The 70491-nt window shown below is 39.0% G+C and overlaps 6 protein-coding genes and 1 long non-coding RNA gene across 12 annotated transcripts; 5 read left to right on the top strand and 2 right to left on the bottom strand.

Annotated features, from left to right (window-relative positions):
• Positions 1-2288: 2288 nt before the first annotated feature.
• On the top strand, positions 2289-8090 carry abracl (ABRA C-terminal like). Its single transcript, XM_031321844.2, has 3 exons — positions 2289-2430; positions 3435-3500; positions 5017-8090. The coding sequence occupies exons 2-3, from the start codon at positions 3440-3442 to the stop codon at positions 5199-5201; spliced, it is 246 nt and encodes an 81-aa protein (XP_031177704.1). The 5' UTR covers positions 2289-2430; positions 3435-3439; the 3' UTR covers positions 5202-8090.
• A 1459-nt stretch (positions 8091-9549) lies between these two features.
• On the top strand, positions 9550-21564 carry heca (hdc homolog, cell cycle regulator). The gene is made up of 5 exons (XM_031321842.2): positions 9550-10006; positions 12476-13523; positions 15323-15489; positions 19552-19706; positions 21038-21564. The coding sequence occupies exons 1-5, from the start codon at positions 9859-9861 to the stop codon at positions 21200-21202; spliced, it is 1683 nt and encodes a 560-aa protein (XP_031177702.1). The 5' UTR covers positions 9550-9858; the 3' UTR covers positions 21203-21564.
• An 8331-nt stretch (positions 21565-29895) lies between these two features.
• mtif3 (mitochondrial translational initiation factor 3) lies at positions 29896-35671 on the bottom strand. Its single transcript, XM_031322404.1, is given in 7 exon segments — positions 29896-30552; positions 32142-32293; positions 34085-34537; positions 35448-35461; positions 35463-35478; positions 35591-35632; positions 35635-35671. Coding segments are annotated over 7 exon segments (954 nt in total). The 5' UTR covers positions 35657-35671; the 3' UTR covers positions 29896-30297.
• A 3123-nt stretch (positions 35672-38794) lies between these two features.
• Positions 38795-40493, top strand: LOC116066371. The gene is made up of 3 exons (XR_004895878.1): positions 38795-38911; positions 40274-40327; positions 40461-40493. It is a non-coding gene; the product is annotated as an uncharacterized LOC116066371 (long non-coding RNA).
• A 407-nt stretch (positions 40494-40900) lies between these two features.
• On the top strand, positions 40901-50761 carry LOC116066350 (adhesion G-protein coupled receptor G2-like). The gene is made up of 13 exons (XM_031322372.2): positions 40901-40923; positions 41283-41363; positions 41571-41721; positions 42131-42293; positions 43193-43324; positions 43418-43528; positions 43624-43660; positions 44963-45063; positions 45286-45407; positions 47238-47506; positions 47611-47704; positions 47795-48072; positions 49411-50761. The coding sequence occupies exons 2-13, from the start codon at positions 41360-41362 to the stop codon at positions 49572-49574; spliced, it is 1626 nt and encodes a 541-aa protein (XP_031178232.2). The 5' UTR covers positions 40901-40923; positions 41283-41359; the 3' UTR covers positions 49575-50761.
• knstrn (kinetochore localized astrin (SPAG5) binding protein) lies at positions 50115-52421 on the bottom strand. The gene is made up of 9 exons (XM_031322398.2): positions 52162-52421; positions 51705-51797; positions 51464-51599; positions 51347-51376; positions 51162-51261; positions 50907-51021; positions 50757-50818; positions 50388-50462; positions 50115-50277 (listed from the first exon to the last, which is right to left on the bottom strand). Exons 2-9 carry the CDS (start codon positions 51724-51726, stop codon positions 50149-50151), a joined length of 669 nt encoding a protein of 222 aa, XP_031178258.1. The 5' UTR covers positions 51727-51797; positions 52162-52421; the 3' UTR covers positions 50115-50148.
• Positions 52268-70255, top strand: knl1 (kinetochore scaffold 1). Of its 6 annotated transcripts, none has more exons than XM_035995338.1 (34): positions 52268-52310; positions 54059-54093; positions 54714-54750; positions 54869-54931; positions 55102-55184; positions 55269-55324; positions 55463-55484; positions 55648-55691; positions 55795-55847; positions 56002-56692; positions 56850-56902; positions 57074-57707; positions 57968-58020; positions 58301-58919; positions 59066-59097; positions 59462-59757; positions 59884-60061; positions 60188-61828; positions 62578-62707; positions 63279-63337; positions 63435-63533; positions 63624-63739; positions 64620-64710; positions 64936-65052; positions 65731-65818; positions 65996-66058; positions 66150-66189; positions 66272-66376; positions 66663-66763; positions 67558-67623; positions 67829-67938; positions 68719-68840; positions 69078-69203; positions 69375-70255. In XM_035995338.1, exons 2-34 carry the CDS (start codon positions 54065-54067, stop codon positions 69469-69471), a joined length of 6114 nt encoding a protein of 2037 aa, XP_035851231.1. In that variant the 5' UTR covers positions 52268-52310; positions 54059-54064; the 3' UTR covers positions 69472-70255. The 6 variants fall into 6 exon arrangements, with proteins under 6 accessions (XP_035851231.1, XP_035851233.1, XP_035851234.1 ...); XM_035995340.1 differs by lacking the exon at positions 52268-52310 and adding an exon at positions 52494-52675 and having other exon boundaries at positions 55466-55484; XM_035995341.1 differs by lacking the exon at positions 52268-52310 and adding an exon at positions 52494-52675 and having other exon boundaries at positions 59462-59525; positions 59778-60061.
• Positions 70256-70491: the final 236 nt, after the last annotated feature.

Here is a 70491-nt window from a genome sequence, read left to right as displayed (position 1 = left end):
AATATGCACTATATAGGCACAAAACGGAAATTGAGAAGGTGTTAAAACCATATACAGTCTATGTTTAAAACTAGCCTACATTTTGACACAGGGACCCTCTTCAAGACAATGCCTTAAACCATCTTAAGGTCTTCAGCATGCCAATTGATACTGAAACTAATCAGGAATGTCATGCAGGAGTAGCCTAGGTGAGGGGAGAGGAGACAGGGAAAACAGGAAGGGGAGATAAAAATTAGAGGAGAAGGGATGCAAAATAAGTGTTGGGGAGGAAGGGATATAGGAGAGGGGGGAAGGTAAATATGGAGATAAGCAAAAGGATTAGAGACATGGAGCTGCTGTGGCCTGCGCACAGAAATGCCATTAGTTTACTTTTTGGTCTTGTAAGCAGCTTTCATACTGTAATTACATGACCCTTTTTCAAGGGGTACACAGGCATACACGTTGGATGGGAATGTTCTGTAAGAAGGAAATGTCTCTATTGTACCGGTTCACTTTATGAACACTGCTCTGAAGTCCTGATAACAAAAGAAACTTATTTTATTTCGTAGTTGGATGTAGAGCCCTTCGCCAGACACTTTTTTAGGACTAGAAAAGGTAACTTTTTTTTCTAGAGGCAGGCGTCCCCCTTCCTTGCCATATATGGATTAGGCCTAACGCATTGTGTCACGATGAAGTCAGATGAGCTTTAATGGTGCCTTCAGGTATTATGGGAAAATGTAAGTACATTTTGACTTCTCACAATTGCCACCTAGGTAGAAGGTCACTTATTGGAATTTTCTGAAGTTCACAGCCACATGGTCCTGTGTTGATTTAATTAAAACAAAATCTGTAAATAGTCACATGCAGCACCTTTGAACAAATACATTAAAATCTGTATACGTACATACTGGACACTGTAGGAGTTAATTTTCTCCAGAAGATGGCAGTAGTGCAACATTATGGGTGGAAGCTGCCATTAAACCCTAGAAGGAGAAGAAGTGCACCAAGGCATTTGATTCAAAACCTCAAAGAACAGTGTGATCTAATAAATATATTACAGAAGAACTCTCAAGTAATGTAGAGTGTTATCAAGTACTTTCTCAGTGTCTTAGACACATTTATATGATTAAGAAGATGAGTTAATTAATTAATTTATTTTTGATTTTTGTATATTGTAAGTATAAGATACTTTGATCCACACTCCATACCAGTTAAAGGCGGTAATGTACCAAATCGTTGTTTGCCAACCGCCAATAAACCTCAAAGAAGAATAGGAATGTTGCGTCCTGAAGTGCTAGGGGTGTCAGGACATTTACACATAAACCAGATGTAATTGGTATTTTGAAAGGATATTTATTTAGAATAAGGCAAACAGAACTCACAATGGAAAATGGGCCAATGGAGATCCTCAAAATGAAGACCACTACTCCAGCTACAGGAAAACAAAAGGCTAAACCAAAATCCTCTCTAACTAAAATACTTTGCAAAAAACTAAAACACAACACGCACAGCACCCCTGAACCTAGTGGACCTAGACAAGACAACCCTGTTGAGTGTGTGGTGTCTGAAGGTTTACAACTTTGACTTAAGGGTTGCTAGGGAATTCCTATGAACTTTACCCTACTGTTGCTGAAACATTTGGAAACTGTTAACATTAGAAGGGGCCCCCTAAGACAGAAGATATTCTGTAGGAGCTATACCATGTGTAAGGCCTTAAATGGTCAGTTCCCTACTCCAAGCACTTTAGGTTACATAAATGCACAGATATATATCATGTTTTAACAGCAGAACTTCAGAGCGACAGTATTTGAAGATTGGGTCGGTCGTCTCTCTCCAAGCTCTCTGCAGGAGTTTGTAAATTGATGCTGAAATCTTTGATGTAATAAACCTTTTTATAATCAAGATCAGTGTCATCGAAGTTCCTCTTGCACACATCGGCAACGCAGCACTGCAACTAAATATACAACAAGTGCAAGAGCGATATCAGTTTTGAAACTCAAACCCTGGCCCACTTCCTCACACACACACACACACACACACACACACACACACACACACACACACACACACACACACACACAACAACGAGACAAGCTAATCAGGTCTGACAACTGCCTTGAATTTACCAGTCAAGCAGGCTATTTGAGCAGGAGGCGGACTTCACTGGAGCCCGCACCAATCAGCGTCACCATCGCAGGGAACCCAGGAACTAGGCGGGACTTCCCTGAGCCAACCCATAGACAGTATATAAGAAGGAGCCAACCACACTCCATACCAGTTAAAGGCGGTAATGTACCAAAACGTTGTTTGCCAATCGCCAATAAACCTCAAAGAAGAAGAGGAAGGAGCGGGAATTTTCCGAGCATACATTGAACGCATCAACATTATCCACCGGAGCAGATTCATCAGAAAGTCGTCCATCGTTTTATTAGAATCAAGAAGAATTAAAAGGTAAATATGTTCATGTTACATTTTAAAACAGTTTTTTTTTGTTAACTTTTATGACATCGTTTGGCCATCACATATTCATCCGTTAAGCAGTCTGAAACGCCTCCGTCCTCCCTCACCCGGTACATTATTCTGCTGCACATTTTAATAATTTCTATTGTATCTAGAAGGTATGTAAGACATATCTGCATTGTGACTATTAACCCGCACCGAAGAATGACTTAACGTCACTAATTATGAATGAATTACAATAAGGATCCGTGTTCTATGATGGCTAGCTGGGAGTGCTAATCCACCTATTTCCGCATTGATAGTCCGCCCTGTTCATGTTGTTGCTTGTTCCATTGATCTCAATGCTGCAGCCGAGTTTCTTTTAATATTGACCATGATAGCGTGTTTTGTGTATATCTGATTAATGAAAAATTGCATGTGTATTGATGTTATGGCCATATCAGTCGTGTTCTTGTAAGAAGAGAATCCTAGTTCCAAAGTCCGTTCACTAATCTGGCAAAATTGGAATCAATAATCATGGGCGGAAAAAAAGAAATGACTACCCTCTTGTGGAAAATTCGGCAATGCAATTAATCACCAAGTCCACTTAATTTCAATTAAATATTTTATTTATTTTTATTTTTTTTTTAAATACCTACATCTCATTATCATCGTTGGTCCAAGATGCCCTGATCAGTTAGTAACATTTAATGTATATTGAAATAAGCGCTGATGGTGGATTAGGCACATAGCGAATTAAGGTATGGACCTTTCTTAAAAAGATCGAACATTTAAGAAGGCTTTTACTTTTTCCTGGAAGTAGGAAGTAACCGAACACGAAAATGACACCATTTTGAACGGAATTTGGCTTTGTGGTCTCTCCCTCCAAGAGAGTGGCATGTATCAGGGATACTTGCTCCTCCACGGTGTATTTGATGCTTTTAAGAAAATAAGCAAGACAAAACAGTCTATTTGCGTTAATACATCTTTCTCTTGATTTTTGTTTTCCCTTCTAGCAACAATGAATGTCACTCATGAAATACAATTGCTGGTGCAGGAGATTAACCGCCTCGGCAGTAAAAGTGAGTCTGTTATGATTTTCTGATTGGAGGGTGGTGTGTTTCATCTTGAGGTACTTTGGCATAGCTGAACGCAGAGCTGGGCGATATGGAGAAAATCTAAATATTTTTGACCAAATACATCAATGTCATTGCGTCAATATTGTAGGGTTGACTATTGGTGCTTTCACAAAATATTAGCACAGTGAGAGTTTTGATAAATATTCACCAATAATGTGGATACAATGACTAATAGTTAAAGGCAAATAATAAAACAGTTAGTCTGGTAAGTTCAGAAAATGACATCACTTTACTGTAATGCAGTCTTTAAAACCAGGAATCCAAAAACTAAGACGATCTCTAGCCTCATATATCGATGTGGATATAATATTGATATATTGCCCAGCCCTCGCTGAACGGTTTGGAAGCTTTGTTCATGCCATGAGTTCTAATGAACCACAAACATGCAATCATGGGATATTGATAAGTTCTAGTTCAGAGTACCAGGTCCAACCCGTTCTCACTCTGAACTTGTAAAATACGGATGTTTTGGCAGTGGCTGTCAGATACGACGTAAAAAGCGAAAATCCACATAGGGAGGTTGGTTGGGGTGGTGGATGTGTCACGTTTCCTAAACCCAACCGTCTTTCTTCTTTTCCTAAACCCAACTGTCCCGTTGTTCTTTTCCTAAACCCAACCGTCTCTTTCTTCTTTTCCTAAACCCAACTGTCCCGTTCTTTTTTTCGTAAACCCAACCGTCCCGTTCTTTTTTTCGTAAACCCAACCGTCCCGTTCTTTTTTTCGTAAACCCAACCGTCCCGTTCTTTTTTTCGTAAACCCAACCGTCCCGTTCTTTCTTTTCCTAAACCCAACCGTCCCGTTCTTCTTTTCCTAAACCCAACCGTCCCATTCTTGTCCCGCGTGTCATGGAAACGTAAGCCCACCCACAACCTTTTCCTTAACCTAACTGGGTCAAAAGTGACGCCAATAGTCCCGACCAAGTGCGTTGAGATAAAGCGCGTTTAGATATGACGCTGAAGGAGACTTTTAGCGCCAATAACAGCGCCAAAGGCCCCAGACCAAGTGTCCGTATTTTACGCGATGGGAGTGAGAATGTGTTGCCAGGTCACACTGCCTTCAGTTTTCACTTATTGTATTTAGTCCCACAATAACTCTTTAATAACTTATCTTATGCTCTGTCTTTGTGGTAGCCAGCCACCTAGTGCCTAGTCGCTTAATCGATTAGTTGATTGACAGTGAAAAAATGTTGTTTGTTATGTTATTGTAAATTAAATCTCTTTTTGTTACTGGACAATAGGTTAGAACAAAACAAGCAATGTAAAGAGGTCATCATGGGCTCCAAGTTTTCTAACATTTTCTAGTCTAAACGATAAATGAATCGAAAAAATGAGAATTATCTTATGCATGAACACTCAGGTCATTTTTACTTTTATTATTATTACTTTTAAGATAATAATCCATCCTATGTGGAAATAACTTTATCAATCTGCTCTGCTCTCTTATTACTTATTACTCTCAGATGCTGATGGTCAAACCAGCGTGAAGTTTGGGGTCTTATTTAATGACGACCAGTGTGCCAACATCTTCGAGGCTTTGGTGGGCACCCTGAAGGCCGCCAAGAAGAAGAAGGTGGTCAATTTCCAGGGCGAGTTGCTTCTGCAAGGTGTCCACGATAACGTTGATATCATCCTGCTCCAGGAATGAGGCTAAAGTTTGAACCAGATGGCCTTCTAGTGACTCACTGAGTCCTCTCAAATACTGAGCTTCTGCAGTGTACCAGCTTGTTTTCAGTTATCTTCCGTCACGTGCAAGGCTCAGTATTTGAATTCAAACATAATGACCAAGCAAATAAGATCAAACAGTACACTTACAGGCTCAGCTGGCATGTCTGCATATGATTTAATTTGATTTCACTGTGCCAAACAGTATCACAAAAACTAATTTGAGAATATTTTAGGTTCTCGGGGACTGAATTACGGCCATATTCATAGTTTCATATGACAAGGACAAATGGTGTTTCTCTCTTTCTCAGGCGCTGCTGTTTTATCAACCACGGGTCTGAAATGTCATTTTGACATACGCTTTTAAGACTACGAGCGCACAAATCAGGAATGTAATTCTTTGTGTAACGCATTCATTTGGGTATATTTTGTTTTATTTTTGGGAGAAATTACGGTATAAGGTAACTATCACAACCAAATGCCTCTCTTGATGGTATCAGTGTCAGGATTAAGTAGCACAGAACAAGACACTGGCTAGATTTAGCAACTTTGACAAACTTCTTCACATTTTTAATTAGAGCCCTCTGATCTTGACAAATTGTTTGTAATGGGTACTTGTTTTTAAAGCTGCACTAGTCTCCCTTATCAGTCTCAAGTGGCAATGGGAGTTAAGATCTTATTACCTTAAATTCATGTAATGTGTTTTCACGTTAAATCTAGTGCAGCTTTAAGACAATGGGTAGTGTGTTTCCACGCACAGTGTCAACAAATGGCAGTTCCATTTATTTACATGAGCCATTTCTACTACCTCTTGTGGACTTTGTAAAAAGACGCTATTAGACCAGTGCTTTTGGAACTATGAGAACAATTCCTTCATAGACATTACAAAGACAAGTGCATTTCAAGAAAGACTTTTGCACCTTTTTGTACTCGTTGCAATCTGCTAGAGTAGTTTTTATTCCATCTTTTTACATGTGGTGTGGTCAATAGTGAATTTTCTCTGCTAAACAAACTCCAAAACCTGCCTTTCATAAGAAACAGTTGATGAGCAAATGGCGAATGTATTTCTCGTGCAATTTTTATTAGTGTATAATAATTACAGGGTGATTGGTGCCAAATGCTAAAAGATGAATTTGTGATGTTTCTCAGGACCAAATCAACACAACCAAAATATGTTTAATTGTCCTGTAGCTTAAATTAGGTGTCTAACCTATGACGCAAGTTGTGCATTTATAGTTTTTTTTTTTTGTTTTATTTTTATTTACCACGATTTATTCTGTACTGTAGGTCAAATGATACTTGCAGATCAGGCGTGCCTACTTTGGTTCTGCTTGGTTTACCACCATCAAAACTCATCACTTCTTGTTTTATTGTGTCAAAGGTCCTTTTTTTGTTTTTTTTCATTTTGCTGAACAAGCACTTTCAGCTTGTGGTGTGGAGGTCCAAAGTGGTCAAAATTAAAATGAATTAAAATACGACATGAAGTGAATAATAATATGAACAAATACAGACAATATGTAGTAAAACATGTAATAATCCAATTTCCTTTTAAGACTCTGATCAGTGAACTCCACAATAACATTTTAGGTAATTTCTTATTTAATTAGGCTTTTTATTTTTATTTCAAAATGACATTTTTCCAAGTGACCCATTTTATTTCAAAATCTCACTGTTGATCATAAAGAATTTGGCATGGCAGATACAGCTACGTGATTGGCTGTTCACTCATTCAGAACAAGCATCAGCCAATCCCATACCTGGCTCTGCCCTGTTTGCCCATTTCATCACAAAAACTTTGTGATGAAACGTGGCTTTGATTAGTTAGCAAATTGCAATTTTAAATAAAATACTTTTGTAAAGTAACCTGTAAAACAATCCTATTTTGATTGAGTTTAAACTGTACTGGAATATTTAACAATTTAATGGTTCAAATTGTCATTTTGTCTTTATTTATATAATTCATTCACATAATACATTTCACAGAATCTTATTGATTTAATTTTGACCACTTTTTTTGTTTGATAAGTGGCTGGAGGTATTTGGATGCAAGAAGAAATATTTGTCTTAGATAAACACTAGAAGGACCAACAATCTCCAAATGTTTGGCTGAATGTAACATCTCCTACGTGGCAGCTTGTGTGCTACTCTGTCATAATATCAAGCATTATATATCACAAAGAAGAGAGGCAAGCGATCGCCGGGTGCCTCATCTGCAAGTTTTATAAGACCCTGTTCACATTCACTGCTGTTGTATTAACCTTCCTGAATCTTTTAGGCTCAGGTGCTGGCTGTTTTTCTTCACTTTGACTTGAATTATGTGATTTTTTTTTTTTTTTTCTTCCTGAACCATATAGGAGATTGTGCTCTAAACAGCATTAGTGACATACTATATCATGGATAAAAAATTTGTCGAAATCAGGAAAACGGAATGAGCTTAATCATATGCTAATTATGAATGAAGCTGAAATGAAGCCTAGATAACAAAATGTAACCATCAGAATACAAAACAATAGGCTAAGTAGAGGTCGGAAAAGTTATGGAAATAATGGAGAAAAAGCAAGAGTGAGGATAAACCATGCTGCTTGCATCACTGTCATCTAGGGTTATCCTGCTGCGTGTTGCACTGGAGTGAGCTGAACATAAATGCAAATTACAGCACAAGTTAACACTTAGCAGGAGGAGAAAGTTATCATTAGAGCGGTCCCAATACCTCGAGCCCTTTCTGTGAACTATTGGGATACCTGCATGATGTGTTCATGTGTGTCATTACTGTCTTTTTGTATTGGCAATAACACATTCCTAAAATAACAAAGGTTTCTGTTACTGTGGAATACGCTGCGAGAAATAAAATCTTTACACTTGAAGCCTTGAACCTGCTTTGCGGTGTGTTTTCTCTGACAAATCTAACTCTTGAAACACTTGATACACTGTGTATATGTTTTTAAATGTGCAACTGAGACAGAGCATGCTACATTGTTGCACTATTGGAATGTGTTGATTTGTAGTGGGCATGAAAAAGCTGATCGTTTTTTTTTTTGTATGTCTTAATTTTTCATTTATCGGATTAACATTTTTGGGTTAAAGTTGAATACTATATACTTCTGCTATGAATGGAGTGGAGCTTTTGGTTGACAAAGTAGCTAGTTCTCAGCTGCTTTGGAATCACACTCCATGTACGCTGATTTTTAAGGGCCACTATGGTGTGTTTTGGTGCAAGAAGATAGTGGCATCAGCAGGCAAACAAGTTGAAATATTACAGCTTGTTGTGTTGGACTTAAGCCGAATTGGAGAGCACCTGCTGTTGTTTTGTAAATCGTCTTTAGTCATGTTTTAACCGCCTTAAACAGTACCTGATAAGAAACCATTCAATTGTAAGATTTATAAATGGGGTTTGGCTTTCCAGTCTTCACAGGGAAAAGATATTGTTTTATATTTTCTTGTCATACCTTTCATTTACTCTGTTGTTGAAATAATCAGTTCAATTTAAATACCATTGATTGTCTTTTACAAACATCAGGCCGATGATATATGTGCTGTCGTAATGGCTAAATAAGACAGTGATGTCTCCCCAAAGGTATGTGATACTTATTACTTCTCATCAACTTCTTATGTCTCAAGGCTGAGTGTACTGCTGCATTCAGGTACTGTGGGAATATCTGCTTCAGCTGCTGTAAATTTGTTTTATTAAGTACTTTTTATATGTGTTAATAATAACAACAACATCACCAGGCACCATTACATCTATATCACAGTTATTGAAAATTAGGGACAGCGAGTCTTTATGAATCTATATATTTACTACATTTTAGATATATTGTACTTTTAACTCCACTACATGTATTCTTAAGTTTTAGTTACCAGTTTGCAAACTCAGGTTATTAATGCAAAATAAAATCAGCAAATAAATAATGAATTATAGATTAAGCTACCTCGCCAGTAGTTAAAATTAGCCCCACCTTTAGCAGCTGCGACATTCAAATTATACACATTAACGTATCAGTTATAATAATCCATTGATAGAATATCTTTCTAAAATGGGCCATTCTGCATACTAAGGACTTTAAGTATATTTTTAGAATAGGCAGTAAAATAAAAATGCACGTATACTGCGATGTGTGCAGGTATAAACAGGAATTTTATATATATATCCTTGTGTCAATAAAGGCTCATTTTGTTTTCTTCCTTCCATCATTCCTTGTGATGTATAAACAAAATAAAATGATGAAATGTTTGTGTTGTTTAGTGCTAGATGTTTAACACAAGCATTTGAGACTGTAAAATCCGGGCGTTCTCACAAGTCTTGAACGCAGCATAAATCGACGGCGAACGCGGGGGGCGGGGTCCCGTGACGTCAGGGGGTGGAAGAAAACAGCAGAGCAGGAATCAAAACAAGAGACGGACACGCCTTCGTTCTTAAAGGTTATAGCAGCTTATTCTTTTTAACTGCTTCTGTCAGAGCTGCACTAAACCCTGCCTGTCTTCCACGAGGACACCAAAAACAGCAACACAAAAAGAAAAAAACTGCAAAAAAAAAAAGCACCACTGCAGAAATGGAGTCCACAGAAATGTCAGACAGTGGTGTTGACAGCAGCCAGCGTTGATAGAGGTCGAAAATAACACTGACATCCGAATCCTGTACAATGCCCAACCAGAAGAACAACAGGGGAAAGAAAAGCAAACGCACTAACAGTAGCGGAGATGAGCAGGAAAATGGAGCCTGTGCGGCCGCAACAGGAGGCGCGGCCGCTGCCGCGGCGGCTGCTGCACCCAGACACGAGCGCTCAAGTGGTAAGAGAGGAAACGGACACAGATGTAGAAGTTTAGTGATGCTGCCCTCCTGCCAGGGGAATGCTCTGTGTTGTCTGTGCGACTGTGACATACATGCACTGCGACGTTACAAATTGCTCTACCCCCCCTCTACTTATTTCCACTCTGGAGAGAACACTGTGCCAAACATCGATTTAAAAATGTATCAATTTAGTGAGTTTTTGATTGTCGTCACATATAGGTTATATTAGCCGATCACGACTCGAGGCCTTCTGTTAATGGAGTGGATTTTTTTTTGGTCGTCGTTGTACAGTATATGTGAACCAGCAAGTACTCAACTGCACTGAAAATCTTGATTGTGTAACTGGTTTAGCTGATTTTTAAGGGCCACTGTGGTTTGCTTAGGTGCAAGCAGATTGTGGGAGCAGCAGGCAAACAAGTTGAAATGTTGTTGAAACAGGTGTTGCTTAGTGTGTTGGATGTTAGCCGATCAGTAGAGCGCTTGTTGTTTTTTCGTAATCAGTCTTTAGTCTTGTTTTAACATGTTTAGGTAGTACCCGATACGCTAAAAATCTTAAAATTGTCAGATTTATGAATGGAATTTTGCGCCTCGTGCTCTTCTTGTAAATAAGGATTATCACATGTGAAACTAGTAGGCCTACTCCTTGTCCTCAAATGCAGACTCAGCGAGTCTTAATTACACACTGAACGCATTTGAATGCCATTACATCAATATTACTGATCGATTGTTGTGACATTTTGTGTGTAGGTTACTATGCAGGCCTCAGCTGCATTTTCTTCAAGCACACCTTGACCACACAGTATCTGGTTGTGGCCTTACTCAAGGGTAATACTAACACCTCACCGCTTGTCTGCGCACTCAAGTTCAACTTCATCCCATACAGACTTACAATAGATAGAAAAAGTTACCCTGCTTTGGCTTCTTACACTTTTAAATGTGGTACACGTTTGTTCGTAAAAACAGCATCTCAGACCAGAACAGGTTATTGCACTCTAGATGTTAGTGGTACAATATAATCTGATTCATTTTATTACATCGTTATAAAGGTTGACTTGTTATACCTATATTACTCTGAAAAGGTAAAAAAATAAATGCACTAAAGTTCTATATTTACTTTTCATAACAGTTGTGTATTTTTTGTCATTATAGTTAATATCCAATCATCAACTACTTTGATGATTAATCATTAAGTAATATTTTAAAGCAAAAATGCCAAACGAGAGTGTTCTTGAATATGTAGATTTGCTGTGTTTCTTGTCCTTAATTATAGTAAAGTATATTATATTTGGGTTTTGGACTGTTGGTTGGTTGAACAAATCAAGCAATTTGAATACATTATATTGACCAAAAATAAATCTATTAATCAAGAAAATAATCAGCAGACAAATCTCTAGCTGCAGCTCGAAATGTACGTATATTTCCTTTTCAGGACAATAAAATAAGTAAAATCAACTTAGAAAACATCTTTATGGAGCTATTGTTTATTTCTGGGTTTCTGTGTCCAAGCAAGATTAATTTAAAGATTCCTTCAAGCTGAACTCAGCGTAGCAGTTTATCAGTTTTATCCACTGATATGATGAACAGGGCTAAAAATGCATTGGATAGTGTATTTTTCTCCACTGTGGTGACTTTCGAGGGAGAAAACAAAAGCGTTGACACTGTCTGTACCGGAAAAGGAAGAAGGAAACTATCCCCCGCACACACACACACCCACAGTGTATTATCATGAGCTACTTCTTGTAGAGACTGTGTGCCCACATTTGATTCACCGCCAGACTTGACAGTTGGCAGAGCTTGAATAGAGGCGCTCAGAGCTTTGAATGGCCTACTTGAATTTAATAAATCAATGGCGATGAGGCAGCAAGGACACTCATATCTCTCTTTTAACATTTTCACCTCATGCTGTGCTGCAGAAACAATGTCACTTATGGTGGAGAGACTGCTGTAACCTTACCGTTCTCTCAGACAAAACAAAAACATGTCAAACATTTAATGTTTCTAGCTTCTCAAATGTAAGAATTTCTTTGTCTTATTTTATAGTAAATTTGATTATCTTTGGGGTTTCGACATTTGAAGACATCACCTTGGCCTCTAAGAGACAGTGAGGGACATTTTTATGTATTTTCTTTATGATGATCTGTTTAATAGACCAAACAATGAATAGATTTTTCGAGAAAGAATTGGCCAAGTAATCAATATTAAAGATAATCTTTAGTTGCAGCCCTAAATTGAATACAGTTTTGCTTTGGACTAAGAAAATTAGCAATTTAAAGATGCTACTTGTTTTTTTTCTCCACAATTTTATTTGTTAGACCAAATCATTAAGTGATTATTCAGAAAAGTAATTTACTTATTATTAGATCAATGAGCCTTAAAGTCAGTAAAATTCTTAAGCTTTTTAGCTTTTGTGGGAAATTGTAATGAGAAGACAGCAAAATAACCCCCTCCCCCTGTCTTTACGCATCTAGAGGTCCAGTGTGCGACCCCACTCGGCTGCAGCTTGGTCCGCCCCATCAACATGGAGAAGGACGACTACCAGCGGGTGCTCTGCAACAGCGAGCTCTGCCCTTACGGCAACTGGATGCATCTGCAGTGTTTCTACGAGTGGGAGAGCTCCATCCTCGTCCAGTTCAACTGCATCGGCCGTGCGCGGTCCTGGAACGAGAAGCAGTGCCGGCAGAACATGTGGACCAAGAAGGGCTACGACCTGGCCTTCAGGTTCTGCTCCTGCCGCTGCGGCCAGGGCCATCTAAAGAAAGACACCGACTGGTATCAGGTGAAACGAGCGCAGGATGACCGCAAGAAGAAGCCATCTGAGAGGAGCATGGGCAGGAATGGGTCCAGTGGAGGGGCTGCAGGGCCCGGGGACGGGCTTTTTGAGGAGCCCAAGAGAAGCAAGCCACCAGGAGCAGCAGGAGGAGGAGGTAAACTACCCCACAGAGCCTCTAGTCAGGAGTTACCTCGGAGACAATCAATGGACCGTCAGAACTCTACAGAGAGAGGAGCAGCAGCAGGAGGATTCCCTACAGGAGGACCCTTTTCTCTGGGGCCTCCTCAGAAGTCTCCATGTGACTCCCCGGGACAGTCTCCTCCAACTGGTTTCCCTTTCTCCCCCACTGCTGTCTTCGGAGCAGCAGCTGGAGGAGCAGGATTGCGAGGTTCCCGTCAGCTGGGAGAGTTCCTCAAATCAGCCGTCCACATGGACCCGCAGAGGAAACACCTGCTGGTCGGGGGAGCTCTCGGTCGAGGCGGCGGCTGCTCGATGGGAGCCTCCGGCGGTGGAGCTCACCTCGACCCCGGGTCTGTAATCCCCCTGCCGCTATCCTTCGCCCTCCCGCTCCACCCCCGGCTCACCTCCGGCAATGTGGGTGACGGCGCCCACTCTCACCCAGTGCAGTTCCTGAGGAGGCTGGACCTCTCGGAGCTCCTCACCCATGTCCCTCGACATAAACTCAACACCTACCACGTCCGCATGGAGGACGATGCCCAGGCAGGCCAGGGAGAAGAGCTGCGCAGGTACACTGTAAAACATGTTTTCCCTCGGCCTGAATATGTGAGTTCATTGAACCTCAGTTAAATAATTAGTTCAAAGTTGTCTTATGCATTTTGAAAATGTAAAACTAGCTGAATTAAGTGTTGAAAACAAGTTTGAGATACTTAATCTATTAAGTCGAATCAACAAATGTTCATTCAACTGACAAAATGTACGGACAGACTTGCTTTCATTTTACATTTTCTTAGTTTGAAAGTCAGTTTTTCATCAGGTGTCGTTAGAAACATTATCTAATGAGTTGAGTTAACCCTGCACAAGTGTATTCATTCAACTCATCATTTCAAGCCAAAAGACTTCATTTGGTTAGAAAAAGAACAAATGCTGATCACAATTTTCCACATCACAAGGTGACATATTTTAAATAGCTTGTTTTGTCTAACCAACAGTTCAAAACAACTCATGATAATGTGTTCTGAATTGGTCTTAAAATAAAAACTAGAAAGTTTACTGTAAATCAAATTAACTTCAGTTTATTCCAAAACATTGTATGAGGTTTTACAGCGCAGGGCCTCTTCATTTGATTTGGTATGCTTGTTTAAAAAGATGATTCTAATAAGAAATTGATTGTTTCATTGCCTTTGTTAAGTGGTTTAACTGTAGCTTATAGTTAACGTGTTATTATAAAACCAGATTTGCCTGCTTCTCAGCCCTTTTGCTCAGTCATGTTAATTGTCAAATCATAAATACATACCTCTGACCATGTAACTTGAATTTGAAAATTAGTGATTTAACACATTTTTTGTTACATTATTATTACATTATTCTTGTCGGAAAGCAGACAAACTTCTTCGACACACAAGTTAAGTAAAAAAAACAAACATCACAGACAAAAAGTGATGGATACTTAAGTTTTTCTGAATCCTTAATTGCTTAAATTAAAAGGTGAGGCAAGACAAGTTTATTCATAATTCACCTTTCAGCAACAAGTCAATTAAATCCTTTTTATCTATCTGAAGTTCATATCCGTGCCAGCACTCATATTCATGGTGGCTTTGATGTTGCAAAAGGCCATGTTATACATATTGTAGAGAATAGGAGAAACTTAGCTGTGAATACTTCACTTGGTGAAGTTTGGTCGACTTTTTAAATCAAATCAATACGTAATAAAATAAACCTCAATAATTAGGAGAGTAAATAATGGACTTACATTTGCCTGGTGGACACAAACAGGACTCCAAATGAATGCTAATGTTTCTCCGCATCTGCTGGATGTGTAATAGGCAACCACAGCATTAATTGTAAACCATCATAAGACACTAAAGCTATCCACTGAAAAGTAGCACAGCCCCATACGCTTAGCTACCAGCGGAGCTAACTGCTAGATTAAACTGTCGTCATCTGTTTAGCTCGCCTCTGGCTCGCCTATATCAGATACACCGATGTGATTAGTGCAGCACGGCTACAAGGGCATAGTTAACGAGCATCATTACTCAATGCCAGAGTGACTCGCTGAGCAAATTCAAATTGTGCTCTCGCAAGAACTCTGGATTTCCAGGGTAGGCATAGGCTACATGTAGACTGTGAATTGACATTTATTGGCATTAGTGAGCTGTGGTCCATCATGTTAGAGGCACACAAGTTATTAGTTTTATAATGTCACTAGTATCAGCCTAGAAAATTACTCCCGGGTTAATTCTATAGATTTAGTACAACTTCACTTGTTTATAAAGTCAACTCTGAACTCTGTGTGTATAAGATAAAAGCAGCATTTCAGGGGTTATGCCAGCTTGCTAAAGTTGTTTTTGTCCATGTTGTCCTGTAGGTTTATCCTGTCAGCCCTCAGTGCGAGCCAGAGAAACGTGGTCAACTGTGCGCTGTGCCACAGAGCGCTGCCTGTGTTTGAACAGTTTCCTTTGGTGGACGGGACCCTGTTTCTCAGCCCTTCACGCCACGACGAGATTGAGTATGACGTCCCATGCCACCTTCAAGGTCAGACTTTGTGTCAAGATCATGGCGTGGGACACTAATACTAAGTGTATGGAGTTGACATAGCTCAGAATAGTGCAAATAATTTCAACATTTGATTCACAAATTTAAAAAAGATATTTGAAAAAAACCCGTGAAAAATAAGAGTTCAAACCTCTTGCTTAAAGGGTAACTACCGTTTTTTTCAACCTGGACCGTATTTTCCTATGTTTTTGTGTCTAAGTGACTGATGGGAACAATCATCTTTGAAATTGGTCCTGTATTAAGCGAGATCGCTGGAGTTGGCAGTAGCGAAACAAGCTACAATGTAAGTTAATAGGGCAATTGTCCAGCTTGTATTTACCTTCACAAAAGTGCTCGTTTTGCCGCTGACAGGCTCAGATTAACATTATAAGTGTCTGACAACATTATGGAAAGGAATTCTAAGGAGGTTCGACCTTTCTGTTAAAGACTAAGATCCTTTTTTTTAAACATAAAAACATCTGCTAAATCGCGTTCGCTAAACCCACCAGACTCCATGTAAATAAACAGTTTAGCATCGTAAAATACACTTCATTCAAAGTCGACAGAAACAAAATAAAACTATGAAAAGTCGTCTTTCCACTTTTCCAACCATCACAATTCTAGTTTTTGTTGCAATAAACACATAGTTTACCGATTTACATGTGAAAATACGTTGGGTATACACGCTAAAAGTCTGGTGGGTTTAGCGCTAGCGACTTCAGAGCTGTTTCTGGTTAAACAAAAAAGGTCTCAAAGAGGGTTTAAAGGTCTATCTCTTAAAGGATCCTTTCCATAATGTTGTCAGACACTTAGAATATCTGAGCCTGTCAATGGTGAAGGTAAATACAAGCTGGACAATTGCCCTATTAACTTACATTGTAACCTGTTTCGCCGCTGCTGACTGCAGCGTTCTCGCTTAATACTGGACCAATGTCAAAGATTGTTGTTCCCATTAGTCACTAAGGGCGTTTTCACACATGAAAGTCCGAACCAAGGTCCGGACCAAGGTTCATGTTTTTGTTACATTGTATACATTTGATCCGGTAAGTTTTGGTTTCACACTGCAGTTATGCAAGCGCACTAAAGATCTATACGTGACAAAACTACGTCCTGCCATCATCACATACGTGAGCTGCGTCTCCAGATACTTATAATTGACTGGTTTGTAGACAGGCTTCCCCGTCCTCTCGTCTCCTCTCTCTGTGTCGGAGTTTTTTCAGCTGACTGCTGCTCTCCTCTACTGCCGCGGCTCTTTTTGTTTTGTTGTGATGTTGAGAAGCAAAACACTGGAACTTTCTGGAGAATTTATTCAGAGACAAACGGAAACCTACACTGTACATTTACTACCACTTAACAAATAAACTGCTGATGTATTCTCTGCTCTGATAGCCGACAGCTGTCTGCTCTGAGCGCATTCACCGTCACTCTCACTCTCTCATGTAGCCTCCACACTAAGCACCGAGCTATTCCTTAAAGGAGCTATTCCCCGGTCTTGTAACACAAGGAGAGCCTGCCAGAGCTTCTTGTATTTGGTCCGAAAGTCCGAACCATCTAAAAAATGCTTTCACACTGTAAACGAACCGGACCATGGTTCAGTTTGGTCCGGACCGAGACCACCTCTTTTGGTCGGACCAAAATTTGGTCTTTTGATCCGGACCGTGGTCCGGGGGAGGTTTCACACCTCTAATTTTGGTTCGGATCAAACTGAAAAGTCCGAAAGTCCGGACCAAATGAGGTATGTGTGAAAACGCCCTTAAACACAAAAACATAGGAAAATAGGGTCCAGGTTGAAAAAAAAAATGGGAGCTACCCTTTAAGTTACACATTTTGCTTTGTCCCACAGTAATGCTGTCATCTAATAAATGTTTCTACAAAAAAGCAAGAGCTTGGAATAACCTTATAAAACAAAGAAATGTCTGTTTGAAGATATTATTCATAAATCTTCACTTACAAGTTAATATTTTTTTTATTAGACATGTTAGCAGTGTGGCTCTGTGGATGATAACAGGATAAAAGGTCAGTTGGTCCACCACTTTGATTGAGACTGAAATATCTCAACAACTATTTGATGAATTGACATGAAATTATGTTGGAGGATGAATCCTACTGCCTTTGGTGATCCTCTGACTTTTCCTCTAGCGCCACCATGAGGTTGACATTTTAGTTTTTTTTATGTAATTTCTCCACTTCTATTTGGATGGATTCAAGGGCGTAACTTTGGGTTCAACATTGGTGGGGTTGAGATCACCACTTTTGAACAAAATTGAAATTTTGAGCATCAAACTCTTCATTGCCTGCATTCTGGTGAACCTTTCTGCAACAATTTGTGCCTTTTCTGTATCAGTGTATGGTGCAAATGTCCTTATTTATGTAAAGAAAATTATAATAGGTTTTGGGGGGTGTGGGGTGCACTGGCCAGTTTTGATTATTGGGGGTTGTAACCCCCTCATCCCCCCTGTATATTACGCCTATGGATGGATTGCTTTAAAATTAGGTGCAGATATTCGTACTCTGTTTTTAGAGATAATCAGCAGATGTTAGCATGCTAACAGGCTAAAGAAAATGAACATGGTAAACATTATACCTGCCAAACATCAGCGTGTAAGCTTTGTTATTGGAAGCATGTTAGCATGCTGACGTTAGCAAGACTGAAGCACCACTGTGCCTAAGTACAGCCGCACAGGAAAAAAAAAAACAAGTACCATCTGTGAATTATAGAAAACACGTTAATACTATTTACACTTTGTTTAGTTTCGTAATGTAGGTACAGTGTTTAATCTGAAAACCAACAGAAACCTATCATGAAGCAAGTATTGAGTTATCAAGCTCTGGATCTGCAGGACATCAGGATTGCTTCTAATCAGGAAAAAATGAACATATTTAGTGTTTACATGAATTGCAACCATTAATATGTTATTCTGCTCAATTATATATTCACTTTCTATTTAAAAAGTCCAAGCTTTCCTTTCTATAAAGACAGGTTATGACTGGTTAATCCATCAATAAGCCTGATCCAAACTGTGTATACAGACATAAAAGGTTTTCTGCTGGCTTCTGCACAGTCCAACATGAATGTGAATTAGCACGATGGCCGCATGAAGCCTCTTTGATGTGCTGGCCCACAAGCTTTGATGTGTATGCTGCTTGATACGCATCAGCATGAAAGGATTATTTATTCTGTTTTGCATGCTTTTGTGTGGCAGGCAGAATATAAATGTTGGTGAAAGAGAAACAGTTGAATCATGCTGTACAGTTAAAAAGCAAGATTTAGTGGCCGGTTAGCTCAGTTGGTAGATCGGGTGCACATGTGCAGAGGTTTATTCCTTGACGCAGAAGGTCCAGGGTTCGAATCTGACCTGTGACGGTTTTCCTGCATGTCTTCCCCCCTCTCTCTCCCCTTTCATATCTCAGCTTTCCTGTCCAATAAAGGCAGAAATGCCAAAAAATATATATTTTTTTTTAAAAAGCGAGGTTTGATTAAAATCAGTGTTTTGTCAGTTTGCTTATCCAACGGTAGTTAACAGTTAAGGCTTTTTTTGTCTTAAGAGGGTAAAGCAAGTGTACAGGGACTTATTTTAAAACACAAGTTCACAGAAAACACACCAACAACAGAATGCATTCATGTTTATAGTGTGATTTGGATGGTAAACTGCATTGTTTTGCTCCATAGCTTCAGGTTTAGGTTTAAAGGTCTACTTGGATAGCATAGATTTAAAAATAACACGCCTAATTAAAATTATTTGTGACTATTTTCCCAAGTTTTTTTTGTGTGGCAATCATACAGAAGTTGTACAGTGCTGGGAAAGTTTCAGTTTGGTTCATGCCAGGCTGTCCTTTTAGGAAATGAAATGACTATGACTGGTAATCAGTCGTAGTCAACTTTTATGTGTGGACAGGCTTGCTTACTATCCAGTAGCTCAATCCCCCAGGCTGCTCTGGTCTGACAGTATGATAATGAGCCAAGGATGCAATCAGAAGTTTCCCTGGCTGATTAACAAACAAACTGACTGACTTGTTATTTAGTGAATGTAATACCTAACTATATTTCTTTATTTCTAACAGGCAGGTTAATGCACCTCTACGCCATATGTGTGGACTGTCTAGAAGGCGTCCACAAGATTGTCTGCATCAAGTGCAAGTCACGCTGGGATGGGAGCTGGCACCAACTGGGCACCATGTATACCTACGATATACTGGCTGCTTCACCATGCTGCCAGGTAGGAACAGATTTTTCTGACTACCATGACACATATATTCCTCTAAATCAGCAGTGAAATCAAACAGTGGTGCTTTCCAATGTTCTTGTCATTCTGTTACTCACCACAGTTAGATCTGCACTAATCAGTTTTATATTAACAATGGGTCAAATTACTATGTCTGTGTGAGAGGTGTCAAACCAACAACCCAAACTCTGCAGTTCATCTTAGCTCCATGGAACATTTTAGTGGGCATTTAGCAGCTAAAGAGACAGAACCCTTAAGAGTTGTTAGAGGCCAAAAAGAGAGCCAGAAGCGAGTGAATATTGGAATTATGCTGCGTTCCATTTACCACGGAAGTTGGAGGTCGAAACTTGGATTGACGTCACACCATAGTTGCCTTCCAGTTCTAAGTCAGAAAAATAGGGGTAGGGAGCCTCTAGCCAGGTTAGCCATTGTTAGCATTACCAGTTGCTAGCAATGCATTTTGCGTGTGCAAAAACTGTACAGTGTCCAACATTGTCAACAGATAGATGATGGACAGTACTGTGTGTACGACTGATTTAATGAGACACATGAGACAAAAGTGCTAACAGACAGTATATCCACACAGCTGTCACTACTGTTGATGCTCGGAGCAGCCATGTTGGATTGTGATGTTGGGGCGGGTGAGGTTCTCCCGACTTTCCAAGTCGGAAGTCGGACTTCAGGGGGCATTCCAATTGACATTTTCGACTTTTCAGTCCAACTGGAACGTATCATTACATATATCAGGAAACACGACTCCAAATAAATGCTAATGGTGCTCCGTATGCTGAATGTATAAATAACCAGCTTTTTGCTAACAAGTTCGCCATATGAACTCAAAACCTCATAAATTATAGATGCTACTGAAACAGAAGACAGTCAGCAACATTCTCTGTCTTGCTTTTAGTTTTAACTTCTCACTTTATTTGGCTTGAGTCAATGAATATAAAGTTGGTAAATGCTACATGTTTGAACTTGAGAACAGCTGGTGCAACCCGGGTCCAGGGTCATTGCTGTTTTACCAGTGTAGTGTTAATGAACACTGTGAGATGCAGTTGAAAGTGAGTGGACCTTTGAGTTGACCATCTTCTGAATTTCCATGCTCGAATCTTGCGCAGCTTTAATTCAGAATCAGAAAGCAGTTTATTGCCACAGTAGTGGAACTACATGGAATTTGCCATGGTGATTGGGCGCATACATACAGGCAAACATATTAAACATGAATAAGCATAAACAATAAATGCCGAAACAAAGACAAATATGTACAAAATAGTTGTTATTCAATGTCCTGTGAACTGACCTGCGTCCTTCCTGTGTGTCTGCAGGCTCGTCTCAACTGTAAGCACTGCGGGAAGCCAGTGGTGGACGTCCGAGTCGGGATGCAGTATTTCTCTGAGTACAGCAACGTCCAGCAGTGCCCTCACTGCGGCAACCTGGACTATCACTTTGTTAAACCTTTCTCCTCCTACAAAGTACTCGAAGCTTATTGACAAATGCTGTTCATGCAGGCTAGCTAAGCTGCTATTGTTGTCAATTGTTTTCTAACACAATCTAGGAAAGATTTTATTTTTTTGTGCCATAAGGTAATTTTGTTTTCTCTCTTTTGGTTTCTTTTGTAAGTATAGGAAAAAGTATGATTCTAGTTAAAAAAAAAAATTAAAATATAAGTTCCAAGACAGTATATCTCTGCTGTTAGAGAAAGGTGTAGATAAAGTGTGGAACTGACACATCAGTCAAGCAAACACATTTATCTGTGACAAGTGAATGTATCTGTATGCCAAAATTTGCTTTTATTTTAATTTTCTATCAAAAACATAAAGATGAGTCTCGAATAAAGCAGAGAAAGATATGAGTTGGTGTTGGTTTGATATCATCAAAAACCTTCCTCCCTGCAATTTTGAGGTGCTCACAAAGATCGGCAACTTTTATTACTAATCATCATCATCATCATCCTTTAGCTAGTCTTAAATGGTCACAAGTAGGTGGACAAAAAAAATCTAAAAAATCCACATCTCATAGTCAACCTGTTCATAGTATACTCATAAGTATATGTATTTGGGTAAAAAAAAAAATCCAGTGTATTCATCACATTTGGGGTTCAAAAATCTGATCACATTGTCACATGTAGGGACACACCTCCCATTTTATCACAAACATCTGGTCCACACAGGTTACATCTACAGACGGGATAGTCTATATTGACGATGTTTCATTTTCGGGATTGGTCCGTGGCCGCTGGAAATTCCGCCGGATGTCCCTCATTTTGGCCGAATGACCGTCACCTTCCACTTTCTTTGTGTTCGCATTTTAAACTCCGGTGGATTTATGAGGACTATTGTTAACTGCTCCTCAGATCTCTGCAGGGTAAATCCAGACAGCTAGCTAGACTCTCTGTCCAATCAGATTTTTATGTTGTACGACTAAAACAACTTTTGAACGTTCACATGTTCCACCAAAACAAGTTCCTTCCCGAGGCTATTTTGCAGCGGCATCGTGGCTCCGTCCATGACGATTGTGATTGGTTTAAAGACATGCCAATAAACCAGAGCACGTTTTTTCTCCCATCCCGGAATGCTGTGTGGACTAGCCAGACCCTCCTCTGCTGCGCTGCGGAGGAAGGTCTGGCAATGCCAGACTACAGGCCGGACAAATTAAAGCAAAAAGCTGAATGATTAGAGAAACCTAACAAATGCAGATGCTTCCATACAGAAGTACTGCATCATATAATGAAGCAGTTCATTTTTCTCACATACTGTGTGACATGTACAAAAGTCTGTTAAGGCACAGTGGACATCAATTTTGGATCATGATGTCTGAGTGACTTTATTCTAAATTGTAAATAACCATATGTATATTTTGTTACAAAATATTGTGACTGTCTTTTATTTTGAAATTTTGTATTGAAACGGATTTCCGGTCTAAAGCTACGCGCCTTTTTCTTTTTTGCTTTGGAAGCACGCGCGTCTGGCTAGCGCAGTTCATAGCAGGTAGCTCATTCCAAAAGAAAACGGCAATAACTTTGACACGGAGCCCATGGTAAACAACGAATTCATACTTGCAGCCCTTCCGAAGAGGCAAAAGGTTTGTTTATTCAGTTGAGAATGAGCATTTTGCCTGTTAATGTTGGTTCTGCACAAATGTAAGACAGCATGTGATTGTGAACAATGTTAACTGATCGGTTACATGTTTTTGTATACATTTCAGCTCTTACGTTGGTGACATGGTGAACGGATTATGGTTCATAAAGAATTAAACATCATGAAACCATCAGTAAAAGTCTCATCCTTGTTCGGGAGGTATGCTACAGTAAGAGCTTCACCTCAGTGTGCTAATGTTACATCGAGCTGCCCGTGAATGTTAAGGACAACGGCAACAGCACAGGCAGCGAGCTACAACAACACGGAAAATGGACGGCATCGAAGAGCAAACACGTAAGCTACAAACCGAAATCAATGAAATGAGAGCTTTATTACATCAAGGAGATACAGAGAGCATGTCAAGGCAGGAGTTAAAGGACGATATTGAACGCAAAGAAAAACAATTAGCTGAATTGCATAAAATGGAGGTTGCGACTGAGTTATCATTACCCAGGCGTTCAGAGCGGCCTAGTGTGTTAACGGAGAAAATGCTAGCCTACCAAGAAGACGAACTGATAAAAAAAGACAAAAAACTGCTGAGTCTTTATGAACAATGGAAAGGGCTAATCAGAACATCCAGAGAAAGTCTGAAGACTGACTTATCAGAGCACAAGTTGTGTGAAATGGCCGACGATATTGAAAAGGGTTTGAACAACATGATGAAGGTGTATAGTGAAATAAGGGAGCGTACTATGCCATACATACCCCTGACACAAGACGCAAAATGGACTCTTGTGAAGCAGTAACTAAGGACATTATGAAAATCCTTAATGAACGTATAACAGCAATCGATGGTGATTTTGAAGCAGATGGAGAAAGGCAACGCCTTCATCAGCTACTGTCACACCAGTACGCCCACTCCATCTACGGTACCGCCTCTCAGTCTAGCGTCGGTAAGCAGTCTGACACGTCAAGCATCACAGCCAAAAGGATTGATGCAGCTGCGGAGTTGGCTGCAAAGGAAGCAGAATATAAAATTGTGCAGGAGGAAATTAAACAAAAGGAAAAAATGAAAGATATAGAATCTGAACTTGAGCGCTTAAAGGCAGAAAGGGAAATGCAAGCTGCTCGCGCAAAACTTGAGATCTACGACAGAGAAATGAACATGGATATGGATCATCAGCAAATAAAACCGAACAATATGACTTTCTCTGTTGACCATCAGTCTGTTCATGAAGCACTAGCTCCCTCTAGTGGTTTACCTCCATTAATGCCACAAAACAATGTGTCTATTCATATGTCAAATCACACTGTGAACAGTCCAAACCCTCAAATCGTCACTCCTGCACCTCCCACAGACATTTCCCAATTGGCCCAAGCAATTCAAAACAGTATAGCCATAAACAGAATCCCAGTGCCAATGCCCACAGTGTTCAGCGGAGATCCAATTAACTACATTGAATGGAAAGCTTAATTCTCTTCACTTGTAGATTGCAAAGGGATCTCACCTGCTGATAAGCTTCACTTGCTCAAAAGGTACGTCACAGGCCCAGCACAAAAATGTCTTGAGGGCACGTTCTATCGCAGTGATGAAGAGGCATACAGGGATGCATGGCAGAAACTTGAGCAACGTTATGGACCGCCTTTTGTTGTGCAAAGAGCTTTCAGAGACAAACTGGCAAAATGGCCTAAAATAAGCTCAAAGGATGCAGAAGGATTAAGGACCTTTTCAGACTTTCTAAATGCATGTCTCCAAGCCACACCATATGTAAAAGGCCTAGAGATACTAAGTGACTGCGAGGAAAATCAAAAATTGCTGCAGAAAGTTCCCGATTGGCTGGCAGCCCGTTGGAATCGCCATGTCACAGTTACACTTATGGACGGCAAGGATTTCCCCTCTTTTAAGGACTTTACACAATTCGTGACAGTCGAGGCAGAGATCGCATGCAACCCGGTCACTTCTTCATATGCTCTTCACTCGTGCAGCTCATCCTGCGAGAAAAGGACCACAAAGGACTTTAAACCAAACAGATCCACACAAGTCTTCACAACACAAACCACAGTACAAAACAACAAGGCAAGGACAAGCAACACAAAATGAAAGGTACCCTGCATGTTTTGCAAAGATGAAAAACACCAGTTGTCAAAGTGCCCTAACTTTTTAGATCTGCACTTAGAAGAGAAGCGCACATATGTTAGGGACAATAAACTGTGCTATGGATGCCTAAAGGTGGGCCATAACGCCAAAGATTGTTGTCATCGCCACGCTTGTGACATTTGCAAAGGAAAGCATCCCACTTGTCTGCACAATGACAATCACAAGGCATATGAAAGGTCACAAAGCTCTGACAACACCGCTCCAAGCTCTCCAAATGAAACCACGTCAGTCACAGCTCTCAACGTTACTAAGGTGGGCCAGTCTAGTAGCACATCTATGATCGTTCCTGTATGGGTGTCCACAGTTCAGAGCCCGTCTAAAGAGCAATTAGTTTACGCACTATTAGACACACAAAGTGACAGCACATTTGTCTGTGAAGAAGTAAGCAACCAGCTACAAGCGGACACTCACCCTGTAAAGTTAAAACTAACTACCATGCTGGGTGTTCACTCCATTGTTAAGAGTAACAGAGTATCTGGATTGCGTGTGAGAGGATATGACTCAGACATTCGCATCGACCTACCCCCTTCATATACCAAGGACTTTATTCCAGTTAACTATGACAACATACCCACTAGTGACACAGCGAAACAATGGCCCCACCTGACAGAAATTGCTGATAATATGCCACCTCTTCTGAGTTGTGATGTTGGACTCCTTATCGGATTTAACTTTCCCAGAACTTTAGCTCCAAGACAAGTTCTACTAGGAGAAGGTGAGGAGCCATATGCCATCCGCACAGATCTAGGGTGGAGTATCGTTGGAGGCTCCACACCAGCGCTCCATGAAACTCAGTCAAGTTTGTGTCATAGAGTCACAATAAAGGAATTACCCCCTGTAACTCCCATGGACATGATTAGTGTGCTAGAGTCAGATTTTAAGGACACAAAAGCAAGCGACAAAACGGTTTCACAAGAGGATCTCATCTTTTTGGACAAGCTTAAGGAGGGAATAAGGAAAAACGAACAAGGACACTGTGAGATGCCTCTGCCATTCAGACAAAGGCCACACTTACCCAATAACAGAAAGCTTGCTGAAATCAGACTCGAACACTTAAAGCGAAAGTTCAACAAAGACGAAAAGTACAAAAGAGACTATATAACTCACATGAAAGACATTATTGAGAGGGGTGACGTCGACGAAGTACACAATGAAGGAACACAAAGTGAACAATGGTACATTCCCCATCACGGGATTTATCACCCCAAAAAGCCAACTAAACTTCGTGTTGTCTTCGATTGTTCAGCCAAACACAAGGGTACGAGTCTAAACGAACATCTTCTCCAAGGGCCAGACCTGATTAACAATCTAACAGGCATCCTTCTACGGTTCAGACAACATTCTATTGCTCTAATGTGCGATATAGAGAAGATGTTCCACCAGTTCCACGTCCAGCGGTGCGACAGAGATTACCTGAGTTTTCTGTGGTGGAAAAACGGCAACACAGATACACAGCCACGAGTATACAGAATGAAGGTACATCTTTTCGGTGCAACATCATCCCCAGGCTGTGCGAATTACGGACTAAAGTATTTGGCTAAAGAATACTGTCACACACACCCTGTAGGATCTGAGTTCATGGAAAAGGACTTCTATGTGGATGATGGAGTTACAAGCACAGACACAGTTGAAAAGGCAATACAGCTTGCAAAAGAGGCCACAGAGATATGCAAGCAAGGAGGGCTCCGTCTGCACAAATTCATATCAAATAGCCCTGCTGTTCTACAAAGCATCCCACCGTCTGAATGTGCAGTAGAGACAAAAACAAAGGACTTAACGTTCAAAGACATGCCACAAGAAAGGGCCTTAGGCATCCAATGGAACGTTGAGAGGGACTGTTTCAGATTTGACAACACTTTAAAAGACCAACCAGCAACACGTCGAGGTATCTTATCCACTGTTGCATCCATCTACGACCCCCTTGGCTTCCTGGCGCCATATGTGCTTCATGGAAAAAGGATTCTGCAGGAAATGTGTCACCAAGGCATCAATTGGGATGACTCCCTGCCAGAAGCACTGAGGCCAAGGTGGGAGAGCTGGTAACGTGACTTTGCCAACTTAGACAAGGTAAATATAAGTCGTTGTTACTTTCCTGCTAGTTTTGGAGAGCTTAAAGAAATAGAGTTGCACCACTTTTCGGACGCAAGCACGAGTGGTTATGGACAATGCACCTATTTGAGAGCCAAAAACGTTAAAGAAGAAATTCACTGTTCACTGGTAATAGCCAAAGCCCGTGTTTCTCCTACCAAGCTGACTACAATCCCCAGACTCGAGCTAACTGCAGCTGTAGTTTCAGTCTCAGTTAGTAACATGTTGAGAGATGAACTCAGCTACGCTCAAGTCAAAGAGTATTTCTGGACTGATTCAAAGGTGGTTCTGGGCTACGTAAACAATGAGGCACGTCGTTTCCATACCTTTGTAGCGAAGAGAGTCCAAAAGATTCGACTAAGTACAAACCCTCAGCAATGGTTTTATGTGCCATCTGAAGAGAACCCAGCCGATAGTGCATCTAGGGGTAAATCGGTCACTGAGCTTCTCTCATCCAACTGGTTCACTGGCCCCTCCTTTCTCTGGGAGAGAGACCTACCCACAACACAAAGTGTAGAGCTCGAACCGTCTCTTGGAGATCCAGAAGTCAGAAAAACTCGGGCAATGTTAACCAAAGTTACAGAGACATTCAGCCTTGCAGAACATTTATCCAAGTTCTCGTCATGGTCCAAAGCAGTCAAAGCTGTCGCACGTCTCATAAGAAGGGCCAAGAAAGTCAAATCAGATGCACCGGCTACAGTGAGTGAACAAGAAAGTGCAGTACACGTCATCATTCAGGATGTACAAAAACAAACATATGGAAAAGAGATAAAATTGTTAAGCAAAGGCAACCAGCTCCCACATCACAACAAACTGTTCCACTTAGACATTTTCAGGGACACGGACAGTCTCATCAAGGTCGGAGGGAGACTTTCATCTATCAAAGACTCTTTCAAACACCCTATTGTGATTCCAAAGGAACATCATGTGACCAAACTCATAATAGCTTACTGTCACGACAAAGTAAAACACCAAGGAAAAGGCTTCACCATAAATGAAATCAGATCCAGTGGCTACTGGATCCCAGGGATTAGCAGAACCGTTGCTTCCTTCATCCGCCAGTGTGTCATCTGCTGCAGACTCCGCAAAGCTCCGGAGGGTCAGAGAATGAGCGACTTACCTGCGGAACGCTTAGAGCCCTCTCCGCCCTTCACATACTGCGGTATGGACTGTTTTGGCCCTTTCATAACTACAGAAGGCCGAAAACAACAAACGGTATGGGCTTTTATTCACTTGCTTTTGCTCCCGTGCCATTCACATTGAGCTATTAAAGGACTTATCCACTGACACATTCATTAATGCATTAAGGTGTTTCATTTCTCTCAGAGGTGCAGTTCGCCAAATTCAGTGTGATCAGGGAACAAACTTTGTTGGCGCAAAAAATGAGTTTAAAGCTGCCCTACGTGAATTAGACACCCAAAGACTGAGTGCTTATCTGTCCCAAAAACAATGTGACTTTGTGTTGAATGCACCTCACTCCAGTCACGCAGGTGGAGTGTGGGAACGCCAGATAAGGACGGTCAGAAGTGTATTGAATACTACTTGCGCATAGTAGACTTAATGACGCTTCATTAAGGACTTTATTCTACGAAGCTATGGCCATAGTCAATAGTCGCCCATTGACTGTAGACAACCTTAACAACCCTGACAGCTTGGAACCACTTACCCCTAACCACTTGCTCCACATGAAATCCAGCACAACACTGCCCCCTCCTGGTGCCTTCCCAAAGGAGGACCTCTATGGAGCAAAGAGATGGCGTCGTGTGCAGTTTTTGACTGAGCAGTTCTGGTGCAGGTGGAGACGTGAGTATCTGCACAACATTATGGCCAGGCAGCGCTGGCACTCACCAAAAAGGAATCTAAAAGTAGGTGATGTTGTGTTGGACGTTGATGAACTGTCGCCCAGAGGTGAATGGAAACTTGCCAGAGTCCTGGAGACTGTTAGTGGCAAGGACGGACTCGTGAGAAGAGTGAAAATCTCCTTTGGAGATAAGAGACTGAATAACAAAGGTCAACGCAGTAATAAGCTCTCTAGTGTAGAGCGTCCTGTACAAAAGCTAATTCTGATATTAGAATGTTCATAAGCTAATTAAGAGGAATGGTTAATTCATGTTGAAAATTCTTCTTTGTTGTTATACTGATATAACAAACACTCATAATTTGGTGGGAGTGTAAATAACCATATGTATATTTTGTTACAAAATATAGTGACTGTCTTTTATTTTGAAATTTTGTATTGAAACGGATTTCCGGTCTAAAGCTACGCGCCTTTGTTTTCTTTTTTGCTTTGGAAGCACGCGCGTCTGGCTAGCGCAGTTCATAGCAGGTAGCTCATTCCAAAAGAAAAAGGCAATAACTTTGACACGGAGCCCATGGTAAACAACGAATTCATACTTGCAGCCCTTCCGAAGAGGCAAAAGGTTTGTTTATTCAGTTGAGAATGAGCATTTTGCCTGTTAATGTTGGTTCTGCACAAATGTAAGACAGCATGTGATTGTGAACAATGTTAACTGATCGGTTACATGTTTTTGTATACATTTCAGCTCTTACATTGGTGACATGGTGAACGGATTATGGTTCATAAAGAATTAAACATCATGAAACCATCAGTAAAAGTCTCATCCTTGTTCGGGGGGTATGCTACATAAATGATGAAACATTTAAATGGTCTCTTTCCTCCACTAGAGGTCCACGCATTTGGAGAATCTGTAAAGGAGCTTTGAAACTTGTCGAGGTTCGTGGTAGCCCAACACCTCAGTAGTAGTCAGAACAATGTCCTCACAAGTACAGTACTACAAGATTGTGTGCTTTTGTGTTTTTAGTGGAGATGACAGGAAATATGGCACCCGACGGGTATGTGTTTTCAAGAATGCAACCTGTGAATGATGAACTGCGCTTATAAATAAAATTCAGTGTTTAGGTAACTATAAAGTGAAAGTAAAAGCCTAATGCAACAAGCTGACCAGTTAGCAGATTATTGGCTGTGATATGTTTTAGTACAGATGTAGTAGAAGTGAATACATTCATTAAAAACACTCTGCACATCCACAACGTTTTGGGACTAGTGTATCTCTGCCACCGTTGAAACTTTCAGAGGACTAATCCATTTCGCTGGATGCATCATTATTATACACCAAGCTTTATTAAATACCTACACACAATACACTACGAGTTGAGTCTGATGAGGTATTTTACACCAAAATGTGAGATTTTAGCAACAGGCTTCAATTCGTTTTTATGAAAATGTTTTATTTCCATTGGATCACTGCTGTATAGACCCTTTTGTTGTGTCCGAGTTACTAACAGGAGGGATGGTTGTTTTGCTCTCCGTGGCATTCGAACTCGAGTCGTCGGACTGCGAAGCTGCGGTCATGTTCTTCCCTTTTTGTGACAGTTCCTTTGCTGAAGGTGGTCGGAGGATGCACATGGCTGCTTGACCGTCACGTATGGCTTTTGGCTTAGAAACAAATCCCACCATCACCTCCATTTGTTGCACTATCTGCTCCAGAGTTGTGTCCTGTGGAAAATTTAAAAACTCATTTTAGGACATTTTTGGGGGGGATACATGCCTAATGTATGACCATGAAAAGATATTTGTACAATTGCCCCTCATCCTCTTTGCCATTAAGGTAAAAGTCAACAGTGCTGTTTGGGAAAATGGCATCAAGGGAAGGGGAGGATTACATTAACAGTTACAAACCTCACCCACTAAATGTAACATACAAATGTGTCGTAACATGTTACACAGCATGAAAATACAACTATGAAAGGGCGAGTTCATTCCATGTTAGAGCCTGCACAACACTGGGGGCAAATTCTGATTTGATATTTGAAAGTTTTGAAAAAAGTCTGATAAGCATGTCAAGTCTAATATGTTTTCTAACACAGGTTTTTTTTTAATTTGGTTATAGAATAGTGAATACCAACTTCCCAGTAGTCTCTGATGGACAAACTATTTAATGTGGACACATTTCCGTACTGCAATTTTATTTGTACATTTCTGGCAGACATATATCACGCATGCAGATGTTTTCATTTGGGAATGCACAAGTCTAATGCACATACACCGTTTTGAACCTGTTTCAGATGCAGTGGACGGAGTAGACAACAGAAAGTGTCATGTTGTCTGTCATGTGAATAGTTCTACTAACAGACATACAAAATGATTATTTTTATAACAATACAAATGGTTTCTACATGACATCTAGAATGTCATGTAGATTTTATTCAGTCAACATTGTTGATAAATGTGATACATTTTTGTATCCACGTCTGCTGCATAACCAGACGCATTTTGTTACACTAATACTGAGTTGAATAACAATTGAATTTGCGGTTTATACTAATTTGTGAGTGTTTAGTCTATATCGACAGCATTTCATTTCCGGGACTGTTTAGGTGCTGCCTGAAATTCCGCCAGGTGTCCTTCATTTCGGCTGGATGTCCATCACCTTCCGCTTTTTTTTGTGTTGGCATTTTAAACTATGGTTAACTAACTACTCCTCAGATCTCTGCAGGGTAAATCCAGACAGCTAGCTAGACTATCTGTCCAATCTGAGTTTTCTGTTGCACGACTAAAACAACTTTTGAACATACACGTTCCACCAAAACAAGTTCTGTAGCGCATAACACCGCCCATGACGATTGTGATTGGTTTAAAGAAATGCCAATAAACCAGAGCGCGTTTTTCTCCCATCCCGGAATGCTGTGTGGACTAGTCAGACCCTCCTCCGGAGAGCTGTAGAGGAAGGTCTGGCAATGCGAGACTAGTGAGTGTTCTTTTTAGATTGTTTTTTGGGGCATTTTAGGCCTTTTATTTATATAGGACAGCTGAAGACATGAGAGGGGAGAGAGAGGGGGAATGATATGCAGCAAAGGGCCGCAGGGCGGAGTCAAACCTGCGGCCACTGCGTCGAGGAGTAAACCTCTATTTATGGGCGTGTGCTCTACCAGGTGACCCACCCAGGCGCCCAACTAGTGAGTGTTCTACTGTAGGTGCACCGGTGTCCTTGGGGTAAAGGTGCTGACCATGCTGACCCTTCTCATTTTCTGTTATCGCTCTACTGTCACTATTTCATAAAGACAAAAAAAGGGGTTTATTCTCACCAGGTTGACTGCAGGTCCGCCACGTCCTGATCGCAAAGTAATTCTAACATGGTTCTTCTTCTCCAGCCAACTCTCCACTTGTTTCATCTTGGTTGAGAGATCATGAGCTGCGATGCCGGATGAAAAGGTGAGCTCCTTCACCTGCACGGGGGCTGTGGAGAGAACACATGCGTTACATTGTGTTACATTTTATTTCAAATACTGGGCGTGTGACATTTTTTACTGTAAGATCTGTTGAACACTGATGTTACTGAGATTATCAGGTTGCAAGGTAATGACTTACTTCACAGAGTTAGATCCTTCCTAGAGAAAATGATTTCATCAATACCTCCAATAGCTAGAAGAACAGAAGAATCTGTATGCTCAACAGAACAGAGGTGGTGTACACAAGTGTAGCCTCGGTTATCAAGATTTTATTAAATGTAATTTTTCCTAAAATAATTTTACGATTCAGATCTGGTTTGTTAGACAAAGAGTATGGTCTGCAAATTGTTTGTTTGTTTTATTTGGATCCCCATTAGCGTCAGCATAAGCTACAGAAGCTAGTCTTACTGCGGTCCTGCAGTCTTTTTTGTGACAATACAATTTACATCATCACAATACAAACATTAGACACTACTTCACATTACACAACATTTCACAAAATACAACTCATATTTACAAAATTACAAAAACAAAGAAAGAAAAAAAAAAAATTAAGCGGAATGAATCTATTTTTAAAGAATAAGTGATAACAAAATAGCCCATGTAACTGACTCACTACAAAGAATTAGTGGGTAAAATTCTTTAAGCTATAATTTTTTTTATTTTTATGTTTTGTTGTTTAATATTATTTGGGAGTAAGTTCCATTCACACATTGCTCTGTATGTGACTGAATGTTGAATTGAATCTAGGTATTATAAACAGCTCCCAATCTGTGTACTCTTCATTTATTAAAAGGTCCCATGGCATGAAACTTTCACTTTATGAAGTTTTTTAACATTAATATGAGCCTGCCTATGGTCCCCCAGTGGCTAGAAATGGTGATAGATGTAAACCGAGCCCTGGGTATCCTGCTCTGCCTTTGAGAAAATGAAAGCTCAGATGGGCCGATCTGGAATCTCCTCCTTATGATGTCATAAGGAGGAAGGTTACCTCCCCTTTCTCTGCTTTGCCCGCACAGAGAATTTGGCCCACCCATGAGAGAGAGAGACATCATGGCTTTCAAATGAGCAAAGTGGCAGTTGGTCATGGCCACACCCCCACCCTCCACCTTGCCCCCCCCTCTCTCCTCCTCAATAGCTACAGACACAGAAATGGCACATCCTAAGGAAAGCTCATTGTGGGACTGGCTCTAGTGGCTGTAATTCTGCACCAAAGCTGAATTTCGGGAAAGAGACTTCAGATACAGTATTAGGGGACCACTAAGGTCTATATAAAAGAGACTTCAGATACAGTATTAGGGGACCACTAAGGCCTATATAAGAGACTTCAGATACAGTATTAGGGGACCACTAAGGCCTATATAAAAGCATCCAAAGAGCACCATGCCATGGGACCTTTAACAACTTTAAAAATGAGATGTTTCAAGAGACACAAAAGACTACTTGTTCAAGGTTGTGATGTACTGTATATCTAATAAAACAGTGGTTCCCAACCTTTTTGGCTTGTGGCCCTTTGAAATGAAAGAAAGTCAACCTGTGTCTCAACTTCTATGAGCTGTGAGCATTTCAAGCAAAAAGTGATTTTAACCGTCTCAGATTGTTGAATTTGAATATCTTTTAGAGCCCTGAAGAAGTGAAACCTCCTGGCATTTAACAACTAAAAAAGCAAAGATATGAGAAATATCTTTCTTTCTTCCCAACTTGTAAACCATCTTGGGACCCTGATCCTGACCCCCAGGCTGGGAACCAATGTGTAAAACTAAAAGGTCTGATTGGGTCCCTGCCAGGACATCACATACCTGCTTTTGCTTTCTGCTTCTCCCGCAGTTTCAGCTGCTCTTCATGGATCTGTTTGCCGCTCATCAGCCGGTAGACGGGAGGATCTTTGTGTTCACTGAGCAGCACCAATTTGAGACCCTGCTCGTCCATGACTCTGATCACATCTGCGCGGTGCATGGTGCCCAGGTTCTCGCCTGTCTCACTTATCACCTGTATCTCACGCTGCGGGATCTTACGGCCGACTGCGCTGATTGTGGCATGACCTCGGGGATCTTGCTTTTTTTTCTTTGGAGCGGCAGTCTGTTCTGTGTCGTCTCCAGCAGTGGAGAATGGAGACCATCTCCAGGAGGAAGCAATGATGTTGGATCTTTCACTGCATATGGTGAATCTTGATGCTGGTGTCCAGTAGCCACAGCTGCTGCTGCCACCACACACAGCTTTCACTGTATGGCTCAGCATCCACCTCACACAACCTGCAGACATATCCTAGATATAAAAAAAAAAGACAGGGGACAATTGAGCTGCCTAATATGATTATGTGAAACAGCATACATCCAGAAAAGGCCACAATTGAGAACGAAATGCATATTATATGTCTGTATATGACCGTTCTCAAAAATGTATTTCCTTAAGTTCTCTCTTCTTGCCTCTGTAGGTAATGTGAGTAATGTCTTGCAAGCCCATGTGGGTTGGGCACCTTTGGGTGTACTGTATGACACTAATATTCAGTCATATATCATCTGACTCTACAGTCTAGGCAGACCCGATATCTCAAAATTATTTAATGGATGTTATGTTCATTGTCATCTCTGCATCATTAGTAGCATCTCGTTTGAAACTTATAAACACAATCCATCGACAGACAGACAGTTGTGAAGTATTTTTCCTGTTTCTTCAGCATCCCGCCAGGCCAGCCTCCTTTAAAACATCGGCCAATTACAGTTTGCCTTCCTTATCGGTCACCGCACACACATCACAAATAAGACATGTTTCAAACCGTCAGGGTCCACTGTGTCCCTGGCATTCTGACAAGGAAACTGACAAGCGTCTGCAGGTAAAACACTCTTGACGCCAGTGCCCAATGCAAGCAGATTGTAAAAGCTAACATTTAATTAAATGTTCAGTAAAGTTATGCCGAACTGACCAGCAAAACTCAATAATTCACAACATGCCTAGCGATAAATGCATTGTGTTGCGCTGGGTGTGGAATGAACCTGTACACATTAAACTGTAAGATTTTAAATGGGAGTCTGGCGTTGACTGAGAGAGACGGTTACAGCTATATCTTGACTGAGTTTTAGTGTAGACCCCACGTTGTGAAAACAATGCCATTTGAATTAATAAACTATCGGCCTCTTTAAACAAGTTGTCCTAGATTATTGCCTTGTTCTCCAATTACACACACAGGAAGTTCCTGGGTTTAAAACATGAATGCAGGCACAAATGGTCAAATCAGAGATACACGCTAGCATCGCCAGTAAATAACTTCCCTAAATATATCTTCTGTAGTTGTGCTGTTTACTCACTGTACATCAATATCCCCACTATCTCAGGGTGACTGTTGTGCCTTCTTCCGCCATGTACTTCTTCATTTAATTTGAGTCAGAACAGATGCAGCAAAACCACGACGCTGCCCTCTTCTGGACAAACAAGGACACGTCGTTTCTCCATTAAAGGGCAGTTCACCCAAATTACAAAGGGATAGCTCTTTTTCACAGCAGGACATTTTGACTTGTCAATAGTTTTTCATTCAAAACTATTAATGATGGCTGCATTACACTTAGGAGAGGCCCTGGTATTGTGCATGCTGACTCACTGAAATAGCTTACTGGGACACTTGATGGAATTGAGCCATCGTTAAGGTTATCAATTTCAGCTGTGATTTTCCTACTATGACAAGTTAAAATGTCTGCTGTGAAAAAGGTCCATACCATGTAGTTACGTTCTAGTTTATTAGCCTAAATGTCTGTCTATTAGATTTCTGTCTCCATTCTAATACAATGGAGGCGAAAGTAATTTAAGTGGCTAGTAGCTGTAGCATTTATTGCCAAGTAAGTAACACTTACAAGGAATTTGCCTTGGTGGTTGGTGCATACATAACAAACAAACAAACAAACATATTGAACATTAATATGAAATAAACAATAAATACAGAAACAAATATATACAAAATAGCTGTTTAACATAAGATAAAAGAGGCTGAATGGATTAAGTCCAGGATGAGAGAGGTATCGTGGCTTCTCCTCTAACTAACTACTAACTAACTACTCCTCTAAGCGTTATTATGAAAAATGTTGAACTTTTCCTTAAAAGTAATGAAGCATGATTGGGACTAAGCAGGATGGTTTCTTTTATTTCCTGTGGTCATTATAGAGAAATATTGTTTGTTTTGTTTTTGTTTTTTCCTGTGAAAGTTAGAAGTTATTTAAATGATCATATATGTTTCTTTTGTTAAATGACGGCACGGGCGAAGCGGGGAGCCGCCCGGGGTGGCATTTTTCATGGGGACCGGCCATGAATGTATGGGCGGCACGAGCACTTAAAAAAACCGTGTGGGGAATTGACAAATTGGCGCCCCTGCTTGCTGAGAAGGTACCGAGTACAGAGAAGCTGTGTGAGAAGGGGAAAGGGGAGGGGGGAGCCTCCTTGCTTATCACTTTTATGAATGATAAGAATCTATCGGAGATCTACCCCAACTTTTCTCTCTCTTTTCTCTCCCAACTCTCAGGATTGCACTTACTCTGCCAGTCACTGTGGCTCAAGCAGAGAGGAACTTTTCAAAACTAAAGTTGATCAAGTCATACCTGAGGTCAACCATGTCCCAGGAACGGCTCACTGGCCTTTCCGTCAGAATCAATCATTCAATAGAGGAGTAGATTTCATACGATGACATCATTGATGCTTTTGCATCAAGGAAGGCCAGCAAAGTAGCCTGGTTGACACCAGTAGTACCACTACTGAGAAGGGTTTCTCAGTAGTAACTGGTCAGGTTTTAGTTGAAGGGGGTCTAGCCCTGGGTGTAATTCAATGTAGAACCGCCACTGATTAATGTGGAATGTAAGGTACATCTGTTTATTTGTTTTGTGTGTGTGTGTGTGTGTGTGTGTGTGTGTGTGTGTGTGTGTGTGTATTTGATGTGTGTAAAACTGTTTTACTTTAAAGATACAAAGATACAAATTGACGATTTGTTTTTGTCAATATAGATTTCTCTCATAATCCAGATCCAACGTGTGTCTTCAATCACACTGTCAGAGTTAAACCAACTTCTTATACAATTCAGTTCTCGTTTTGTGATTAAAAACAGAGCTAATAGAATTACATCTGCACTTAACATAAGAAATTGAAAACAAATTGGCAATGATGAAATCAAGTGTCTTTTGGTCATTATATATGTGTTAAACAATTAAACATATTCACTTTTTTTTTTTAACCATCCCTCATATAGTCAGCTACTCTTACTTCATCAATTCAATAAACCCAAATGAGTAATTTCAATAACATTGTTAAATCATTCTAGATGTTAACTTTCTGAATATAGTATAGCTTTGTTCCTCTTGGCTTATATTTCTTCTTTACTGTGGATGGGAACTACATTCTGACAATGTTTCTATTAATAGAATCTTTAGATTAGCCAGATTAGATGTTTGGATACAGACTGTATGCAAACAATGTTTGCTGAAAACGCCTGCAACGAAATAGGTGAGTTCCCTTCAGATAAATAAAGAATGAAAGTTGAAACGTTTCTTCTGCAGCTCTCCAGACTATGATTTCTGTCCTTTTTGCGCAATGTAATGCACATAATGCTTTGGACGATGGCTTTAAGTGGCACAAAGTGTTACATACCGCTGCATATTTTTTACGATGACATCATTGATGATTTTGCATCAAGGAAGGCCAGCACAGTAGCCTGGTTGACACCAGACCCTTCTCAGTAGTAACTGGTCAGGTTTTAGTTGAAGGGGGTCTAGCCCTGGGTGTAATTCAATGTAGAACCGCCACTGATTAATGTGGAATGTAAGGTCAAACTTCCTCATGATCCTTGTCTGAAAAATGATTAGGTATTCTTGAGGAGGTTTTTGTCAAAGGTTATTTGGCACTGGTACTAAGCAGAAAATATGTTTTTTCACTCAAGAAGTACAACACAACAACCACCATTCATTCCTTGAATTTGGTTACATACATCATACATCAGTGGATATCTGTCCAAACACAATGTTCTTTTGGTTGTTTTGCATAGGCACAAGGTCATTTTCAGGAACTGTGAATTTGCAAAACAAAATTCATGCAGCGGCAAGCTATGCAAAGTCAGTTAGAAAACATATTCATCTGGCCAAAAGGTTCAGTTCCTTTTGTTTAGTGCTGCTGTTCACTGCTTGTACGTTCTATCAGAGAAAGGGTAAGAATTGGCTGATAATCTGCTGTAGAAAAGTACTTTGGAATAATAGTTGTTATTAATCTACTGTAGCAGTGAATGGTTCACACATCCTGAATGAGACTTAATGTCATCAAAAGAACATGGGCTGGATTACTTGGGTTTCGTTTGTGGGCCTTCTGTGGATTTATCCAGTTTGTAAGTAGACACGATCTCCAAATACTAAAGTCTAGTAGCCTGTACATATCACATGGCATGTGATATATTGTTCTCTTAAGAAATGACATTTTTGAGCATTAAAATAAGAGCACTGACATTCATTTTGTTTAACTTGTGATCTGATTTGATTAAGTTGTTTTAGCCACGGCGAACTACGCTGACCTGAAAAACTGTCTGTCAACTGTCAAGAAGACCAATTTTGTTGTTGTTGATAACTTCATTGGCTTCATCACTGCAAAAAAACATTCGAATCTGAGTGAGTCCAAACTATAATGAACATTTTAATTACAGTAGTTGTTGATTGTTGCTTGGGAACAAAACATCATGCTAAGTCTGGGAGGAAGGGTGCACCTTTACAGCCATATAATAGTATTTATGTTTTTAGAATTATAAAGTACTGTGGGACAGTAATATATTTTTGACATCCTTTTGATTAAAGCCAGGTCAAAATTCCGGTTTAATTTTGTTGACATATTAGAGTCAAAAATAGAGTTTTACAGAGGGAGTTTTGGATATCTCTTTTTGTCACTCCATAAAGCATATTTAGGTATAAATGTTGTATGAATTAGGCTATGAATGATATTTGACAAACTCACCTGTAAACACCTCCAGAATATAAATAGAAAACTGCAAAGCCTTTAAAGATGTGTATTGTAGAGATACATTTTGCAAGACACTACAGGTGATACTATTAAATCAATATTCAACTAAGACATATCACCATGAAACCTCCCCAGTTGATTACTTAAATCAAGACAATACTTCTTTGTATTACAAGATTTCTAATGAGGCATTATCTAATACTAGCTTGGTGAATTTAGGAGAAATCTACAGACACAAATAGACAATGTGTAGTAAAATAAACACCTAAATGTGTATTTTGATTGTTTTCTTTCCACTAGTCTGAAATAAGACATGTTATGGATGCAAAATTGCCAAAAAAATCTCAAAATTGACCAGTGCATTAAAAACCCCTAATTTTTTTGCAATGTAGTGTCTTGCCTTACAGGTTAACTTATTGCTAGGTCCCTTCTAAATGCAAATGAGTTTCCCCTTTCTTCCCTGTGCTTCTTTACCTGTACAAGTATAGGTAGCTGGTAAGTATTTAATTGGTAACCTGTATTTACAAAATATTTACACTTTTTTTTTTACCAATTTTTTGGGCAGTACTTTTAAGTATAAGCGAACAATTATCTTGTCTTGTCCCTCTATGAGGACAAGCAGTATGAGTGCGGCTGTAAATAAATTTGACATCAGACATGCTTTGATGACAGTTTTTTGTACAAACTAAGTTGTTTCGAGCATACCCCAGCCTTTAGCTGTGCACTAGACTGGTAACCTGTGCTGTCTCTCTCTCAGTGCATACTGGGAAAGGCTCCAACCCCCCCCCATGTGCCCTCAGTCTAAACTTAATGACAATGTTAAAGCCCTTGTGCATCCATTGAACTAAGTATGGATATTCAGATTTTATCCTTTGTAGATATTACATTTTATTTACGAATAATTCTGCTTATGGGTTACTGCTGTAAAATGTTGTGTGAAAGTATGCAAGAAATTATTAGAAGAATATTATGAAATTATCATGTGACATAAAAAGACTGCATTCTTTAACTCTCAGCAACAGGTTGCATAGTGTTTCTGCAGAAAAATGCAACTCAACATCATTCTAACAGTGAGTATATTTATATAACAAGAGTATAGAAATATAGTATACTTGTCACAGAATACTGGATTGTTTTTAAACATTTACATCAGTGTTTAAACAAATATAAAAATCTAACTGTGTTTCTGTTTTTAATTTACAGAAACCCTGGGGGAGGAGTGGCCTCTAATAGAGGGAAAAAATGGGTTATATGATGTGCTCATCTCAAAATGGCATATCGATATGAAACTGCATCTGTATGTCCTGAAAGGGAACTGCAGTGCAAATTCAGACCTCAAAGGTGATACTACACTGCATTTTATGGTGTTTTTTTTCAATGTCAATTTTCAATGTTGAGAGAATCCCAAAATACATTCTATTCACCTTTACTGTATTTATTATCCAGTGCACCAGGGCAATACATATGTTTATTTGTTTTGTGTGTGTGTGTGTGTGTGTGTGTGTGTGTGTGTGTGTGTGTGTGTGTGTGTGTGTGTGTGTATTTGATGTGTGTAAAACTGTTCTACTTTAAAGATACAAAGATACAAGTTGACGATTTGTTTTTGTCAATATAGATTTCTCTCATAATCCAGATCCAAAGTGTGTCTTCAATCACACTGTCAGAGGTAAACCAACTTCTTATACAATTCAGTTCTCATTTTGTGATTAAAAACAGAGCTAATACAAATATAATTACATCTGCACTTAACATAAGAAATTGAAAATGAATTGGCAATGATGAAATCAAGTGTCTTTTGGTCATTATATATGTGTTAAACAATTAAACGTATTCCCTTTTTTTTTTACCATCCCTCATATAGTCAGCTACTCTTACTTCATCAATTCAATAAACCCAAATGAGTAATTTCAATAACATTGTTAAATCATTCTAGATGTTTACTTTAGTATAGCTTTGTTCCTCTTGGCTTATATTTCTTCTTTACTGTGGATGGGAACTACATTCTGACAATGTTTCCATTAATAGAATCTTGCCAGATTAGATGTTTGGATACAGAGACTGTATGTAAACGGTCTTCCTTTGAAGAAAACACCTGCAACACAATGGGTGAGTTTCCTTCAGATAAATAAAGAATGAATATTTGAAACGTTTCTTCTGCAGTTCTCCAGACTATAATTTCTGGCTTTTTTGCGCAATGTAATGCACATAATGCTTTGGACGATGGCTTTAAGTGGCACAAAGTGTTACATACCGCTGCATATTTTACCTTACAGATGCTAGCTAACGCTTCAGATAAAACTCCTTTCCTTTCAGTTCCACTGGTCAAAGACAGATACATCATCAACATAACAACAAACAACTGTTTCAACTGTGACAATCCAGTGAAAGCGCCCGATGAGAAAATTAAGTTGAATGTAACAATTAAAATTGAAGAAGGAGGAAAACTTGACGCTGCCCAAGCTGCGTAAGACATGCTCCATGAATTTATTAAAGTAAATGATGCAATGATACAGATGCAATTTACATAGAGACCTCACAGTATCCTGGGAAGTCATAATCATACAAGATACAATGTGTTAATTAGTGAACTAACTTTTTTTTTTTAATTTTTTTTTTTTACTTCGGACAGTGCAAGAAGCCTTTCCCCCCATTTTTCCAGTCTTTAAGCTAAGCTAAGCTAATCACCTCCCTCCTCAAGCTCTGACAACTCTGTAATAGTTTGAACTTTTCCTTTGAACATTTAAGAATTAAAACATGGAACATTTATTAGGCATTTAAACATGCTTTTCATAATGTATTCATATTTTGACCATAAAACAATGTATGTGAACTCTTATATTGTAAATGTAGCCTATTAAATATTCTGTCAACAGTGGAATCATGAACAACATGGCCAACCTGGCCACATCCATGACAGGGTCGTCAGCTGCTTTGACTGTGGCAGAAGGAGTTACGGGTGTCTTAGTGAGACAAAAAGAGGCCGCGATTGTACAGGACATCTCCCTTGCTTACAGGTCTTCAAATGACAGCATGAGTGTGGGTGAATTACTTTTATTTGTGCTGTGTAGTAACATTCTCAATACAGACTTCACAAAAACAGTATTTATTTTGGAAGTAATGATTGTCTCAGCCACCTGCTAACTTGAGAGTGATGAAGTATTGGTCTTTAGGGATATGTTATCCAGCCATCCTGTCTCATTTAGAAATAGTTTGTTTTTGTTCAACATTTTCTCTTATTTGCTTTCTGTCCAAGAGTGAGGTTAAATGATCAAAACCAATCTAACCTTAACAAAAAGACTGCAGAAAGAGGCAGGGGGAATTACTCCTGTCTCCGTCAAAAAATATTCAAAAACTCTTAAGCTTACTATTTAATGTTGAGTCATGCTGTTAAATCTGTTAAAATGTAACAAGACTAATAATAAAAGACTGAGGCTGCCGCCATGCTAGCAGCTCTGTGAGGCTGTAAGCACAGCAGTACTTTGAGCTAAATGCTAATGTAAGTGACTTTGCTAAAATGCTAATGTTTAATAGGTAAAATGTATACCATGTTCACCATTTTTCTGTAGTGTAGTGTGCTAGCATGCTAATTTTGCTAATTAGCATTAAACACGAAAAACCGCTGAGGCTGATGGGAAGATAGATACCACATGAAAAGATCAAAACCAATAATGTGTTAGTGCGTCCCTCAATACTTTCCAACTTACCTAATCTGTTTGTAAAGATGTAAATCTTTAAAAGTAGGTCAGAAAGTTTTGTTTCATTATTTGAAAAAAGGCAAAGTAGTTTCCTAAATTAAAAAAACAAACAAAAAAAACTAAATACTAAGTAATTTCCTGGATTATAATTAGACCCTGTAAAAGTGAATAGTTTCATAATTCTTTAAAACTGCACTGTACATGATTTTGTCAACAAACCTGTTGTGCTCTTCCCTGCAGATTATTGAAAACAAAGAGACTCTGGCTAAGTTTTCAAGATCTGTCACAGTGTCAAAACAAGCGTTTGTAAAAGCTAGTTCGAATGGTACCATACCATTTGCAGCTGTTCTCCGATTCCTCAATCTGGCTTTGGTATGAAAAATATCTTAATTTGACATTCAATGATACAGTAGATAGTTACATATTGGATCATGTTACTATTTTTTATTTGTTCCATTTTTTCAGGATAAGAAGAACAGCACTGTTTTAGAAAATGAGGTTTTAGCAGTTGAAATGGGAACCACTATCACCAATCTCACAGACAAAATGCAGATAAATTTTTTGAACATGACATACGTAAGTAAAAAAAAAAAAGAAAAAAAACTTTCTTGAGTTTGTTTATTATCCAAGAGCAGATTTTTTTTTTAATGCATACGTTGTTTTGTTTACAGAAAGGAATTCCATCTTGTCACTCATGGAATGGTGAAGGTATTTTTTCCCCACTTGCCAATTTGCATGTTGATATAAGAAATCCCTCAAAGCTTTGCAACTTTCTCGCTCGCTTGTCATTGTCTTACATGCAAATTAATGTTAGTGTAAAAAGGTTGTTCCTCTGAAGCCTAGAATATACCTTTTTCACAGGCAGGTGTAAATAATTAAATGAATGATGGCTGAACTTGCAAGATAAACAGCAATAGGCATCGTTATTAGGACACCTAAATGTATATTGAAGGGGCACTGCACAAGGCTGCAAACATTTTTATCAAGCTTCGCTGGTGAACAAAGCCTAATCTGCTTTCTGAGGTGCATGGGTGTGTGCGTGCGTGTGTGTGTGCGTGTTCTATACATGTTTTGTATATATTTTACTCTGTATAATTGTACAAAGTTTTATTTTATGTCGCTTTTGTACGAAGCACATTGTGTTACATTAATTTGTATGAAATGTGCTATAGAAATACAATTTGATTGATTGATTTGATATTTTCCCAAGATGCATTGGTATTAACAGTAAATACCTGTTATCTGTGACATTCACCGATAGTGCTGTAATATTATTATTTTCTCGAAGAATGCATTGCCATTTACAGTATGATCCTGTATAACATTAAAACAGTAAGATACTGTGAGACTTTAGCTGTAAATTTACATCAAAGGTCTAGTCAGTCCTTACTGCAGTGGCCGACCACTTTCTCTCCCCTCTTTCCTGTCCTATCAAATAAAGGCCAAAAAAGCCCAAAAATTATCTTCTAAAATGAAGAAGAATTGAATGCTGACTAATGTAAACCTCGTAATGTGAGCTAAAACTGTAATACAATGAGACTATCTTACATTTAATTGATAAAGCAGTCATTTGATATATCATTTTTGGAATGATTATATGAAATGACTACGAGATTTTTTTTTTTTTTTTCTTTTTTTAATTTAACTTCTTTTGACTTATGGTTGTTGTTCCTGTTTGTCTATTAAAGTTTTGTTTTTATCACGTGACACAATGTAGACTTGAGTGGTCAAAGTACACTTTTGTAAGTTTGGAACTGTGCAATGTGCACACGTGTTTAATTGTGATTTTTTTTCGAGAGAAGAGAGAGAAAGAAAGAGAGAAAAAGAAAGAAAAAAAAAATTAAAAGAAGAAGAAAGGTATTACTCTCATCATGAGTACAAAACATCTAACCAGCGAAATTCTGGCCAACATTGGGGAAAATGAGATTAAACCTGACTGGAGCTTTGATGTTTCAGTCGTGTTGTCGTTTCAGCTCTGCTCGACTTGCATGCTCTGTTTCTGTCTTCTAGGGAGTCAACCAAACTGGACCGATGACGGATGTCTGACAATACATGATGGACAGAACATTACATGCGAGTGTTCGCATTTGACATTTTTTGCTATCTTAATGGTGAGTTTTACGTCTTTTATAATATAATCATGACAAACTAAGCTTCATCCTTTCAATTGACATTCCCAGTGGAATACAAATATGTAGACATTCCTCTGTATTACCTGTCTTGATTGCTACTTCATTTTTTATTTCCCCCCTCCGTAATGAAATTCATCATAAACCATCCTGATTACCAATGCCAATCCCTGTGATAAAGTATTCCACTTTTGCTTTTTGCAGAGTCCTCTTAATGAAACCATATCTACTTCCGACCTGAACAACCTCACCATCATCACCCAAGTTGGCTGTGGCTTGTCCATGTTCTTCCTCTGCATAGTCCTCTTCATGCACTTCCTGCTGAGGTAATTATAACATGTCTCCATAATTAGTTTCAGATTAAATAGTGTTTTTTTCCCCCCCAACAAACTATGGGATATTACGCCCACGTAGAATAAAGTGTTAGCTTTATTTCAAAATAAAGGTCTACATGCTGTTTCAAAATCTTCACAATATTCTGTCGTAGAATTACTAAATCATTTATCTATTAAGTAATTGATGGTTGGCCAAAAATGAGTCCAATTTAAATATAGTTTAAAAAAAACTGGACTTAACTAAATAATATCCACCATTTTTTAACTGAAAACCATGTTACGTCTAGGTTGTTAAAATATTGTCATGGAGAGATATGAGTACTCAGGTGATTTGCCTGCTAGAAGAAAGTTCAAAGAAAGTTTAGTTTTAATCACAATTAGTAAAAACAGAGTGAACAAATAAAAAGAGATCAAGGCGGTAGAAATCAATTCCCTGTTACCACCATGTTTTTCTGAATCGTTGACACACAGGTGCTTAAGTCTTAAAGTGCTCATATTATGCTGTTTGGCTTTTTCCCTTTCCTTTAGTGTGTTATATATCTTGTTTGTGCATGTTATAGGTTTACAAAGTGAAAAAGCCAAAAATCCACCCCAAAGGGACTTACCATCTCCAACAGAAAACACTGTTCACAAACTGCTCCAAACAGCTCTATTCTAGTCCAGCCTTTACTTCCATGACGAACGTCACTTTCTAACACGTTATAATGCTCGCCTAGCTGCTAGCGTGGCACAACCTCATACTCTACTTCTGACTGGCTTATAGTGCTGACCTAGGTACTGTGCATGTGCGACTCCCAACAAAGATGGTACAGAAGTGAGATGTCTTACTCTGTAGCTAAAACAGAGAGCTCAACACACAGGGTGAAAAGAGGAGCTGCAGCAATGTGTAGTACAACATAAATATGGTGTTTTTTGAAAACTAAATCATGTAAACCTATTCTGGTACGACCTCTAAATACAATTATGAACCTGAAAATGAGCATAATATGAGCACTTTAATACTAACTTTGTATCTCTATTGCAAAGTGTATACTATACAAGTAAACGAAAAAAACATCTCTGGTCGATACTTTACTATTTTGTTTCTCTGCGGTTAATGTAGAGAAAGTTTATGTAAATAAGCCTTCCTTTCCAGAACAGCAGAACACTGTGGTAGGTTATTTTAAACATTCACAGCAGGGAAACGAGACTGTTGAATAGTTGCTTCATTGTAAGAGTGCTATGGAAACCACTGTGTTATGTACCCAATGAATGCCTTATGAAAATAAAAGAAGATCCTATCTGTCTCTTTCCGTCAATAGACTTCTGTGATGACAATTCTGACTAACATCAGCTCGCTCCTTTTCCATTAATACTATATCAACTAATGAGACAATGATATATTGCAATGACTAAAGAGGCGGAGGAAGTAATTAGTGTCTTTACTTTAGCTTAGTAGTATTAGTAGTATTGGTAGTATTGGAGTACAAGTACAATACCGGAAGTAAGTAAGGTATTGTGCAGTTGAGTAAAGTGTCATGAAATGTAGATAATCAAGTAAAGTACCTCAAATTAGTTTTTTTCTGACAGTCCAAAAACCAAAAAGGCATTGAATTTACAATTATATAAAGCAGAAAAAAGCTGAACATTACCATGTTTGAGAAGCTGTAACCAGTGCAAGATATGAGTTAAACAATGTACTAATTATCAAATCCATATTATGTCATTCAATTAAAAGCCTGATTCTTTGTTCAAAATGTATAAAATATGATAATTTGTCTATTTACAATCAAAAGAAAAAATATAACATAGCATGACTTCTCTGTTCATCTCTCCTAACAGGAAGACCAAGGCCAGCAATGCCACAAGGATTCTCATCCACCTGGTTTCAGCCATGTGCCTGCTTAACTTCACTTTCCTAATCAACAACTTTGTGGCAAATATGAAGAATTCTGTGGGTTGTAAGATCATGGCAGCTCTCATGCACTACTTCATGTTGGCCACTTTCACTTGGTTTGCTGTGCAGGCCTTCCACCTCTGCTTGCAGATATACACTGGGGGCCAGATTGTAATCCGTCGCTACATACTCAAAGTCTCCATTGTCAGTTGGGGTGAGTACAGTACACGTCATTATTTTCTGCTGTTTGATCTGAATGTGGACATGACATTTGAAAGTCTGTGTTTGGTTGGTCAATTTTCTTTTTTCCATTCACAGTACTACCAAGTGTAGTTGTGATTGTACTGCTCATTTTAGGAAAATATGGTGAACAAGTCATTCACACTAATGACAGTGAACAAACCGCGGCCATGTGAGTCTGTGTATTACATATTTAATATATAGAATCATACAATAGAGACACATTTCCTGTCCTTTACTGACATGTCTTTCTGTTCCAAAGGTGCTGGATAACCGACAATTTGGTGCACTACATTGTTAACATAGGCTACTATGTTTTGGTCTTCATCTTCACCTTCACTACCTTCATCATCATACTGTCCTGGCTCTTCTTTCTCAAGAGAACAAGAACCGGACAAACGAGCACACATGGCAAAAAGATTGTAATCATCCTGGGACTCTGTTGCATGCTGGGTATCACTTGGGGTTTTGCCTTCTTCGCCTACGGTGTCCTCCGGATCCCCTCCTACTACATTTTCACAGTCCTCAATTCTTTCCAAGGTTTCCACAACTGTGATAATAATTGTTCAATGTATTAATCTGTATCTTTTTAAATAACTTATTTGAATCCCGTTTTTTACTCACTGCTCATGTAAGTATGTTTTTACTCACAGGATAATTAATATCTTCATACAGATTATCTTATTCTGTGTATGTGAAATATATGTATGTATTTACACTCAGTGGCCACTTTGAGGTACACCTGTACAATCCAATACAACTGTTCTGCAGGGTTTTTTGACACTGGAGGTGTTATTTCATTATATTTTTTAGCATTGAGGTCATAGTTAGTGGTGGTATTGTACTGGACTGCATTATACTGAGAGGTGTTTCTAATAGTCTGCTCCCCTCATGTATAGGAATAGGGAGGGCAAAAAAAATAAACCAATCTCAATAAACCTCTCAATATGATGTCATCAATTACAACACCATCGCAAACCACAACCTCAACATATAATTTACACATTCCCGACAATGTCAAGAAAAACTGAACATCATAATCTTCAGCAAGGTAGAATTTATGGCAGAGCTTTTGCATTTAATTGCATTAGACTGTACAGGTGTACCTAATCAATTGGACTCTGAGTGTATATGTGGATTTGTATGTGAAAGGGGTCACTCGTAGTGACAGTTATTTTTCACCTGAATCGGCCCTAATTTATGGTCTGCAACTTTACTGTTTTGGTTGACTCTTACAGCTCTCATTAGCACCCTTTCTGGCTGCAGCAGGCAGATGTTTTTTAACGAAATACTCTCATCAATTTACTGTTTGCTACCTGCTCAGCACCAAACGGCAGACGGACAAAAAGGAGACTAGCTTGTAAAAAATAATGTAGCGCTTAGCAGCTTTAGTGGAAAGAATGTGAACATTGGACTTAATTCACCAGGTAGCCAGAGACACAACTCCAAGTGAATTTTAATGTTGCTCTATATCTCCTTGATGTGTAAACTGTTTGCTAACAAGTTTGCCATATCAACTTTATAAGGTGTTTACAGCTTGTTCCACTGGCACCAAGAGGAAAAAAAAATATGAATGCAGGGTAATTAATGGGGGCACAAAAGCACAATACTTGTTTAATGCAACAAAAAACATTTGATGGCTACAGTAGTTACTTTGTTTCAGTGGTTATTACAATATTATTGTATTATTCCACCACTAACTGCATTTAAACCTGAGAAGCAAATTAAGGCATATTCAATGGGAGTAAAAGGATGGATAACTGTGAAAATAAAACCCAACTACATGAGCAATGAGTGTAAACTAGCGATAAACTAAAAATTACATTTCCTAGGCTCATATTGTCCCTATGAGTGACCTGATCTGTCTTTGCCCGGCAGGTTTCTTCCTGTTCATCTACTACTATAACACCAGCCACACAGGAGACACAACCGGTGGTGCGAGCAGTAATAAAAACTCAGTCAGCACCAACACTGTTAAAACCAGCCTGGACATCTTTGCGAACCCCTACACCGATCCACCAGAAAAAAAAAAAAAACCCTGAAAGACGAATTGGGACCAAAGAGTGATGAAAAGGTCAGTTTGAAGTAACTTGAGACTACAAGCAAGTACTAAGAATTAACTGGAAAGTGTACTGATGTATGACTTTGTAAAATGCATCTTTCATGACATATTTGATAGTCATTAGTGTGTATAGGGAAATTGCTTCAATACTACATATTATTCCTTGTATGTTTTGTTTAGGTTATCTTAGGATCAGAATTTGGTTTGAACAATTTCATTCAGTAGCTAAGGATCATAAAAGGGTGTGTCATGCAGTTGAATTAATGACTTTTTGTAATGCAAAATGTATTGTAATGACAAATTTTTTAATGGAATGATTTTGAATGAGTAAGTACTTCTTCAAGGCCCTCTGATCTTCCACAGATATACAAAATATCTATAGTTGTGGATAGACTACTACTACGTTTTAACACTTCGAAATATGAAAAGATGAAAGTGTGGAAATAAGAATCTTTTATTCAGTTTCAGTTACCCAAACATTAAAACATACATTATGCATCAATATATATACTATTTTTTAAAACTTATTTTAAGTTGGGAAATTATTATTACTTTTACAACAAAAGAGCTTCTGCTTCCTTGAGAGCTTGTTCCATTTCAGCAGCCTCCAGCGAAAAGTTCTCCCTTTCCTGCTTTATATGTTGCAGTGCTTTAGTGAGTTCTGTCATTGTTGCTTGGATTTCCTATAAGTGTGCAAAATGAGGAACATTTAAAAACACTCCAACCATCCCTTAAATTTACCACAAGAAATAGCAAAGTTACATTGGCCAATATACGAAGGAGTGTGACTCACCTCTAGCCGAGCACGTTGCTGTGATGCAGTGTCTCCAAACGCTTTTAATTCATTCAGCAGGTCTGTGGAGACACTCTGAAATGGAGACAATAAAATATATGCATTTAATAGTTGGCACTGCCTATGATAGCCAAAAGACTGTAACCCTTTATGTGTAGGATTCAAGTATAGTCTATATTTAAAATTCTAAAACAAGTAACATTTCTTTTGTCACTTTTCTTTAATTGTGTGGTTATGTGGCATATAACAAGTGCATGTTTGTAGTTATTTGTGGGAGTCTGATAAAAAAAAAAAGTTTGATAAAGCATATGATAAATAAAACATGACTGTGCATATAACATCAAGTAAACTGAAATAAAGTATACGCACCATAACTTCTTTTCTTTGATCTTCATTGTTTCGTGAAGCTTCCCCAACAATTTTTCCTAAAACTGAAAATGAAAGCAATGTTTTCCATCAAGCAACAACTGAACTTAAGCCAAGAAAAAGCACATTATGAAAATGGTGATACATATTCACCTGGGTCTATATTGGCTGAGACGAGGAGCACGTGACAGTCCTTCAGGTTTTTCTGTACCTCTGTATTCTCTTTTTCAAGGTGGCTGTACTGCAGCTCCAACTCAGCTACTCTTTGCTGCAATATAACAAGGAAAGAAATGATGTACAATTGCAGTGGACAACAAAGACAAGTGAACATCTCCTGCCAGGAGTATAAACAAAAATACGTTGTTATGTTACAATCCTACACATTTTTATCAAAATCCATCCCTGCACCTGTGTCTCTGTGAGGTTTTTCTGCAGCTCCTCATTGGTAGCCATCAGATGCTGATTTTGCTCCTTCAGCTCTGCCTGTTGCCCATACCTGGTGGAGATCCTACAGACAGGTGCAACATAAAGTTATGAAAAAAAGGCTAAAGCCCACAATATGTTCAGGATATGCAATAAAATATATGTCTTACCCTTTGTGAACCTTTGGAGCAAAAAGATGTCTGGAAGACAAAAGTGAAAAATGCAATTCAATAACGTTGACTGTAAAGCAAACACATAGAGTATAGTGTTGATTAGAAAGGTCTTACTTTGGCACGTTTTCATTTTGAGGTTTAAGGATACCATCTGATTTTTGGGCAGCATTTGCTGATGCAGATACAGTTGCTGTATCTCTGGATTCAGGTTTATGACCGCTTTTTTTCGTTCCTGCAGGTAACTGCACGCCTGGAAAACACAGAATATTGTTAATCAGACATCAGGTTTGACTACTGTATATAAAATTAAGATACACATTAATATAATCGCCAAAAATACAGCTAATATGCTCACCTCTTGGAATTTTTGAAGACATTGCTCAATTTGCTGACAATCTGTTGTGCGATTAATACAATGACAGAAAGGTAGAACAATCCCCAAAGGCACCTGTATGAAGAAATAATCTGATTTACTATCGTTTAGTCATTCCTGGAAATCTTTACTGAACCAGCAGGCGTTTAACTACAATTCCAAACATGTCCTGCTTATGGGTATTCTAAAGATCCAATCATCATCCAATCATGGATTACCGAACCCTATATATGTGATATTACGCGGAACATAAAAATGGACGGATTTTGAATGGAGTTTGGTGCTTCTTTCCAAATACAACATTCGGCGCAAAACTGTAAAAAAAAGTAACATATCAAGCGTCTAATCAGCTGATCTTAGGTGCTAGTTAAACGTTCAACATACCTGAAACATACACATATGTGTGAAATGGATCAATAACACAACATCAACTACCTACCTTTATGGATAAGTTAAAAACGACGAGACTTGTCAACAGTCAAAACCGAGCCTCAATTTAAAAACGTCCCGCCCTCTATGATCAATTCCGGTTTAAATACGCTATTTCCTGTATGAAGAAAACTACGTTTTACTTCTGGTCGTCAGGAGGTTTGTATTTCTTGATTAAGTCGAGCTAAGCGTTGTATGTATTCTTTTTTATGTGTGGATATGTTAAGTTAACTTTACCAAAAATCCTCTAAACCGTCTCTGACTTTACTGCACTAGCTAACTGAAGCCGCGGAATCGAAAAAGTAGAATAGTGGAATGCGCATGCGTGGAGGCGGCTAAATTCAAAACTAAAGACGTTAGCATTATAGCCACATCTGATCGAGGCTCGTTGACGTTAGCTGGAGCTAATCGACCGAGCTAAAAAAATAAGTGACATGAAAAGTATTTTAAGTTAACGTAAATTAAGAAGAACACAGCCGTATCCGTCGTAAAACACGAGGAATTAAGCTCTTTACAACTACAAGGTATGCGCCGTATGCTTCTTTGGTGTTTGGTGTCTGGTGTTCAGTTATTTTAAATGTTCGTATTGTCAATGGCAGACAGACGTTAGCGTTAACTATGGTGTAATGTTAACGTTAACGTTAGCTACACTAAAATAAATGTTTTCATCCTTGCTAGCGAGGTCAGCTTGTTTTCTGTAATGAATGAAGATAAATAGGAAGTCATTAAATATTTTGGAGGAAAATTGTTTTGCTGACATAAAGGAAATGCATATCCAGCTAACGTCTATTTGCTATTTCGCTTAACTTAAGAAATTGACCGATTTTTTTGAATGAAGTTTGGTGCGATTTTCCAAATACAATAAGCGGCGAATGTTGCATAATCTTGATGAAGTTAAAACTTTGTAAGCTTTGATTGTGCTTAATGTGTATATGCTTTTATTGTGCTATGTGTGTTCTGTATCTGTGCTTATGTGTTTACGTGCTCTTGTATGTTTTCTTTTAATGTCATCAACCTGCCCCTGATTGCAGATAAAAATTAGCATGTAGCTATGGCTAAATCTGGCACATTTACATATTGGACACAAATGCTCATTTTAATTAATGTGCATTGTTGTCCCTTCTTAAATAAATAAATAAATAAATAAATAAACAAGCAAACTTGGCAAACTTATCATGGCTTCTGAAGAATAGTCTAAGTCAGGGGTCTTCAACATTATTTAGGCCAAGGGCCCCTAACCTGAAAGAGAGATGAGCAGCGACACCCTAATACATGTATTCTATTGTATACATTTGAGTTGCATAATAAACTGGGCCTACAATAACGTGTAGGTTGGCCTTAAGTGTATACACATGCCATTTTATGGTGCCCTACAATACTAAGCTATTAAAACAATAATAATTTACATATTCATATATCATCATGTTTTTATGTCAAACAGTGAATCCATAAGCTTAACTTATGGCTACCATAGTGGCTACTTTACAGACAAGTAACCATATCGTCAATGTTGTTGAGGTTGTTTTTAAGGAATAGGCCGATTTATCTTTGCTAATAATATGTTGGATTCATGTTTATATTTTCAGACATATTTTAATTTTGCGTTCAAAAAAGTATTAAACAATTTTGCGACCCCCACCCCTGCAATGACTCTGAGGACCATCTAGGGGTTGCGGACCCCCTGTTGAAGATCACTGGTCTAAGTCAACCTTGCACACCACACCTGATCTACCAGTTATTCCACCAAAAAAAAAATCATATCTTTGGTTGTTAATTGAATGCCCAAGCTAAATATGAAGAAAGGTCAGGCAAATGTTGCATATATGTCACTGAAAAGGCTTAAATTTAATCATATATGGCAGAATCTGTGAGTTGCTGTATCAAGCTCTGTTTTCCTTTGTTCACAGTTGAAAATGGAGCCTCTGGATCCTGCCAAGAATGAGTGAGTGACAATTATGTTATATGTTGTGAGAAAGCAGTCACATGTGCTTTGTGCCTGAACCTCAAAGCAGACTACATATTACAGTCCCTCCAGAAAAACGTGATTATGCGATCGCATAATTCAATGCATAATCAGCCAAAGTCCGCATATTTATGCGGGGGCTGCATTTTTTTCAAATACGCCGCATAAATTGCTGATTTCCGCACAAAATATGCGAGGTTTGCATGATTTCATAATCCCCGCATTTTCGTTGCAAAAAAGTCACATATATCTTAGCAGAAAGTTGAAAAATGTTGCGTTTACTTCACACAAGAGCAGCCATTTTCCCCTGTTGCCATGGGAACGTTTGACGTGAACATCATCGAAAAGCTGCAAACCCCGCGATGAAGCCATGATGAAACCACGTTTTTGCAAGTTCCCGCAATTTCATCGCATAAAATTGCATAAATATCCAGCATATTCCATCGCATTTTTTAAGAAAACGTGCCGCATAATCAAGGATTTTTGCCCACAACAATCAGAAAAAAACTCCGCATTTTTCTGGAAGGACTGATATTACCTAACATCCTACATGCACATACACCGGAGCTGAATACTGTGTTTCATCCTCTGTGTTACAGTGAAGGCAGTGGATTCACCAAGCGGCGCATTTCTTCGGTCAGTGCTAAAAAATAATTTTATTGACAAAGTATTTACACTTTAAAAGAAAATAAAAAAAAAAAATCTGAACAAATCATTGACCTGAACCATAATGACTGCAATTTTTCATTTTTAGATTTTGAAAGCTCCACAGAGATCATCAATGAAATTCTCTGACCCAGTGCAACAGGAAAACGTGGTAACTGGATGGCTTAAACATTTTATATGTAAAATTGGGGCTTTTAAATGTAATTAAATTTAAGCTCCAACCGTACTATATATTTTGAAGTATCAATTCTCACCTTAAGGATACAACTCGGTGGTAATACATTTGTTTATGGTTTGAATTTTTACTTTATTTTCACTTAGGTGGAGTGTGCCAAACCAGTGGAAAAAAGGAATTCAAGGAGAGTCAGTTTTGCCCCTGCCAACAACGTTCTCCTGTTCTCAAAGTGAGACACTAGAAAACAAGTCAGGCTTCATTTTCCACAAGGACACTGGCCTTTTAAACCTAATCAGTATTTTATCTTTTCCAGGGATGGAAAAAATGCCTCTCCTGCCAAAAATCCTTTACAAGAGTTAATAACAACAAGTAAGTATGTAATGTTAGTATGTATAACTATGTGATTTTAAGAAAAAAAAAAAAAAAGTATATTAAATAAAATATATATATTTATTTATTTATTTATTTTGGAAAGCCTTGTAATATTTGTCCTCTGTTATTCCACAGCAGCGGCAGCCACAAAAAATAGGTAAGGGGACTTGATCCTATTCAAGTGTTACATATTCAGCTGTTGACCTAACTAGCATGGACAAAATCGTTGATTTTAGATGCTTATCTTTGACTTGTATTCTCACCAAACCAGTCAAAATGTTCTGTATTAACAACAGAAATATTGTGTTTCCTTTCATAAGGGTCCAGGTGGCCGTCACTGAAGATGGGATTCAACAAATTACAGGTAGGGATGATTGTTTTTTGATCTTCCGACAACTATTAACACATGCTCACATTATCTGTGACAGTGTAAGATGACTTACTAAATTCCAAGTCTTGAAATTCAGGAATGGAAACCCTATTGAATGCTCCTCTACATGCTTCTCAACAAGGGCAAAAGGTGAGCTTGAAATCTCCTTGGTTAAAATGCATTCTTATGACTATATGTAATATATTATTAGAATGCTTTATTGTAATGTTCATGAGAGGATTTTGATTGTAAAACCTGATAGTTGTGTACTGTTCGTTGACCTAAAGCTACTTCTCTTCACCAGGTCAACTTTGATACTGCGGGTGACTTAGGGGAAAAAACTGTGATATTTTCTACAGATGATGAATTCATGGACATGACCCACAGTCACACAATAAACATTGCCGGTGATGCAGAATTACTTCCAGATATTTCCCTCCAGAACTATGACCCTTTACCCTCTAGAAGAGTGAAAACGGAGATGTTCACCGTGAATAATGGATCCATGGCGAGAAACATATCCTCATCAGTGCCTTCTTTGGATCCTGAATTTGAAAAATTCCTTGCAAGTCACTCGAAACAAAGTGGCCCCAGCTCTAGTCCGGTCATCACCAGAACAAAGCCTGCTTCTGGCGCACCCTCTGAAGAAGCAAACCGCTCTCTGGCCCAGATTAAAACACAAAGGGCTAATGTGGATAAAGAAAATCAGGCTCCAACTTCAGTTTCAGCTGTGGTGGAGAAGTCCCTTAATACATCCAGGAAGATTGGTGAATTATCTTATGGAAGTGCACTCTGTCCAGAAGATGATTTAAGCATGGATGTGACTAAAGCTAAGACAGACAGCATGCTGGGATTCACTGATGATGATCCCTTTCAGTGTCTTTTTCCCACACAAGAAATGTACTCCCGCTTTGACAACAGAGTGTCACAGACAGCAGAGAAGACCAAACAACCGCAGAGAAGCAGTAAAACACTGGCATCATTCAACCCTAAAGGTATTGAATTTTGTATCAACAAACTAACTGATTCTTGCTTTGACTCAATAATACTTAATATGTCTTGTGTGTTTTGGGGATGCAGATATTATTTTGCAACTTATGATTTGAATACAGTTCAAGTAGCATCTTATTACATTTCAATTTCCAAATTTAGATATGACATCCTTGAAGAATCCGGGTGTACATGCTTCTCATCAAAGACACAAGGTGAGTTTTATAATTGGTTTACTTTTCTGTTACAGTGAATTTCTTATCTAGCCAAAGTTTTTTTAAGTTTGAAAATAATCCTTTTTATGCCGTACTGACATTAACGGAAACTAACTAGTTGAGTTTTGATAATGTTGGTTTAATGCTCTTTTAATGTCTTTTCTTCGTCAGGCCAACCTTGATACAGAAGATGATTACAAAGAGAAAACAATAATGTTCTCTGCAGGTGATGAGTTTATGAATATGACTCAGAGTCACACGGTAAACATTGCCAGTAGTTTATTACCACCTCCGAACCAAAACACTCGTGGAAAAATGGACAATGCTTCATCTCTGGAGGAGAGAAAGCGCGAGACCTGTGGTGCGCCTGGCTCGTCGGCTAATGCTTTGGATCCAGGATTTGAAGACTTCCTTTCAAGTCTCTCTAAACCAGGCGCCTCCAGTGGTAATCCTGCGATTGCCAGAACGGTACCTTCTGCTGCAGCATCCTCTAAGGAAACCGTTGACACAAACAGCTCCCTGTCCCAGCTTCAAAGTAATGTTGGGAAAGGAAGTCAGTCCCTCATTACATCCAGGATCTTTGAAAAATCCATTAATGGAGGTACAATCTGTCCTGAAAACGATGTGAGCATGGATATGACTGAAGCTCAGACGGGCCGCATAATAGGGCTCAGCGCCTCAGATGATCCTTTCCAGTTTCTTTTTCCCACACAAGACATGTACCCCCACTGTGAAGGTCTGAAGAAACAAGAGATGACCTCAGGACAGAAGAACAGCAAAGCGCTGAGGTCATCTAACCGTGCGGGTAAGGAAACTACAAACCTTCCTTTTTTTATTTTCTCATATGTAGTCTATAAAACGTAGACTGAGAGAAACTAAAATTAGACCATTAACCAAAACATTTGAAGAAAAAATAATTGTTGTTTTGGTCATGTGAATAATGTATGTACTTGAAAACCTATATTTTATAACATTAATTTAGTTAATTATATTTAAAATGGTGGAATCTGGGTATGATTGATTTAGCTAATTTCCCTTTTTTATTTAATCCCCTTCACATAATAGGTATGGAAACTGCATTGAAGCCATCTTTGAAGACAAAGGTGCAAAGAAATCCGGTAAACTTAAAGACGTAATGTTTTTAGAGCTGCATTTGGTCTGTAATGTGTTGTCACATGCTGATTCACCTGGAAATAAAAACATTTTACCAAGTTATGCAGAATCAGTGATTGCATTTATGTATTCATTTATTTTAGAAATGGTAGTATACTTTATTTTCATGGTAAAATAGTTTGTTTTAATAATGGTTAATTAGGAATGCTAGATTAAAATTTCATATCAAGATCAATGTGTGCTATAGCTGTACACTAACAGTGTTTTTTTTTTTTTCTTCCACAGGTCAAATTTGATACGGAAGATGACTGCAGAGAGAAACCTGAGAGGATTTCTGCATATGATGCATGTATGGATGTGACACAAAGTCACACTGTAAACATTGTCACTGGTTTCGAGCTGCAGTCGTTTCAAAATGTGGATGTTATGCCTATATGTGGAGAGAAAACCTTTAGGCTCACTACAGATGATACCTCTATGGATATGACCAAGTGCCTCACTGTAAATATTGCGGAATCAGTTCTTCCTGTGAAGAAACAAGAAGATGAGACATGTGGTCTGCCTAGAAACAGATCTTCATCAGCACGCGGTGTGGATCCAAGCTTTAATAAGAGCCTCTCAAAACCAAGTGGGCCCAGTGTCAATCCTGCGGTCGAAAGGATGACGCCTACAGCTGCACAACACGGCATGGGAGACTCATCGAATGGAAGGACAATCTGTCCAGAAGATGATGTAAACATGACTGAAGCTCAAACGGGCCGCATTTTAGGACTCCCAGATACAGATGATACTCCTCGGTGTCTTTTCCCCACACAAGACATTTACCCCCAAAGTGGCAGTTTGAAGAAAGCACAGATGACTTCACGACAGCAGCACAATGAAACACTGGGAACATTCCGTAAAGGTATGGAAACCCCAATCCCTTCAAATGTTTTTGACAGCGAAGGCTTCAATTCAGTTTAATAATGCTTAAATATTGGAATTGGAGTCGTCTTGAGTTTTTCTTTATGTTTGAGTTGCTTCTTACGTATTTTCCATCTCCACATTCAGGTATGGATACCTCGTTGGTGCAAAGAAATCAGGTGAGCTTAAACCTTTGCTTAATTTGATCTTTTGCGCATTTGTGTTCTGAATGAATCCCTATACCACCTACTTGTCCTGAATACTGCATCTTTAGACTTCAGTCCACTTATACTTACTAGGGCGAAAGCTCCTCGTAGAGCCTCCACAGAAGCATAAATCCCGCTTAAGTGATAATTGATTCACATCTCCCAAAATAAACACATTTGTTAAGGTGTAAAGAACAACAGTGATCTTACTAGTTTCTCTGCTTTAGAAAGGGGTAGAGGACCTTTTATGGATGGTGGCACTGAAACAGCAAACAGTTTTGATTATGAAATAATGTTAACTCTGGGTCCTAATAAAGGTTACGATTGTCTTCCTCAGGTCAAGTTTGATGCTGATGACGACTGCAGAGAGAAAACAGTGAAGTTTACTGCTGACGATGCCTGTATGGATATGACAAGAAGTCACACTATAAACATTGCCACTGATTTAAAACTGCAGTCACATCAAAATCTGGACTTTTCCCCTGCTTTTGGAGAGAAGACCATGAGATTCAATATAACTGATGCAGCTATGGATGTGACAAGAAGTCACACTGTAAACATTGCCACTGATTTAAAACTGCAGCCACACCAAGATGTGGACATTTTACCTGCTGGTGGAGAGAAGACAATGAGGTTCGCTGACAATGATGCAGCTATGGATGTGACAAGAAGTCACACTGTAAACATTGCCACCGATTTAAAATTGCAGTCACACCAAAATCTGGACTTTTCCCCTGCTTTTGGAGAGAAGACCATGAGATTCAATACAACTGATGCAGCGATGGATGTGACAAGAAGTCACACTGTAAACATTGCCACTGATTTAAAATTGCAGTCACACCAATATGTGGACTCCTTACCTGCTTTTGGAGAGAAGACCATGAGATTCAACACAACTGATGCAGCTATGGATGTGACAAGAAGTCACACTGTAAACATTGCCACCGATTTCGAACCACAGTCACACCAAGATGTGGACATTTTACCTGCTGGTGGAGAGAAGACAATGAGGTTCGCTGACAATGATGCAGCTATGGATGTGACAAGAAGTCACACTGTAAACATTGCCACCGATTTAAAATTGCAGTCACACCAATATGTGGACTCCTTACCTGCTTTTGGAGAGAAGACCATGAGATTCAACACAACTGATGCAGCTATGGATGTGACAAGAAGTCACACTGTAAACATTGCCACCGATTTCGAACCACAGTCACACCAAGATGTGGACATTTTACCTGCTGGTGGAGAGAAGACAATGAGGTTCGCTGACAATGATGCAGCTATGGATGTGACCCAATGTCTCACTGTAAATATTGCCAGCAATTCAGTATCAGATTCACTTCTTCCACGCCGAGATTCTAATATTTTATTCACCCATAAAGACGTGGATTTTCCTTTATCTGCAAAGAAGACGCATCGTCCGCGCGGAAACCAATCTTCATCCGCACACGCTTTGGATCCAGGGTTTAAAAACTCCCTGTCTAGGAAGAGTGGCCCCTGGGTTAGAGCAGTGGCTCCTGCTGCACCGTCCCCTCAAGAAACTCCAGACACAGATGGCTTACTGGACCAACTTAAAATACAGAAGCCTGATGTGGATACTGAAAAGGTAGCTTTACCTTTTGTTTCAGCTGTCTTGGAGAAGTCAGTGAATAAAACCATGACAGAAGGTCCAGAGCACGATGTAAGCATGAATATGACTGAAGCTCAAACAGGCGGCATTTTGGAACAAACGTATACAGGTGAGCCACCTCAGTGCCTTTCTTCCACACAGGACTTCAATCCTGACCATTTGAAGAAAACCGAGGCAACTCCACAACAGAGAAATGAAGCACTGGGATCCTCCAACCCTGGCCGGGTGGAAATCCCAAACCTTCCCGATTCTCCTGACTCAAATGAAACTGGCACCAGTAAGGAACCCAAATCAAAAAATCTAACTTGTAGTTTATCACAGAAAATGGTGAATTCACCCTCTGCTGTTGACCATGATGTTGATACAGCGCCTTCACGGAAGTCCAGACGGATGAGTTTAGCCGATATTAAGTCAAAAGTAAGGCGTTTGAGTCACATGGTGAGTACAGCTCCTGATACTATTGCCATGGACAGCCACACAGCACCCTTGCCTCACCTGGAACGGGACATGGACAAAACCTCAAACGACAAAACCAAATCCCTACCTGTAACAGAGCCTCAACTTGAGATGGGTTTGGTAAACACAGAAGAAAATACACAAGCTCAATGTGTTCTGCAAGGAGAACAACCCTCTGCTACCACAACTCCTTTCAACTTGAAGACTAAACAACTTATGTCAAGACTCTCGGTGGGAATATTTAAGGCAAAACTCCCCCAAAAAAGAAAACCGGATGATCCAAAGAAGGGGAATTCTGTGGACAAACATCAAAGGACAGTCGCTGTCAATGTTACTAATCAACTGAGCAACTTTGTCGATGATATGAGCGATATTTACAATGAAGAGCTTGATAGCTATGAAGATATGTCTGAAACCCTGGACATAATGAGTCCTCAGAATGCCACTGAAAAAGTGAGTGCTTCCCAAGAGTTCGACATGGATGAGCTTTTAGAGAAAGATGTATCTGAAAAGGACTTTATTAGTCCCGTCAGTGGAAAAAAGAGACCTGTGCCAGCAGATGAAAATAATGTGGAGGATGAGAAGAGACTGAAAGTATCCACTGATGTTGAAATGGTAGGTCAAGTGAGAGTAATGAGAGGGTCTTTATTTGCCTTTTTTTATTTATCTTGATATTCCTTAAAGCAACACATGTAATTTTTAGCGTGAGCTGTAGTTCCAATGAGACAACCTGTAGAGGGACCGAAGTGGGAAAAGTTGCATAGTGTTGCTTTAAGTCTTTATCTTCCTAATTTAAAAGTATATTCATCACATTTTAGTGAGAAACCTCCTGTTTACTGATAAATGTATTGATTTTTATTTATTATTCAGTGATTAATTTCCTGTTAATGCAAAATCAATACTTCCTCCATGTTTACCTGTGGTCCTGATCATTTTAGGATTGTGTACATTTCCTCAGCACCGATTCCATTAATACATAGTCATGTTATTCTCACCAATCTGCTGCTCTGAGTTCTTTAAAAGAAATTTGGTTTGTATTTACTAACATTACCAGTCGTGTCCATTTAATAAAAATTAATTGATGGTAACTCATCCGCACTTAGAAAAATAGAGTGGATGTGATTATGGTTTCAAAATTTCTTTCCATGGAAATTAACAGGAATAAAATGGAAATATAGGGGTTATTTGCTGTGACTGTATTTACCATGTACTATGCCGATAGAAACAAATCTATTACCATATAAGCAGACAATCAGTAGTTCACCTCTTCACTTGAATACCGACTTTTATTTGAGAATTTATATTATATTACAGTTTCTTGTTATTTGTTTTCTATTTCCCCCCTTTGTTTTATTTGTTGCCAGGGATTTCAGCCTCATGTTGTGGAGTGTGACAGCAACGCTACTACAGTTCCAAGCATGACTACACAGACCACAGATTACTCCAACAGCAGTCACACAGCCAGCATCAGATGTGAAGCTACATTGGAATCAAGTAAGTCATGAACTCACTTGGTGTACAGGGTTTCCGCGGGGACTTAAAAATTCTAAAATTTCAAAATGAAAATTTTAGGCCAGGAAGTCTTAAATTCGCTGAAATTCGAAATTCACTATTTTTTTTTTTTATTATTCCTAGTGTTGTAGTTCTTTCTTTCGCTCGTCCAAATATAATTTCGATGGATTACGACTACAAATGAGACCAACATGCAACTTATTTTGCAGCCAGTCAGCTTTTGTGTTATTGGCGCGAGTCTCTTTCGGATTGTACCATAGACGTAAAATGGATTTTATTCTTCAGCTTTGGGGAAGTGCAAGTTTAGCGATACTTGGTTTGAAAAAAAACAAAAACTTTTCGTTTTCAAATTTAGAGCTTAGTTGATGTTGTGATGAAAGGTCTTAAATTTAATTCGTAATGGTCTTAAAAAGGTAATTAAAAAGTCTTAAATTTGACTTGGTGAAACCTTCAGAAACTCTGGTGTAGTATAAAGATCCTTGTTTAGTGGTACCTTCCTGACATAATTGTGCTGATTCTGGAAAATCTATTGTTTTTTTTTGTACTTTTCCAGCTTACAAACAAAGCCTGTTTGAATCCCAGCTAGAAGACTACGCCAATGATGTTCAGAGGGTATATTATTAACATATTTTAAAAATACATCTTTTAAATATTCTTTTTTTATTATTTTTACACTGGTTATTTATTGCCTTCAATGTTTTGATTACAGAAACTCGATGATGACACTATTACATTGTTAGAGTTCTTTCAACTCTTCAACATAGACTTTGTCATCCATAATCCTCGGCAAAGCATCCTTCCTGGCAGAGTAGGTTAATCTTCATTAATATTAAAAAGAATATATGAAAAACAATGACCAAATGTAATGACTTGCCTTTTTTTTATTTTGTTTTTGCAGCTTTTGTCAGACACAGATCGCACACCAATGGATTTATTGAAAGACAGGCACATCAACCGTCCTAAACAGATGGTGTATGAGACAGATGTCCTCAACCTTACAGAGATGGTGGAGGGGTGTGTACACTCAAGATTGTATAACACATTTACAGGGTTCAACGTTAAGCTGTTTTTTCACTTGTCCGGTCGGGCAAGGGAAAAAATATTCTACTTGCCGGAAGTCAATTTTTACTGGCCCCGATACAAATTGTTTTTTTGTTTTTGTTTTTTTGAAAAAGAGAAAGCGTCAAACACATTGATATAAAGACATTGGAAAAGTCAAACTTCGTTAAAAATCTTAAGCGAAAAAAGCGTTGAGAAAACAAACAAAAAACAATGTCAAAAGCACCAAAAAGAGCATTTTAAAAAAAAAAAAACGTTAAAAAAAAAAAAAAATAAATAAATAATAATCTTGAAAGCATTAAAAGAGTCATTTTTTTTCTGAAAAAAAGCGTCAAGCACCAACTCAATTCTTGATTGGCCAACGACGCAATAAAATTATATCATTCAACAAGCATTCTCCAATGGGGCCAAGAGAACAATAACATCATTTATGATACGATGATGCCCGAACGGGCAAGTGGGTTGTTTTATTTACGTGCCCCTCGTGGCATTTTACGTGCCCCGGGCAACCCTTATTGTTGAACCCTGATTTATGAATGCGATCGGATTGATACATATAGTAGTTTGTCGGATGTAGCCGAATGTCACTTGGTTTTTCTTCGCTGAGAGGTGTTCATGTCTCATTTTAGGTCGGGCATAGCCACTTTAATTCCGAGTATAGAAAACTGCCAGTAGGAAGTAGTTAAAAGCAGCATATCTTGCTTGGCAGTGTGCCAGAAATTACAGAATAAAATTGAAAGTGGCTTAGATAGATAGATGGTGTTATAAGAAGTTGAAAACCGGTACTAACTTACAACTGAATTTCTAAAGCAGGCCTGTTTTGTTCTCTTCCCAGGTTGAAGGAGCGAATGCGGGACCTAGACAAACCACTGAAGATTGTGAATAGACCTTTGTGGGAAGAAGTGAGAAATTATTCAGAGAAGGAGGTATTAAAAGGATAACTCAATGTATTTTTTCAAATTGCAATTTGTTTTCCTCTTTGTTACCATGATGACTTATGTTCATGTGACATGTTAAGTATGATTATCATTTTGTTAAAAGGATGCATTAAAAATCATGTTTTTTAGTTTAGCGGATGCCCTTTGCTGATTCTGTAGATGTAGCATAATGATCTTATTCCTGACCCTCACTGTGTCTGTCTGAATTCACAGCTCAAATCTTTTGGTGCCAAACTAAAAGAGAGACATAACCTGTTCAGAAAGTTGAGCAAAGTTCAGTCGCATGAAATGAAGGAGGTGTTGTACTCCAATCTTGTGCAGGCTAATCTGGTAAGATCCTTCACACAGCAATACTGAATGATAACATCAGGGATCTTTTGCTACGCTGCCTTTAATGATCATTGAAATGTTGCTTTTTTTATTCTGCGGTGTTGTAGTTCTTTCTTTCGCTAGTCCAAATATAATTTGCCATATATGTACAGATCATTATTACTCAGTGTTGCTTTTATTCAATTTTAATAATTTTATTTACTTTGCAAGTACTTTTGTGACTGTGTTTCGTTGTACTTTCATGTTGTGATATAGGTCTTACATTTCATTCATAAAGGTTTTACAAATTTTAAATTTGACTTGCAGAAACCCTGTTATTGGTAGGTGAGGATTTGTAACCTAATAAACTCCCATCGAAGCTCTGGGCTTTTTTAGTCACAGTTCTATCATCTTTACTGTTAATACAATTGCCACTGTGTATTATGTCATTACATTATACCCACTGCTATACATTTTATAGTCATTTCTATAAATATTATAGTTGGGTATTGTAGTTGCTGTACATCTCTATCTCTCTCCCGCCCCACCTGTTCAAGGTTTCTGCCACTGTCGCACCAAATGCATGCTCTTGGGGAATTGTTGGCTCTCTGTAAATGATATAGTGTGGTCTAGACCTACTGTCTGTAAAGTGTCTGTGTGGGTGTTAAGAGGCTTTAAAGACATTTTTCATCTTTTCAGAAGGAGCAACAGAGGCCGAGAGGAATGATCGAGGAAGCAGATGGGATGATAAAAAGCTTGGACGACTGTATTCGTGAATTAGAAACCGGTATGACTACTGTGGGGAAAATGGCTTGTGATTTTCCAGTTGCCACCTTGTTTGTATAAATGGGCAAATGATTCAGACCCATGAAAAATAAGGCTGTGTTGGTGTGGGTGTGTTGATAAAGGGACAGGCAGAGTAGAAGGTGAAACTGCTGTTAACACCTTCTTTGTTCCCCTTAAGAACTTATTGCAGTTGAAGAAAAAGGCTTCGAAGACCAACCAAGTCTGAAATCACGTCAGGAAGGTAACTTGTAGTACCACTTAATTCCTTTTAATTATTCATTCATTTATATGTGCTTGACTTGAATAAGTTATTGACTTTGTTGTTTTTACAGAAATACAAAAAGTCACAGAGGCTTTGGAGGATAATAACCGGTGAGTAGAGAATAGTGTTTTTCATGTTTAGACACTTTAATTATAGAAAGGTTTGTTATTCTTTTCTTTGATCCTGCCACAGACAAATATCCGAACTGGAGATGCAGAAGAAGCAGACTTCAAATAAACTGAGCAGGCTGAAAGTGGAGACGAGCAACCTTGAGAGCCACGTCACCGCGCTGCATATGTCAGTTTCTGATTTTACTGGGTTTCCAGATCTTAAGTCTTACTTTCAAAACACGTAGGACCTCATTTACAAAAAAAAAGCTGCTTAAGCTGAACCGTGAATTTTACTATTTTTAAAGTGTTTTCTCCGTTACTCTCCTCAACTGTCACTAAATGAGGGCCAGTAGTTTATTTTTGTCAGTAGTCTTGACAATAAATAAAATTTACATTGCTCTGTTTTTTTTGTTTGTTTTTTACAAACAAAGATATTAAAGTAAAAACTTATTTTTGTACATTTAATACCCCAGGGTGAATGAATGGAAGTTTGGGGAGAAGAAAGACAACTGCAGTGTCTACACTTTCCTCTATGAGACCTTGATTCTACAGTTGGTGTATGAAAAATCCAATGGTAAGTGGTCTTCAACAAACCCCAAAGAGTGGCCCAATCCCAAAGTCCGGACTCACAGACTCACGGACTTTGGTGCCCGTTCTCGCGAAATTCGTAAGGGCTTAGGGTTGTCCCAATGTCGAATTTCAAAGTGCGTGAGGGTTTGAGTACACACTTGCAGTACCCTTTCCGTGAGTCTGCATCGATGCAGACTTCACCAAAGGGATTACCCACAGTTCAAAGCGTTGTGACGTTTACCGCGGAGACCAGAGGGAAATCCGTAAATTACAAAGGTAAACACCAGCACGACACGCGACCACGGAACACAGACCAACCTGTTGTCCAGCTTGTAAAACAAGAGTTTGAAAAAATTTGAAATCAGGCAGCCGTCTCCTGTGCCTTGGCCGCGTGGAAAGCAACAAACTTAAAATGAAAATTCCCAAACAACAGCAACATCTGTTATTAAACGTCACCAAGGTAACGTGAAGTCGTGAAGTGCTGTCCCAATCCCATTTATACCTATCTGAGCCCATGTGGCCTCACACACTCACTCACTTAGCACCTGAGATCAATTAAGTCTGTGTCTTTAGTCCTTAGTCCTCAGGGCTCACTTTGGGATTGGGCCAGTGAGGAAGCAGTGAGTTCTTCTTTAACGGTCGACATGCTCCAAAGGCTTCTACATGGTGGTCTCCAAGGCGGAAAATTTGAAGCATGTTGCACTTTTCAGACTTGTGGTTTTGCAAAGATTGATTTTTTTTGTTTTTTGTTTTTCAATGTTTTTTCAATGAATGAATCTACCCGTTTTGTTTTTGAAGGAAATGATGCTGCTAATCGGTCTGAGAGGAAAATATCGCACATCACATTGAGTCTTCAACTTGACGGTGAGGGGGGAAAAAACCAATACAAAACGTAGTATGCCATGAGTAGGCATTTTGTCGGAATCTGTGACGCATATTGTGTGTTCATATAATCATGAGCTCAAATCTTCGATGTCAAATGAATGTTAATTATATCTTGAGCATGGGGCATATTCTTGCGACTGGTAATGTGTTTTAACAACTACTGTACATTTTTGTTTCTAACTAGATGAAAAGTCGCTGGGTAATGCCCGCCTTGTTCACAAACTGCTCTCTCAGTACATCGAGGGAGAAACTGACTGGGTGGAGAAATATCCAACGAGCAGACATGTTCCCCAGGTAGGTGTGAGTGGAGATGTGTTGATTGAGAGGGGCACATGTGCAGCTGCATGTTGTACTTATATACTTGTTCATAGTCAGACTTGTTTTAAGTTCTTTAAGTCAGTAGACCCATAGTATTCTGTCTCAAATTTATGTTCTTGGTAGGGATGCACCGAATCCAGGTTTCAGCTTCAGATTCGGCCGAATATTGGGCTTTTTGACGGGGTTCGATTTCTGCCGCGCTACCCTGGTGGACGTAATTACACTGCCGTTGATTACGGGAAGGTGTTTACGTAGGTGGAGCGTTCAATGCAGTAGGCTGTGAGAAAGTGAAAATGGAACTTGTGAGCAGAAAGTGTTGGTTGGCAGTACTTTCAGTCAAAAGAAGGCCATTCAAGTCCAGCTACATGTTCAATTTGCAATGCCGATTTGTCTTGTGGTGGCAAGGACCCTCAACAATACACAACATCGCCGCTGTTAAAACATTTGCGTATGAAACATCCGAAAGAATACGAGTTGTGCATGAAGGAATCTACAGACAGCAGCCAAAATGCAGCAACTTCAGGTACGGCAAAGGAAGGACAGTCGCAGCTAAAAACTTGTGTTAACCATTTGTTTACTTCATTAATGTGTTTACCGTGTTAATGGACTGAGGATGGGATTCGGATTCGGCAGAATCTTAACCAGTGGATTTAGTATCTGGCCGATCCCCAAAAATCTGGATTCGGTGCATCCCTAGTTCTTGGATTGTTGCATCTTAGTTAAACTGAACCTCTCAACTGTCTCCTGTTGATGTAGCTGCTCCATGACGTGAGCCTGGTGGTGAGTCGCTGTCGTCTGCTGGGAGAGGAGTTGCGTCGGCTGAAAACGTGGGGAAGTGTGAGGCTCAACATTCTCAACATGAGCTGTGTGGACACTCAGTAAGAACTCTTCCCCACAAAGAATAGCTTGTGCTTGCAGTTTTTTAGCACTTAATTAATTTGTATGGAAACTGTATGGTTCATTAAAACCACATCACGAAAGATGTCAAATCTTTCATTCATTTTAAACAATATTCCAGTTTTGTTTTCAAAACTAGGGGAAAAAAAAGTCATGTTATCAAAAACGTAGCCACATTATATAATATTATCCTTTCTTTTTTTTTTTTCTTCTTCTAGAGTGCACTTTGTCTTCAGCAGTCTCAAGACATTTTCCCAGTTTGAGGTGATCTTCTCTGTCAGTTTGATCGGTCAGCCCTACGCCCTTCAGTTGCAGAGCTTTAAAAACATGATCGGAAACACAACGTAAGCTTCACTCAAAAATACATTTAGTAGAAATCAGTGAGTGGTGCTTTCTTGGGTTTTGGGTCGAGGGAAATGCAATTTTGAAAGCACTTAAAAAACAAAAAAAAATAATGTGCACAATTTCATTACAAAGTAATATTTTATTTTAGTAATATTTTCATGTATTTGCAGGATCCAACAGATTGAGGAGATTGTGTCGTCGTTCAGTCCATCCAAGAACCTCCTGACGAAGATCGTCAAAAAGATAAATGAAAATCTGCTCTATTGAGACCAACATTTTTATTCCAATCAGTTGTAATAAAAACAATTTTGTACATTATGAATGAAAGACTTTAACACATAACTGGCTTTAAAGTAAATAATGTGTACACGTTGCCAGACTTATGATACTGCACCTGTTAACAAATTACATTTTGCAAAAACATTTTTTAGCATTTTGTTACAAATACATGGTGACATTAAATAAACTGTGTTCAACGGGACAACATGCATGTGTAAATTGCTAGAATACAGGAAATTAGTTTTAATTACGTCCATGAATTCCTGAGCCCTGCAGCTGCACACCACAGTCAGTTTGTGTGTTTTTTTTAATTTTTTTTTTTATTTCCAGTTTATTAATACTGAACATGTCCAGTTCAGGGGGCAGCCATAGTTATTCACACAAAAGTATGTCAGATGAGGGCGAACAGTTGCCTCCATGTTTACTAATGTATGTCAGCAGGCTAAGCGTGACATTTTCGGCACATGTGGGTCACCACATTTGCGAGAGACGGACACACTCACTCAGAGAGTCCTGCCTTTATTAGTTAGATCAATCGCAGTCTTCCACTTCTCTCGAGTGCAGAAACTATGCAGTTTCCAGAGTCTCTTCCAGATGGTGAACATGGTTAAAGTACTTTGTTTTGCTTACAGTGTACATAGTATAGTCACATTTTGTTGTAGCTTTGTGCAGTATTGAACGTATGTAAATATTTTGTTCATAATGCTAATACGCCAGTTCCTATGATTTCTTTACAATTTATGAAAATAAAATTAATGTACATACATTTAAAGATGTAGTTTGAAACTTGTTTTGTGTGCCAGTGTTTGCTTATATTAAATGTGTTGCCAGGATGCATTCTCTAATGATTAATGCACACATATACTGTAGTCTCTTAATCTGCTTGTCTACATGTTGCAACATGTAGGTTGAACCATTTTAGTAATATCAGTAATAAAGATCAACATGCAGAATGTGAAACCGGAATACAGATAATGTTAGTGTTGAGGCTAGTGGGCTTTAAGAGTG

The sequence above is a fragment of the Sander lucioperca genome, chromosome 19 (assembly GCF_008315115.2).
Source record: "Sander lucioperca isolate FBNREF2018 chromosome 19, SLUC_FBN_1.2, whole genome shotgun sequence".
In the NCBI taxonomy this organism is placed as follows: domain Eukaryota; kingdom Metazoa; phylum Chordata; class Actinopteri; order Perciformes; family Percidae; genus Sander; species Sander lucioperca.
The sequence above is the reverse complement of the archived record's forward strand: the minus strand, read 5'-3'. Positions and strand labels throughout refer to the sequence as shown.

What these genes read in the sequence shown, in the direction of transcription:
- knstrn (XM_031322398.2), bottom strand. Translation starts at nt 51,726, where the DNA reads ATGTCTTCAAAAATTCCAAGAG. An exon ending in GTCTTCAAAAATTCCAAGAG is followed by an intron (nt 51,600 to 51,704) that starts GTGAGCATATTA and finishes TGTGTTTTCCAG; the next exon opens with GCGTGCAGTTACCTGCAGGA. An exon ending in AGCAACGTGCTCGGCTAGAG is followed by an intron (nt 50,278 to 50,387) that starts GTGAGTCACACT and finishes GCACACTTATAG; the next exon opens with GAAATCCAAGCAACAATGAC.
- heca (XM_031321842.2), top strand. Translation starts at nt 9,859, where the DNA reads ATGCCCAACCAGAAGAACAACAGGGGAAAGAAAAGCAAACGCACTAAC. An exon ending in CAGGGAGAAGAGCTGCGCAG is followed by an intron (nt 13,524 to 15,322) that starts GTACACTGTAAA and finishes GTTGTCCTGTAG; the next exon opens with GTTTATCCTGTCAGCCCTCA. An exon ending in CGTCCCATGCCACCTTCAAG is followed by an intron (nt 15,490 to 19,551) that starts GTCAGACTTTGT and finishes TATTTCTAACAG; the next exon opens with GCAGGTTAATGCACCTCTAC.
- abracl (XM_031321844.2), top strand. Translation starts at nt 3,440, where the DNA reads ATGAATGTCACTCATGAAATACAATTGCTGGTGCAGGAGATTAACCGC. An exon ending in TAACCGCCTCGGCAGTAAAA is followed by an intron (nt 3,501 to 5,016) that starts GTGAGTCTGTTA and finishes TATTACTCTCAG; the next exon opens with ATGCTGATGGTCAAACCAGC.
- LOC116066350 (XM_031322372.2), top strand. An exon ending in AGTGAACAAACCGCGGCCAT is followed by an intron (nt 47,705 to 47,794) that starts GTGAGTCTGTGT and finishes TCTGTTCCAAAG; the next exon opens with GTGCTGGATAACCGACAATT. An exon ending in AGTCCTCAATTCTTTCCAAG is followed by an intron (nt 48,073 to 49,410) that starts GTTTCCACAACT and finishes TTTGCCCGGCAG; the next exon opens with GTTTCTTCCTGTTCATCTAC.
- knl1 (XM_035995338.1), top strand. Translation starts at nt 54,065, where the DNA reads ATGGAGCCTCTGGATCCTGCCAAGAATGA. An exon ending in ACAAGAGTTAATAACAACAA is followed by an intron (nt 55,325 to 55,462) that starts GTAAGTATGTAA and finishes GTTATTCCACAG; the next exon opens with CAGCGGCAGCCACAAAAAAT. An exon ending in TGAAGCTACATTGGAATCAA is followed by an intron (nt 62,708 to 63,278) that starts GTAAGTCATGAA and finishes GTACTTTTCCAG; the next exon opens with CTTACAAACAAAGCCTGTTT.